Source organism: Syzygium oleosum, unplaced genomic scaffold (assembly GCF_021117445.2).
Source record: "Syzygium oleosum isolate NSW1041296 unplaced genomic scaffold, Sole_v2.1 Sole_v2.01, whole genome shotgun sequence".
Taxonomy (NCBI): domain Eukaryota; kingdom Viridiplantae; phylum Streptophyta; class Magnoliopsida; order Myrtales; family Myrtaceae; genus Syzygium; species Syzygium oleosum.
This window is the reverse complement of record NW_026607485.1, coordinates 19,026,282-19,095,670: the sequence shown is the minus strand read 5'-3', so window position 1 is coordinate 19,095,670 and position 69,389 is coordinate 19,026,282. Positions and strand designations below refer to the sequence as shown.

Here is a 69,389-nt window from a genome sequence, read left to right as displayed (position 1 = left end):
ATTAGAGAGGATTAAAAATGGAAGTAATGAAATTTTTCACGGCATTTTGAACTGCATTGCGATGGAAGGCCGTATTAAAAGTTAGGATTAATACAACAAAAAGTCCTAAACTATGCCTACTATAACACATTTGAAGTTTTTTTCGTGTCACTAAAAATTATAAACTTACTCATTGTGACACAACTACCCCAAACTTTTTTTGTATTATAAAAACCCCGAACTTATACCGTGACAATACTCCGGATGGAACTAAAATAGAGAGTATATACGTCATATATGTATAAGTTTGGGTTGTTTCGTGACACAAAAAAGTTAAGGATATTTGTGTCGCAATTAGGGGCGATCGGTTCCTGAGCGGTCCGGTTAGCACCTGGAAATTGATTAGTGGGCCAATGGAACTAGTGACAATATTCAGTTTTTTTTATTTGTTATTAATGTTCAAGATAAAATTCAAGATGTTCTTGACAATATATGCATTTTCACAATTAGGGAGTTACATGTAATAATGTAGGTTTCACAAAGAGTTTTCCATTTATGGCAAAATTTGGTTAGAATAAGGCTGCGCATGGCAGCTATTCTATGCCCGGGAATAGATTCTGCTCATAAATGATTCTTTTTTATTCTGTGCCCAGAAATAATTTCTAAGCATTTGAAGGCATTTGATAACTGCCCAAAATTTCTATTCTTAGAATAGAAAAAAAACAGAAATGCGTTTGGTAACTACACAAAATTTCATTTTATTAATAATATTTAATAATATTTTTTGATTTTTTTAATATTTCTTTCTTTTTTCTTTTTCTTTTTTTTTTCTTTCCCTTCCTTTCCTTGGCCATGGCCGGTCGCCAGCACCGACGACCGGCCACAGGCCAGGGCCAGCGAGGGCGTCGTGGCCCTCGCTGCCGCCCTCGCCGCCGCCCTCGCCGTCGCCACCCAGGCGACGGACCTGGGTGGCGACGGTGAGGTCGACCTCGCCTTGGCTGGGTAAGGCCTTGCTGTCGCGGCCGCGAGCCGCCCTTGCCGGTGGCCGGCGAGGGCCGGTGAGGGCATCGCTGGCCTTAGCCTATGGCCTGTTGCCGGCAAGCAACGATGGCCTGCGGGTGGCGGGCGTTAGGTGGTAGGCCGAAGAACAACAACAAACCAAAAAAAAGAAGAAAATCAAGAAGAATAAAAAATGGACAAATTGTTCCAGAATCAAGAAGCTACTTTTTTTTGCTTCTTAATTATGTTCCAAAACTGATTTTGGGAACAATTTTTTGCAAAAGTGTGCCCGGGCACAAAAAATTTAACAACGGATTTCTGTTCCCAAACTGATTCTGAAAATAAAAGAACATAAATTTTCACTACTTGGCACGTTACCAAACAGGCCCTAAGCAACTGCTATTGTGTTTTGATTTGTTCTCGTCATTTTACTCAGATCCATAAGTAAATGCAGCCGCTCCAGCCTTAAAGGGCCTTCCTTTGTGAAATGGAAGATAAATTAGAGTTTTTTTTTTACAATTTTTAAGAAATAAAAAATATAAAAAAATAGATATGATTTGGGTGCTCCAGGTGAGCGGTTCTACATCTAGAATTGACAACTAGACCGCAATTCACAAATTCCAATTTTATGGAACCATGTACAGAGCTGGTACCCTTGGGAATCGCCCAAAATCGGTCGTTCCGGGCAGTTCCTTTTGCGCACCCCTAATCACAATGGGCGAGTTTAGGATTTTGGTGACATAAATTTTTTTTGAGGCATTCACGTCACAATGGGTATAGTAAAATTTAGAGGCATTCGTGTCACAATGGATATAGTTTGAGGTTTTTAAAGTATTTGCCCTAAAATTTAAATGTTTAAATATTTACGATGTTTTATAAGAACGTTTTGGGCCTAATTTTAGTTTAGCGGGGGTCCAAGAAGTGAATTGTTAACCCTACCACTCAATTTGTACTTCAGGCCCGAGCAGTTTTGGTTGGGCTCGCTCTCAACCGCAAAAAACGGTAATTAAAAAAATAATTAAATAAATCCCGAGGTTAGGAGGGAAATGATCGCCTACTAGCAACAATCTCTGCACACGCACAACGCAAAAATACAGAGCAAACAGAAGAAGCCCACGTGTCAGAATGTAAGGAACGGGCCCCGGCGCCTACGGCGTCCACAGTTCCCGTTTTGGTAGGCTCGACCTCACGCAGCAAAACCCTCTTTCTCTTTTATCCAAAAGGGATAACCAAACCACATAAATAATAACTTTGACCGAAGATCCTGAACTTTTAATTTATTCAACGTGATTCATGAATTTTAACTCATTAATGTGATTTTTAAATTTTTAATTTATTTAATATAATCATAAAAATTATATCAAATATATATAAAAAATTCATGAATCACATTTTACATTGAGTTAAAATTCAAATAATCCCTGAACTTTGTGCACAAATAATCATTGATCTTAAGCCTAATTTGTAATGTGGTCCCTAAACTTTTAATTTATTCAATGTGATTCATGAACTTTAACATAATATGTAGTATGGTCCCTGAAACTTAATTCATTCAATATAGTCCTTGATTTTTTGGTACACGTTCAGAATGAACCAAAAATTCAAGAATCATATTGAGCAAATTGAAAATTTAAGAATTACATTGCATGTTTAATAAAAATTCGGGGACCATTTATGGAAAAAAGAAATGAAAATCAAAGCCCCGAGAGCTCGAAGATACTTTGGGGAGCAGTGCGAGGGGAGTATAAATTGAGCGGCGAACTGAGCGGTAAACCCTGCAATCGCTCAGCCGCGCGCTCTCCTGCGTTCCTCGCTAAAACCCTAAACCCTCTCTCAGGTGAAGTCGCCGTCTCTCTCTCGACCCTGATTTCGCTTTCTGCTTCCTCCTCTTCCGTTCTTGAATGCCGAGAGCTGTCTGTCGCGTGCGCAGGTGGTCTTTGCATTCGAAATGGTCTCGGGAGAGTCTGGTGTTTGAGTGTTCCTTTGTTTGTTGGGTTTGTTCTGTGCTGCGTGGGTACGCTTGTTGCTTGGTGTTTTCTTTGTTGGGTGATTTGAGGGGAGGGGGGGTTCCCGTGTTTTGATTGGACGTTGCATGAGATGTGCGCATGCTGAGGTGCAAGAAACCTGGCTATTTTGCTTTAGCTAGCAATGGAGTTGGAGGGTATTTGGTGAGAGTGCGCTCTGATGTTGTTTCTGTAACTTAAGAGAACTTGGTTTTATCTTTGTTGGCTCTGTTGGGTGCTTCTTGGCCGTGCTCTTGGAGGATAAAAATGGCGGGTTTCTGGTTTAGCAGCCAAGTGATGATCTGAGAAACAAATTCTAGATGTTTGGTGGGTGTCGTACTTTATGTTCTTCCTCTGGGCACAGTCTGTATATGCTGAAGGTGGATATATTCGTTCCATTTGTACGTATTGTTTTTTTTTTTTGTTATGTAGATGGTCGTGGGTTTCCTGTTCTTGGTTCTTGTCTTGAGGAGGTCGAGCACCTTCTGTTGATTTCTGTACTTGTTGTGTCATCATTTTCTTTTGGGAGCGGTCAGTTGTGTCGAGGGGCCCATTTCCTCATTTGTAATTATTATGAGAGTGACATCCATTGTGGAATAAAGCATTTGACTTGGTGGATCTTATGATTCTATGTTGATGCAGCCTCTTGGAGCAGCTGGTTCATTAGACAATCGACAATGGCTTTCTGCAACAAGGTTGGAAATCTTTTGAAGCAGAGTATTTCCCAAAATGGGCCTGCTTCTATGCTGAACTCTATCCGATGCATGGCGACCTCAAGTAAACTTTTTATAGGAGGTACTGTTCAATGTAGATTACAAAATACTTTGGATGTAAATGAGATTTGTGCTATCGTGTCCCTTATATGCTATTCCATGCCTCAGGTCTTTCTTATGGAACAGATGACCACTCTCTTAAGGATGCGTTCTCGAGCTTTGGTGAGGTGGTTGAAGGTGAGTTTAACTGTCAATGGCTCTCGTTTTTTTGTCTTGGTATGGTCATTTATTTTCTTAACATATAATTTATGCTGTGTACTTCTGCCCAGCAATGCAACAATATCTGCTGCATAATAAATTCTAATGGGCTTTCTTTTGCTGACTTGGTTTCCCTGCCACCCACTTTGGTCCCTACATTGAGAACATTGTCTCCTTGTAAGAAAAAAACGAGCACAAAGTGATTATACAGCCGGAACCCTGTGTCCTTAAAAGGAGAAATTACATTGTGAAACTCGATAGCAGTGATCTAGAGATGGCGCACTTGATCAATAGATTTTGTTATTTGTTACCGACTATTTCCCCTGCACCCTCTCGTCCCCCTCTTCTCTCTGAACTTCAGATCTTCAGATTTGCTTATTTTATTTTAAATTAGATTGATTGAGTTGCTACTTCTCAAAGATATTTTGTGGTAATTTTGTCATCTTTCATTTGTTATCATGGTTTGCAGCCAGGGTAATAACAGACAGAGATTCAGGAAGATCTAGGGGTTTTGGATTTGTCAATTTCTCCAGCGATGAATCTGCCAGCTCAGCATTGTCAGCCATGGACGGTCAGGTGAGCATTGTTCTTAGAAAATATGTAACATCTCTGTCACGTAATCATTGTGATTTCTCACATGTGAGTCTTTTCAGGAGCTTCATGGACGGAGTATCCGTGTAAGCTATGCAACTGAGAGACCCAGTGGCAACCGAGGTTTTGGCGGTGGCAGCGGGTATGGTGGCAGAGCGGGCGGAGATGGTGGCTATTGAGCAATTACTCCTATTTTCAGCTTTTACTTGCTCTGATCAAGGTTGCTTAACCTTTTGAATATCTGTACTAGTTTTTGGATCTGGCTTGGATTCCTTCAAATTTAGTGGGTTGTCTCGTGCGCAATTTGTGAATTTGCCTTAAGTTGGTATAGCTACTAAATAATTTGTTGTCTGTTGCCGGATATCTGCATTTTGTCATTGCTTTAAACAGATGCTTAGCGAATGTCCCCCTACCTGTTCCCTTTAAAGGAGATCTTGTGTCGAGACATCGTAGGGTCGTAGCATCCTTCGTTTTGTTAGGCAGTTTTTCGTCCCTACCCCCAACCTTCCCTAAGATGGGGTTGTTGAATTTCCTTCCTCCCCCTTTGTCCTAAGGGATTCGTAACCCTTAGGCCACTGCCCTGTGGCCGACATCATAAGCTTCTTGAGAGGATGATACACATTCTGTTAAGGAAATCAAATCTGACCAAGTTGGGAGTTTACAGTTTTGAACCCCTTGATTCTGATCGAGTCCTGCAATTATATGACATTTGACAGAAAACTTGCCATCCAATTTACAAACCTGACCAATCATGACTGATCTCTTTAATAATTGTGAAATCCCCATATTTGTCTATGCAGTCATTTAGTCCTTGGCCTAGTATTCCTATTCAATATCTTGAGAACGAGTTTTCAGACATTGTTTTATCGGCAGATGCATCATGTTTGCGGCTGTGGGAATGACCATCATTATATTGTTGGCATTAGGTTTTGCTGGCTGAATTAGGCTTTGTTTGCGCTCTTTTTTGTTGTTTGACTGTGCTACTATGTACTTTTAGCTCAAGTTTATTCCTGTTAGGGGTAAAAAATTTCTTGTTTTCGTTCTTCCCGAGATGAGTTGTGACACTTTTGGACTCTTGCCAGTAAGGAAAGTGAGACAAATCATTACTAGATTTTCATCTCCATCTGACTGGGATGATTTGATCTTGAATCTTTGAGTTTGAATTGAAAATCACTTTGAACTCCCTGTCAAACATGCCACTGAATGTTGGGGTTCATTCAAGAACTTTTTGTATTACTGTGAAATGAGTAATGATTGGGGTGTGTTTGTTTTGCGGAAAATGAATGATTGAGAAAATATTTGTTTAAAAATGATCGTTTGTATTGCTTACAGAACTGAAATGAATGAATGAAAAAAAGTTTATTATTTATTAAAATGTTTAGATATAAATTGTTGTTGGTAATGAAACATTTTTGATAGACTAATTATTTGAAGTGCGATGAGCGATTACTTTTAAGAAAATATTTTTGATAACATTTGTTTTTCATGAAAGGAGCTAAGAAGTGAATACATATTGTGGTGTCAAAGTATGCCTTGAGTTTTTAGCGTTATCATGTGAACAATATCTTTAGACCGACGCCGGTTTTTCTCATGTTTCAACCATTTCATCATGTGATGGTGGCATGGTGGGTCGTGACAGAGGGTGATAAACTCTTGGAGTCTGGAGTTTGCAAATCAAAAACCCAATTCAGATTGGGTTATTGACATTAGTACTATGAACTTCGATTCCGGCTTAAACTGACTCAAATGCTAATCCCACAGAAATATTGTTTTGATTGCATGCTTGACTGAATTTCAGTCCGTCGTATTTTGAAACTTAAATGCAGGATAGAGAGATCATTTTTAAGTAGTTCAATACAAAAGGGTGGGTGGAATCGTTCCATTGTGTCTGGAATTGATGCTAGAAGTGCGTTTACCATGGTACTGTTGCTTTATTTGCTCCAAGCCATTTCTGAGAACATCATTTTACGATGTTATTAGATGTATAAATTGATCGACTGTTTTTATTCCGGAAAAAAAGTTATTCCGACTATTGAGTTCCCGGAGAGATACCACCAGGTCGATGTATACGAAACAAGGAGTCTGCAATCTCCGTATCCGTTCGAGGAGATAGTGTTTCTGTCCGGTCCTCGCCTGCGAACAGATTATGGATTAAGAACATTGGTTGGCTATATTGCTAAAGAACGCCACACGGCATTTGCTCCTAGTCCTCGCCCCCCTCCCTCACCGCCATTGTAAAATTTTTGTAGAATGTACTCGACGCAGAGGGACCAACGTTTCTCTTATCGTGGTTGACAAAAAAAAAACGTGATCCTTTTATAAATGGTCAATATCACAAGTAATTCCAAATCGGTATACTCATATTTAGGGATGAGCACGGTCCGGGTGGGCGATTCCCACCCTAGAACCACGAATCGCCCGTTAAGGACCAGTTTTGAAAAATTGGAACCAGGAATCGCTCGTTGGTTCCATGGATTCACCCGAGAATATGACCGGACCGTCCGGTTCACGGGTGGATTCATGGAACCGGTCCCACCAACCTTTACACGTCAGCATTGTAATATGTTAACACAAAAATACAACTTCACTTGTGTTCAAGTTAAGACATTGCTCTTCAAGTTAGGAACTTCCTAACAAGCCAGAGCCAAGGACCGGAAAGTGAAAACCTTCACCTGTTGTTCAAACTTTCCAAATATGACCGCATAAAGATTTGCAAACGCCAAAACTGAAGACTCTTGTAGTTTGTATTGTTTCTCTTGAGGCGGACAATTCTGCCTCATCGATGTCGGCAAAAATCCCTAGTTAGAAGGGGAGTAGTGATGAATGTCCAAAGGTTCTTAACAGGGATGATTAGAGGCTGAGCATTAAGCATTTCAGTCAAAGGAGGCCATCGCAGCTCTAACATAATGATTTTGCGCATCACAATCCCTCACCAGAGAATTGAAATGAGGTTAAACCCATTGCACTCTTTTGCATATTTCAACACTCTAGTCAGCTGATATCAATTAAGATTCAAACCGAGTGAACTTACCAAACGACGTGAAGACTTCAAGGAGGCAAGATTTATGAAATGAACATGATCTTGAGATCGATCTTCTCATCCCTCACCAGAAACTGAAAATGAGGTTAAACCCATTAAACTCTTTGCAAATTTCAAGGTCTTTCTGTGCAACCTATTCGTTGTAAATGATTTTTAATGGGTAGTTTAGGGATTTGGATTTTTTTTAAAATTAAAATAAATAAATATATTATTATTATATTATCAGTTCAGTTCGGGTGGGCGGGTGGACGGTGCCACACCTGGAACCGGACCGGTACCCACCGGTTCCAATTATTTGGAACCGGGAACCGGACTGGCTCCCTTAGGAACCCCTGGTTCCGGTCCGGTTCCGAGCGGTCCCGGGCGGTCCGGACGGTTTCCGGTTATTTTGTACACCCCTACTCATATTATATTTATATCAAATTAATTTTTGTCAAAAAAAATCTTAAATTGATACATTTGTGTCGTATTTACATCAAACTAATTTTTATGTCAAAAATTTCCAAGCTGATAAACCCTTGATAAATTTACCAAAATTTTAGGGCCAAATTAGGGAATTTAGCAAATTTTCAAAGCATGAGGAAAACTCTCAGGGCAAAATTAGCAGAATCAATCTCCGTTTATTTTCTTTGTATATGGCTTTCCTAAAACTACGTCATTTCGAAAACCATTTATGTTGAATTCCACATTGAATCCCCATCAAACATAAAAACAATATAACTGCTTGCATCTGACTTGAGGAACAAACATGTACATGTATATTAAACGCACGAGAGAGATTTGTTTCTTTGCTTTTCAAGTACTAATAATGCAAAAGTTGAGCCATCCACCTAGGCTTAAGCTTATAGATTATTTGGTCTATGAGCTAATGAAATATCATCCGCTCATTATTTATATATCTAAGGCTTTCGTTATTTTGTGGGAAATTTGATGTGTTCTCGAAAATATTCTCCAGGAAAATAGTAATATTTTCCAGGAAAATAGTAATATTTTCCATTATTTGGTTGAAATCTGAAAATCATTTTTCGGAAACGAAAAATTAATTTTATTCTCATGAAAGCACTATTTGTTTGATATAAAAGGATACCTAGTCGTTGGAGTCCTGATCACAAGAGCTAGGGTCTCTTGTGCCTAGCAACTCAGTACCTGAGCACGAGCGTTGGAGAACCTAGTTTAGACGGTGGTGACTTGGTCGCAGGAGCCGGATACCCGGGCTTAACCACAAGGGACTCGAGCACATGAATTGGATCTGGGGCCCAACTTTTGTGAACTTGGGCCCGACCATTAAGAAACCAAGGCCAAACATTAGTGTTAATTGGGCGTGGGAGATGGGTACTTAGGCATAGCCATCAGGGACATGGGCACTAGCACCGGGGTCTTAAGCCTAGCCTTTATGGACCAACTAACTTGGATGGGAGAGTTGGGTGCCCATGCACGATAGTCGGAGACTTAACACAAGCATCAAGGTCTCTAGCATGACTGCTAGGGGCTCAAGCATAGACACTAAGGTCCTCGGCCCGAGCCTTGACTTGGATGCAGGAGTTGGGTATCCAGGCATACCCACCGAGGATTGAGCACCAGCATTATGGTCTTGAGCATAGTTGCCAGGAACTTAAGCACGGGCATTGAGGTCTTGGCCTCTATGGAACCAACGTGATTGATTGGGAACGAGAGTTGGGTGCCCAGGCACGGTTGTCGGGGACTGAGGTTTGGAGCTTGGCTCAAAGGATCGAGGTCTAGAGGTCGGCCTCCAAGACCTAGGCCCAGCTTTCGAGGAATTGGGTTCGACCTCAATGGACCTAGGCAGGAGTATTGGTGACTCGGGTGCGAGAGTCAGGTATTTGAAAATAGTTGTCGAGGACCTGGGCTGACCCCTGTGGATTTTAGCTCGATCTCGATAGACCCAAGCTTGGCCTCTGTGGAGTTAGGCCTGGTCTCCATGGAACCTAGCGCAGGTGTTAGTGACTTGGGTGTGGCAGCTGGGTACTTGGGTATGGCTGCTAGAACCTGGGCACCGGAGTCCTAGGCTCAGTCGAGCACCTTGGCATGGCCGCCTAGGACCCAGGCACAAGCATTGGGGTCTAGAGCACAGTCGTCTGGGACTTAGACATGAGCATCGAGGTCATGGGCCCAGCTTTTAAAGACCTGCACCTGTGTCCGAGCGCTGGTTACTTGGGCACGAGAGCCGAGTACTCAGACAGGATGGGGACACTATTGGATTTGGCCCCGGTCTTGAGGGACCTAGGTCCAACCTATATGGATCTGGGTCTGATTGCTAAGGAACCAATTCTGGCCTCGCTGGACCTAGGACCAAAAGTCGAGTAAAAGGACACAATTGTTGGTTACCCGGACACAACGTTGGGGCTTTGGGCGCAAGCACCGATCGCTGAGGACCTGGGCACGGACGTTGGGGTTCCTATGCCCATGTCTAGTCTTACTTCAAAAATGATTTCCTCTTTTAAAAAAACGAAATCATTTTTCTGAATTTAAACATAATTTTTCCATTGTTAAGGAAAGATTTTCCGTCAACTCATTTTCTTAAACAATTCAAACACTAGAAAATGATAAAAATGTTTTTGAAGAGAATATTTTCCGTCAAATAAACAGAGCCTAAAAAGAGCTTCCTCTCTGTGAGAAAAAAAGTTAACAATCAATAGTCATTTAGGCTCCGTTCGTTTGGCGGAAAATATTCTCCTTTTGGAAAATATTTTCCCGGAAGTCATTTTCTGGAAAATGTTTTCCCGGAACATAATTTTCCAGTGTTCGGTGATTAATATGAAAAAGTTTCGGAAAATATTTTTCGCCGACGGCGGCGACCGGCGACCTTAGTGAAGAAGAAGAAGAAGCAGCTCCGGAAAATGATTTCCGCTTTTGAAGAAACGGAAGTCATTTTCCATAGACTTAGGTTATTTTGTGAGGGGGGAAGGAAAATATTTTCCCACGGAAAACGTTTTCCGCCCTCCGAACACCGGAAAACCCGGAAAATATTTTCCGAGAGAATATTTTCCGCCAAACGAACGGAGCCTTAGTTCGATGGGGCCTAGCGACCTGAACCGAGAAAATAGATGAAATGGAGTCAAGCCGACAGGCCCCGCATCCTTGGCTCAGAACGACCCTCATACGGGCCACACCGACAAGACCCGCTGTTCGTGGGTCATGACCGTACCGGCGGGGCCGGGCCTATCGCCACCTCTCAACCGGGACGCGCCGCCGCGGAGCACCCCTTAAGCTTCGGCCATGGGCTTCGGCTTTTACCGCCGAAAAGGAGAACTCCAGCCAGATTAGCGCGCTCTTTCTTTTTCTGTTCCCTTTCTATCCCTCAGAGCCAAAAGGAAATCCCCTTTCTCTCCCTTCCTCCTCCTCCTCCCTCTTCCCTCCTTCATCTTCTCCGCGAAGCCAAGCTTTCGCTTCGCTTCGCTTCGCTCCGTTCGCATTTCCCGGCTCATGCGGCGAGCGAGGCTCGGCCGACGGAGCAGCGAAGATGAGCACGGTGGACAAGATGCTGATCAAGGGCATCCGGAGCTTCGACCCGGAGAACAAGCACGTCGTCACCTTCTTCAAGCCCTTGACCCTCATCGTCGGCCCTAACGGCGCCGGCAAGACCGTACCACTCTTCTCCCACCTCTTTTGTCGCGTGCTTTGCGCCTTTCTCTTTCGTGGCCTGAGGGCTCATCTGAGGTTGTTTCCGGCTGTTTCTCCGCAGACGATTATCGAGTGCTTGAAGCTGTGCTGCACTGGCGAGCTGCCCCCGAACGCGCGGTCTGGTCACAGTTTCATCCACGACCCGAAGGTGCTGCTCGATTACCCATTTCGCCCTTCTGTTTTGTTTCGTTCCGTTTGGCTTTGGGGGGTGGGGGGGTTTGCTGGGTTTTTCTTCTTTTTTTGTTGGGATTTAGTGGCGAGATTGCTTGGGTTGTGGTTGAAGGTGGCGGGAGAAACGGAGACGAAGGGGCAGATCAAGTTGAGGTTCAAGACGGCGGCCGGTAAGGATGTGGTGTGCATTCGGTCGTTTCAGTTGACGCAGAAGGCGTCCAAGATGGAGTTCAAAGCCATCGAGAGCGTCCTGCAAACTATTAATCCTCACACTGGAGAGGTGAGTGTATTGCCTAGCTGATTTGTGAGAGTATCTTCTTGGAGTTATCGTCGATGTTCTCTGTTCATGGAGCTATTATGTGGCTAGATGGTTGCTTTCGATCTCTGCCCTGTTATGAGTGTAATCAGCAATGATTAGATAGTCACTTCATCTGTTTAGCAAACACTTCTCTTACCCGTTGTTCAAGTACAGTGTCTTTTTGGTTAGTGCAATGGGAGTATGTAACTTGTGGGCAATCGAATTTAAAGTATGGTATTCCCTAGAAGCCATGGGTTCCCAAAACATGTCGCTAGTGCTGTAACCCGTCACATGTTGATCTTCTGTGCTTAAATTTCTCGTGTTCTCTTGTGCTGCAGAAAGTTTGCCTTAGCTACAGATGTGCTGATATGGACAGGGAGATCCCCGCTTTGATGGGTGTATCAAAGGCTGTTCTGGAAAATGTTATATTTGTTCATCAAGACGAAGCGAATTGGCCACTGCAAGATCCTTCCACATTGAAAAAGAAGTTCGATGATATCTTCTCTGCTACTCGGTATATTACAGACCATTCGTGCAACTTCTCTACAAGTTTAACGAAGCTTTATAATCACGTGCATGCATTATGTCTACCACATTTTCTGTAGAAAATCTATGTTTTATTTTTATTTGTCAGGAGCCTTTCTCAATGCTATGGTCATTCTTTGATTAACCGCTACTTGATATGCTCCCCATCAAATGCATTGTGGATGACATGTCGTTTCCATTGTGTCATTGACTCAATTATCACATAGCATTCTTTCAATTAGCAAAATATGCTCTTGAAAAAGTGTGTTAAGTTTGACATTGCCTTTTGTTTTGCTTTCATTTTATTTTTTTTGTCTCATCAACAACTAGACACTTTCCCGCCGTGCTGTAATGAAAGAAAAGTGAGGGATCAACATGCTATTAACTTTTTTCTGAGACTCGCTTACATTTTGCCCTTCATAGTTGGTCTTTTTACATGTTTTTTAATTTGTTACATTGAATAAGATACAGAAATATATCTGCATATGTTATTGCCAGATCTATTATAGTAGTTGCGCACCTCTCAAAGAATTTCTGACCTAATATCATACTTTTGATTTTTGACTTGTTTGGTAATATAACTGATTAAATTGTCACCTTAGCCATATTACCTTTCAACGTACATATTTATTTTGCGTGGTTCGCTATGTCTGTGCGGGCTTGTGCTGACTTAGTCCATGACATCTGTCTTGCTATTTCACCTCTATCAGTTAATTTTCTTGAATTATGGCCGACTCTTTTGATATGTTTATACCCAGTTCCCCTTGTAGCTTTAATTTTTGTATTCCTCATTGACAGGCATTTAATTAGTTTTTCAGGGGTTAGAATTGGTTTAAATTCTGAAATTGCAAATTTTTTGGAAGAACCATTTTGGAATATGGGTTAATGAATTCAATGAGGAATAAAAGGGCCACTATTGGGTTTGATTTTGTATCCTATAATTGCCCCAATTGAGTTGGTTACGACTTAGCCTGAAATTGACTGCAGCATTTCTAGTTTTGGATTTCAGCCTGGGGATTGACCCACCTTGCTTGTGCTCATATCTAATTAGTGAAGCAATGCTCATGCTTTGGAGTTATCTCTGTTCATTGCTGGGTAAACTGCATTAGTGATAGTATCAATGATTGAACTCTTTTTTCTCACTATATTTTGATTCTCCCTGATATCTTGTTGTTATAGTTTTTTGCATGGAAGTTTTTCCCCCCTACCTTCAAGGAGAAACACAGTGGTGTTCAGCAAAAAATTTTGTTGATCATAATTCCGGAGGTTCTTAGTTTGGTTTGAGAGGCTTAAATTTAAAGGGACTCAACCTATTTTTGTCCAGCTTCATTTCATCTCTCTGGATAACTTAAAGTTGGACACTGTTAGTAGATTGAGTAAATTATGAAGCAGTTTATTAATGTCAGAAAATTTGTGCTTTACCTTGCATATTATCAAAAGCAAGGATTTCAACAGGATTGGACCGTGAATATAAAGGGAGAGAAAAGAAAAAGAGTGGCTCCTGCTATTCTCTGTGTCAACTTAGGTATCTGTAAATTAGATATAGTGACTGGGCCACTAATCTAAATCCTAAACGGTTTTTCTCTTTTTGATGATCATTTTAGTTTTTCTTTGGCAGTTATTAGCAAGACATAAGAACATCAAAAACATTTCTTTTCTGTGCCTTTTCCCCCCATTTGTCTTTCAGCAATATTTGTACATCAAATGTAATTCTGTATTCTTGTGATTGATGCGAAATCTGTCTTTCTTGCCATAGACAATTCTCACCCTTTCTTTTCCTTTTACTTTTTGGCCTTTTTTTTTTGGGGGGGGGTTCCTTTTTGGTAAATATAGTATTAGTGAATTGCAGATGTAACTTTTGAAGTACTATGTAACAGGTACACAAAGGCCTTGGAAGCCATAAAGAAACTTCACAAAGACCAGGCACAAGAGATAAAAACTTACAAGTTAAAGTTGGAAAATCTCCAGACGTTGAAAGATGCTGCGTATAAGGTTATTATTTGTATCCGTCTATTGATGATAGTGACATGTCTAAGCCGTATTCCATCATCTAAATCCATCATTTTACTGCATCTGAGTACAGTTGATTACTGAAAAAAATCATTGTAGTATCAGTGTTATGGAAGTTTTCAATGCAATTCCTGAAGGTACTAGAAGATTAAGATGTATTTTATCGTACTATCTTTACCTTGGAAAAGGGGAGGAGGTTAGGACAGTTTTGCTTATTCTGGACTAGTGAGTTGCAATTAATCCTCTGACGATTATGATGTATTCAATCTTCTAATCACAGTGTAAACAGTACTCTTTGAGAACACAGACTATTGATTTCAAAGTCCGAGGAGTAGCTTTTGTTGATAATGAAGTAGAAATTGGGTGACTAATTTTTGTGTTGACAAATTTTGCATCTCTTAAGCATAACAATGTGCTACTTCGTTGCAGTCAAGGTTCAAGTAAGTTTGCTCATATAACATGCTTTATATCTGGAATTCTTGGCATAGGACTCAGTCTTGCTCATTGTTATATTGGTGACTTGTTATGTTCTGACTATATGCGCCTCTTGTAGTTTGTGAATTGCCCATAGCTGTCAATCTCCTGCAGCCTTTTGCAATTAGTTTCCCTAAGAGGAGATTCTTTACCTTCACAGGAGAAGAAAGAGAAGGAGTTTGTGCTCATTCTTTCATTCCTTCCTTTATTTTTTTATGAGAATTCATCACATTTTGAATTTGTAACAATTAAGTGAAAGCTCATAGTCTTACCTACGTGCTTTAATTCTTGCTTTCTTCTGTGCTGCATTTACACTTTCGCTGCTGGTATCTGAAACAGGGGCACAATATCCTGTCGTTACTAATTTGACATACTTATGTGTTTTACAGCTACGTGAAAGCATTTCTCAAGATCAAGATAAAACAGAATCTTTGAAAAGTCAATTGCAAGACTTGGAAGAAAGTATTCAAACCGTGGATGCTAAAATTCATCATACGGAAGTAACACTGAAAGATTTAAGGAAACTACAGGAACAGATAGCGACAAAAACTGCTGAAAGAGGAACTTTGTTTAAGGAGCAGCAGAAGCAATATGCAGCTCTTGCTGAGGAGAACGAAGGTGTTTGTATATCACTTTAACAAGTCATCTGCTTTATTTAGGTCTTCCCTGCACCTCCTCTCTTACGCTGGGCATAAACTGCTTAGCATTGCTGAGGACTGTCTGTATTAAGCATATGTTCAGTCAGAAGTCGCTCACTTGTAACTATTTATAATAATAAACATTATTTATAGTCAGACTGGTTCATAAAGAGCCACCGTTAATGATCAAAAGCCAGACTGGTTTGTACATAGTCACACAATGGTCATTGGAGGAGAAGAAATTTAGAGCCGTCTTCAAAATGATGTAGTTTAGACATTTAGTTGAGAAGCTCCTCAGGCAGGCAGATGCTATGCTATTATTTTGTGATAGTCAAGCTGTGCTGCATATAGCTTCGGATCCAGTATATAATGGGATAATTAAGCACATTGAGATTGACTGCCACTTTACTAGAGCAAAGCTGATCTCTGGTGTAACTGCAACAGCCTTTATGAACTCAAATGATCAACTTGCTGATATATTTACTAATATCCTTGTAGTTTTCATCGAATTACATTCTTTTAATATGCTAGGAATATATGAAATGTATGCTCCAGCTTGAGAGGAATTGGGGAGCATTTGTCTAATACAGTGGCACTTGTAAAAGCTCACACCCTGTTCATTAGATGGGCCACACTGAAAAACACCAACCATTTAGTCATAAATCTGTCATCTTTTACTTTCACAAGCATCATCTTCTGTTTGCAGATGTTTTTCAGATAGGATGATGCTTTAAGAAACAGTGTGCCTTTTTTTTTCTGTTTCTCTTGCAAAAATAGATACTGACGAGGAGTTGATGGAATGGAAAACCAAGTTCGATCAAAGAATTGCCCTCTTGGAATCTAAAATTGGTAAGTTAGAGAGGGAAATGAATGACACAGAGACAAAAGGTTCTTTCCTTAAGAAGACGATTAATGAGTACATTTGGGAAATAAGCAAGCTGCAAACTGAAGCTGAGGTAAAGTCAACTAATGCGGCTTTCTGTTTTTTACAGTTGGGAATGTTGTGGTACTGTTTCATATTAACTCCTTTAACTTTTTTTACAGGCTCATAATTCTTTGAAAAGCGAAAGAGATTCTACCATTCAAAAACTTTTTTCGCGGCACAATTTGGGGTCTCTTCCAAGTTCTCCATTTGACAATGATGTTGCCTTGAACCTCACAAATCGAGTGAAATCAAGGCTATTGGATCTTGAGCAGGATTTACAAGATAAAAAGGTGGCCTTCTAATTCCATGGTCTATTGGCTCTTTCTGCCAAAAAGTGAATTTTCATGGGCCATACGGTCACCTCCATGTGCTTAATTCACCAGTTTGAATCTACACACAATGAACTGCTAAATTGCTACTTTGAAAATAACTAATAGTAGCTGGCTTCTAGTTTATTGAGAAGCAATGTCTGAAAAGAAGAAAGCCCCTTTGTTTTCTGAAGGTAGTTGTTTTATTTACCTATTTGAAAGGGACTCAAGCTCTTATGAGGAAAACTGTCTTGCAGAAATCAAATGAGATGGAACTTAAGGCTTCGTGGGATCAGTACATGGATGCAAATGATCGGTGGAAAAATATCGATGCTCAGAAACAGGCGAAGGCAGAGATCAAGGTTTAGAAGACATGCTTTGTCGTGGTTTTTCAATATTCAGATCACTCTTTTATTTTTTCCGGGGCATTTGAACTTCTATCCTATGCAGAGTGGCCTTTTGAAGCGCATCAAAGAGAAGGAAGATGAGCGAGACTCATTCGAGCTTCAAATATCTAATGTTGATTTATCTCATATAGATGAGCGGGAGCAGAGCATGGTAACATTGCCCTGCTTAGCTCTCCTTGTGGGTCCATGCATGTTAGAAGAATGATACACAGATCTAATCTCTCTCTCTCTCTCTCTCTCGTATGTGCAGCGAATTGAGGTTGAGAGGAAGACAAACCAGCTTGCTGGAAGAGAATTTGAATCTAACATACGGCAGAAGCAGAGCGAGCTTTACAGCATTGAGCAAAAAATTAAGGCACTTAATCGAGAGAAAGATATAATGGCAGGCGACTCAGAGGACAGAGTAAAACTTGCATTGAAGAAAGCTGAGCTAGAGAATCACAAAAAGAAACACAGAAAGATGTAAGTAGGATATTCTTCCACAGTTTAACTTCTTTCTTTCTCATTGTGCATATATGTGCTCTTTGCAGTTTAGTGTGATTAGTTACGAGTTGAAGCTTAACTTTGGGCGTCCTTTTTGTTTCAGAATTGATGATTGCAAGGATAAAATTAGAGGAGTCCTGAAGGGGAGGCTTCCACCTGACAAGGATTTGAAGAAGGAAATGACTCAAGCTTTGAGGTCATTCTATGTTATGTATTTGTGTGTCAGTGATTATAAGCATGGAATTGTTATTGCGATTCTATAATGGCTGCATTGATTGGTTAAGATTTTACTTTTTATGCTTTTTTGTTACTCTTGCTCACACTGGAGCAACTGTTTGGTCAAGCCACTTTTGAGAGCATGCTTAGATGGTGACTGTCTTGTGAATTAAATTTCCTATCTGCATGATTGTGCTTATTGGTGGAAATTTTAATCTTTTCTTGAAATATCTTGGTTTGATTGAAAGTACTTTACTTAGCTATTAAAGGGTGTCACGGTGCACAAGGCTCCCTGTATTACGGGGTCTGAGAGGGAGGTTGATGTATGTATCCCCTGATTTTCCAGAGAGGCTGTTTCTGTGATTTCAACCTTTGACCTCAGTCTACAGCTGAGTAACTTTTTACTGCTAAACCAAGGCTTGCCATCAATCCTAATTGGCATTATGGCTACAGAACATTTCTTACCGTTTGATTTCACTATAGGTTGTAATTATCTTATTTTATCAGTATTGAAAAATGTCTCGGAAGTAATAACGTAATAAAAATTAAGATTATGGAATCAAGCAACAACCAATGAGGCAATTTTGCTGGAAAATATTAAGCACCAAACCATTTCCTTTGTAAAATTATGTGTTTCTCTTCCTCCAGATTTCCACTGCTCAGTAAATCAACCTTTCTGGTAAATCTTGTACTGTCCATTGAAGGATGCAATTCCCTGAGCGTGCTAGTGTTTACTGTTTATTTATTGTGCATTAATGTGAAATTATCCTTATGGCATAAATGCATTATCTTGAGAATCGAAATTAACACCAAGTTTATATGACACAATATGGAAAGGGGATGTCAATGCAAACTTTTGGTGGAAAATATTTGATAAAACCCTCCACTTTCTTTTGTTGTCTTGTTTATTCCTGAAACGTGTGTTAATAAGCTCTATCATCATACATTACAAAGCAGGACCATTATGGGGCTAGCTCATGGTTTGGAAGTGCTCTAGAGAGTGTTAGTTGTTTTTGCTATTGAGATGGCATAAGACGATCTATGTAGCGGAACCCAGGATAAATAGTTGGTTTGTTGCTTTGGTTGCTGTTGTATTTGTTGTCCGTAAGGTCGATGTTCCTGCTGCAGGGCTATTAATTTGGAATTTGATGACTTGGGCTCGAAATCCCGTGAAGCTGAGAAGGAAGTGAATATGTTGCAGATGAAAATACAAGAAGCTAATGATAGCCTGTCTAAACTTCGCAAGGATTTGGAATGTAGGAAATCTTTCTATTCTTATAATCTGTAATTATGTAGGGACTCATTTTTCTTAATTGAAGTTGACATATGCTTTGTGGCAAAAAAAAAAAAAAAAGCAAGGAAGTTGACATATGCTTGAATATTGGCTATGCTTGTCTGATTTTTAGGAATGTAATTGCAAGGATTTGGAATGTAGGAACTCTTTTCACTATGTAATTATAGGTGGGGACTTAATATGCTCAACTAAAGTTGACATTTGCTTGAATGTTGGCCGTGCTGGTCTGATTTTTTGGAGTGTTATTAGCCATTCCTAGGATAATACCCAATGCTTAGGGCCCCGGGAATCACATAGGATAGAATAGCTCTGACTTTTCCAGGTTCAATGTTATTTGGTCTACAGGCAGAAGCATAAGTTGTCTTTCCACTGGATTGAAATTAGTAAGCTACTGTAACTTCATAATAACTTCAAAAATTAGGATGTGACAGCAGTCATCCTAACACGGCTTTATGAGTTAATGGAACTTATTTAAGTGATAAAAATTGCCGGAAAGTATCTCTGATTGATCAAGGTGTTATAATAGCTGTTTAGACAAAGAAAATCAAATTAGTGACTCTATCTTGAAGGATGGAGAAGAAAGAACTGAAGTTCTCTTTGTGGTGAATAGACGATGGAAGTAATTCCTGGTGATTTTCCCTTTTCTTTATTGGTCATTTTAGCCAAGTTGCGTTACATGAGGATTTTCCTGTTCAATTTATTGCAGCACGGAAGAGATTTATAGAGTCCAAGCTGCTGTCATTGGATCGGCAATCTTCTGATATTGATGCTTATCTGAGAGTACTGGAGTCAGCGAAGGAGAAAAGAGATGTCCAGAAAAGGTCATTAATTTTGGAGTCAAGATCATAAATAAGCTAGTCTTCTGGTGAGGATAGAGCTAACAATCATTACATGCTGTCTGCAGTAAATATAATATTGCTGATGGTATGAGGCAAATGTTTGATCCTTTTGAAAGAGTGGCCCGTGCTCATCATGTTTGTCCTTGCTGCGAGCGTCCTTTCTCTGCAGAAGAAGAGGATGATTTTGTCAAGAAGGTTGGTATATCTCTTGCCATGCTTTCAAGCTGCTTATCCATTAGTTTGTTGATTGGACTTTTCTATTTCTGATATTTTATTGCCTTGATGCTTTTGACTCTGTTGGCATTTGGAAATTACAGCAACGAGTGAAGGCTACTAGTTCTGCCGAACACATGAAGGTGCTGGCCATGGAATCCTCAAACGCTGACTCATATTTTCAGCAATTGGACAAGCTTCGTGTGGTCTATGAAGAATATACTAAAATTAAAAAGGAAACAATCCCTCACACAGAAAAAAGCTTGGATGAGTTTACTAAAGAGTTGGATCAAAAGTCCCAGGCCCTTGATGATGTAATTATCTCTTCTCTAACCATTAGCTTTATAATGTTTTCATTTTGGTGAAGATGATTGGCTTCAGGATTCTTTACAACATTTTTGAAATGGTTTTTCTTTTTTTTCCTGCGTGAGATTTTGTATCCAATATTCTCCAGTGGGTTGTCACAGAAGGATAATATACTTGTTCACTACTTTTATACAAGATATGATGATGTTTCTCAGTACATTAGGCATAAAAAGTCATTTGTTTCTTACATATTGATGCCTCCTATCCTATACATGCAAGAGGAAGTCCTTAAGTATTTCCTCTTTCCTGCCTTCTGACTTATGAGGACTAGAGTTCTTATCCTTTAAGACAACTCAATGGAGAGCTATATGTGTTTGGTCTGCATCTAGTATGGTTCCTTTTGATGTGAGAAGTAGTCTTCGTTTTTCTTGTTGTATTGATACAGGATTCGAGTTCCTAAACTGGCTTTGATAGGGTGTCAATTAATTTCTGACTACTTGGTGCATTAGTAAAGTGATTTTTTTTTATCTGTTTGTCTTTCTATCACTTCTTGGTTATCTAAGCTTGTATGTACTTTGGATGTGATTTTCTTGAGTGCTTTTCCTGTAGTCTAAAATCCATAGGACATTGATACCAGGTGCCTATTAATGGTCTTCTTGTCCTATGCTTACTGCTAAATGTTATCTGTATAGATCCCATAAGTATAAATCTTTATGATTACTATTTAGCCTTACATAAATACATAAGTGGGTGTCATTCGTTGTAACAAAGGGGCTGTGTTATTACTCAGCTAAGCATGTCTTTAATCAGTTAGTGAATCAATAATGGTGTTGCCTCTGCCCTGGGCTTGAAAGTACAAGAAATTTGGGTATAATATTTAGAAATTACACAGACATTACATTGGTGTTCTTAGGATGCTTCCATCACTGACTGCCAAGAGAAAAAGCATCCTTACACAGATCCAAATCATGTTTGTGGGGAACTCATTTATTCCCTGCTTCTTAGCAGAATATAAAGGCAGTAGGACCTATGGTGAAGTTTTTCTGCTCGAGGTCAGTTTTGATCCTCTTTTTTGAATTAGAGATCCAGGTGTGGAATCTTCCCATTGCAAGTCAAGCAGCATGCTTGTAAAGAAATACTCCAAGTAAATCCTTTCGTTTGAAGATCACAGAATGGCTTACTTGAGAAGAATATCTGCACACTTCATTTTTCAAGAAGCATACAGAAATCTACTTCTCTCTTTGATTCTTGATGAACACAGAAAGAATTATCTCTATTCATTTCCAGCCTCCAATCTAGATGATTAACTCTGCATGATTATTGAGTATTGGTGATATAAAAATACTTTGCAAATACAGGTACTAGGGATTTTGGCTCAAATAAAAGCTGAGAAAGAGTCGGTTGAGGCCTTGCTGCAACCTGTTGATACGGCTGATCGGCTTTTCCAAGAGGTCCAGACTTTGCAGAAGCAAGTCGATGATTTGGAGTATAAGCTTGATTTCCGGGGACAAGGTGTGAGAACTATGGAAGAGATCCAATTGGAGCTGAATGATTTGCAGAGCACAAAGTACATGACCTTCAGCTATTTGTTTTATTTTAATTCTCTTTCTGCTTCTTTTCCTTTCTTCCCATGGCATATGCATGAGATATCCCAAACTTTATACACCAGTTGTCTGGAGAAATTGCGCTGCGGAATTCTGACTATTCTGTCTCTCTTTGCCAACTTGACTTGATTGTTTGGTTATAGAAATCTTCATGTCAAATTTGATTTGAGCTTATGGTTTTAACTTCAAAACTCGACCTCCCTCTCTCTAGGGATAATTTGCACAACGAATTGGAGAAGCTCAGGGATGAGCAAAGGTATATGGAGAATGATTTATCCAATATCCAAATTCGCTGGCATACTCTGAGGGAGGAAAAAGTAACTGCAGCTAATACGCTCCGCGATGTCAAAAAGGCGGAAGAGGAGCTAGAGCGATTGTGGGAGGAGAGAAATCAACTTGACCTCGATGAGAAGGTAGTCTACTTATAGAATTTTCCTTCGCCAAGATCTAGTAAAATAATATAACACTGAAGTAGACTGATGGAGTGAATTTCTACAATTACAGTTGATTTTTCTTGTAATTGAGCTGCTTTTAGCTTCAAGGTCTTTTGCATACACAAATTAGCATCTCCTTGGTGCCCAATAAGGAAATCTCTCTAGTGGAAGGTGGCTTTTTAAGTCTGCCATCAAATCCCTAACAATCCCTTTAAGGGTTGTAATTCACAAGGGACGTAATCCTGGACGTGAAGAATAAAAAGGCCTTTCCCATTTTCATCCATTAAATAATAGTTAATTACTTGAAAAGTCAGAAATATATTCGCTCAAAAAAGATTCCAGAAGTTGTTGACCGTAAATGAGAAGATTGATGCGGAACAGTGGATACTAGTTGCTGTGCATATTACTTCATGATCGGAAAAATGAGCACCATGGAAATACATGCCACACAGCCAAAGAAAGATAATGGAAAGTTGGCCAAAATGAGCACTAAATACTTTTCGCTATTCTTGATAATACAATGAGTAAAGGGGTAGTTTGTGTAGATAATAGATCACCCACTCTGCTCTCTTTTGGCTAGCTGCTTCTCATAATTTTTGAATTCTTCATTAAATTCCTTGTGTTGCTCAGGAGAATTTTGTTGACTGTACCTTTATGTACTTTCTCTTTTCAATGTTTAGGTTTTCATAACTTGAGCTTGCTGCTTAAGCATATTTTCATGTATGCTTTCTTACTAATGATTTGCCATCTATCCTCTTGTTGACTTTGTATTCTCTTTGTGCTGATTTCAGCATTTGATGGAGGCTCTTGGCCATATATCCAAGGACAGAGATAGACATCTGAATGAGTACAATGATTTGAAGGCTAAACTTAATCATGACTACGACGAACAGGCTGAACAGAAAAGAAGCTATCATCAAGAAGTGGATTCACTACTCAAGTTATCTTCCAAAATCAAGGAGTATGTTCTTCTGAATTTAGCGATAGTTGTGTGGACCCAATACCTGTGTCTTAATCTGCAGACTGCTGTACTAGGTACCATGATCTCAAGAAAGGAGATAGGTTGAAAGAGCTGGAAGAAAAGCAAGGTGCATCAGAATCTCAGCTTCAAGGTTGTGATCAGAGGAAACGAGAAATTTCAGAAGAACTTACCAAAAGTAAGGACTTGATGAGGAATCAGGATCAGCTTAGAAGAAATATCGAGGATAACCTAAACTACCGAAAGACAAAATCTGAAGTAGATGACCTCACCCGTGAAATTGAATCTCTAGAAGACAGAATACTCAAAATCGGTGGTATTTCTACCATTGAAGTTGAACTTGTAAAACTTTCACAAGAAAGAGAGAGGCAACTTTCTGAGGTATTCATACTTCTGATAAAACTCTTCTATCTTGGGCCACCCACCTGGGTGTTGTGTCGTGTCTCATCTAATCCATGAGGTTAGAAATATCTTAAGGCCTGTGGTTTGCCTATTGAGGTGGGCTTCATCATCATCATAGAAGTCAAAACCAATAGTGATGAGTATTTGCTTGCTACCCTGTACTGATGCTGGAGCCATTAATGAAATTCCATATTGAAGGAGAATATATGAACTTATGGTGCTATATGGTTATTTTGGTCTGTTCAATCCATCATACAATGTGCTTCTTTATCAGAGACGTGCGGTTCTGTTCCCATATCTCGCATTAGCTCGGTGTTAAAGTATGTTTTCAGTTAAAGGGCGTCATTATTCTTTTCTTTTGTTTGATAAGCAATTATCCTTGTTTATGGAGACAACAGTACTCTTGAGCCTCGAGTTTCCCTCTTCTGTCTTTCGTTGTATTATTCGCATACTTAATTTGTGTATGTATATGGTATAATGGGTATCTATTTCTATCTGAATTATATACGGTACAACTACTTAGTTTCTCATTTTTCTTCTTGCCACAGCTAAACAGGTGTCAAGGAACGATGTCTGTCTATCAGAGCAACATTTCTAAGAATAAATTAGATCTTAAGCAAGCCCAGTACAAAGACATTGACAAGCGATATTTTGACCAGTTAATACAGCTCAAGGTAAAATGTTTATGAATAGTAGTTGGTGTCCTTTATATTTCTCAGCTGGAGAATAAATGAACCTATTTCTGGCAGACCACGGAGATGGCAAACAAGGATCTGGACAGATACTACAATGCCCTTGACAAGTGAGCTCTCCAAATATACTCCATTGCCTTTTAAACTTAAATGTTTCAGATGTTGCCTTTTCTCCTTGTGTTCATGCAATGTTCTTAGGAACTATAAATACAAAATCTGAAGTAGAGTTTGGTATAGGTAAGTGTGTTGCTGTAAATGTTAGTTTGGAGAGTGAGGAACAGAAGGGAATTTGAGGGAAAAGAGTTATTTGGATGTTTGTCTATATGGGTTGATGGTTTGAAACTTGAAACGTCTGGCATAGTGGAAGGATCTTCATAGATGTGAATGCTTTGTAGACATTGTATATTCTCTTTCTCTCTGTCTCTCTCATTCTCCTAAATGAGTTTTACTTTGGGCTCTGAGCTCTTTTTTTTTCCCAACATGGTTCTTCACCCACTGGTGCCATTTCAATGAATTATTAAGGATTTTAACGGGAAAAAAATCAGATTTGTAGTAGAGAAAGGCACTCTACTGAGGTTATACAACCATAAGTTTCTTTTCTTAAGCGAATTTTTTAGCACCCAAAAGAACACTGGAAGACAGTGGTAGAAAAAGGATAGAAAAGCGAAGAAGATGGAAAAACAAGAGATATTAACCCTGAGATGGGTGAAGAAATCTGACTCTTTACTGGGGTCATATAAAGAATAGCAGATTTGATAGTTGGTGAGGGGGAGCCCCTTGACAGTTATGTAATGTCTGAGGAGTATTTTTTTGTGATTTTCTGTTGATGCAACATTCCCTATGCCGACGAGTTTGGCCACATTTTTTTTAGAGCCAAAATATTCATAGAAGTGGGTGGCATCAAGAGGGTGCAAACCCTTATGCATAAGAGCTCTATTTGCAAAAGAGAGAAGAGGTCTCTTAGATTTAAGAGCGCCTTTTTTCAACTCCTTTATCTCTTTATATGACCTCTTTTCCAGCATAGAACCGCAATCTTCCAAATGAGCTTAGATTGTCCAACTGCATTTTGTCACTGCTGCATTTATGCCCATTTTCTCTATCCTCACTTTTCCTATCAGGTGCATTAACTCAAATTGATCGACTTTTGTTGTTAATTGTTTGGTGTTCGTATGAGCGCTGCCTCTATATGGCTTCAAGCGGGTGAAAATGACCAGTTCTCACTGAACTTCTTCTTAGTCCAAGACACTTAATCGACTGAGATTTATTTATGTTGGACATGACCTGATTCCCAAATTTGCTGGAGAAAACATTCTTGGTAACAATAGAAGCTTCCTTAGATGATACATTCACTTGTAGCTACTGAGTAATTGGGATCGTGTTTGTTCTCTTCTTGATATTCTTGAGAAAGAGTGCGCTCTATGATTGCTTCTTTGTTCCTTTGGATTCTATTTATGGCATTGTCTTACCTGCGCAAAAGGAGATCCAAATGGTCACAAAGCGTCATTTGTGACATCTTCCTTCTTGATCCCGTGCCTTTCTATTTACATATTTTGTGAATTTGAGGTGCTTTACTCTATCCTCTTTTCCCTAGCCAAGGAACCTTTCTCTAGGGACATGTTTTTGGGACGATGGTTGCGAAGGCTGAAAGTTGACGTTGCTTGTCTTTACAAATGGCTTATTCACTGCGGACCATGACCGTGATACTTTTCTTTGACAGAGCTCTTATGCGATTCCACACTATGAAAATGGAAGAAATAAATAAAATTATAAGGGAACTGTGGCAACAAACTTATAGGGGACAAGATATTGACTACATCAGAATACACTCGGACTCGGAAGGTGCTGGGACTCGATCTTACAGCTACAAGGCATGCAAACCTTTTTTTTATTGACATTAATTTAATCTGTTCAGTGAGATGATGAGCATCTCACCAATGAACTTTGTCAATTATGCAGGTTCTCATGCTAACTGGTGACGCAGAGTTAGAAATGAGAGGACGGTGTAGTGCTGGTCAGAAGGTGCACAACTTAGAAGAGATCACTTTGTCTACTTCCATCACTTTGTCTACTTCCATCAGAGTTAGAACTTTGTCTATTTCAGGTTCTTGCTTCACTTATCATTCGCTTGGCTTTAGCTGAGACCTTTTGCCTCAACTGTGGAATTCTAGCACTTGATGAACCAACTACCAATCTGGATGGTCCTAATGCTGAAAGTCTTGCAGCAGCTCTTGTGAGGTATTACCGATCTTCTATTTTGGTGACAATGGGTGAGCATAAGTAGCGATCATGTCGGGGTTACTGGACCACAACTTGCAATCATTCATTTTCTTTTGTTCGACTTCTCCAGAATTATGGAGGACAGAAAGGGACAGGAAAATTTTCAGCTGATTGTCATCACGCATGATGAACGGTTTGCGCAACTTATCGGTCAACGACAGCATGCAGAGAAATATTACCGTGTCTCAAAGGACGATCAGTAAGTTTTTGAATTTGTTGACTCCTATCTCTTCTATTTCGTCATCTTGTCTACTATTGTTTTAACTTCTTGAGTCACACTATCAGTCAGCACAGTATAATTGAAGCCCAGGAGATATTTGACTGAAGATGAAGATTTGGTTCTCATAGAAGAGGTCTTCTCAGGATTCATGTGAAGTATATGTTTACCATCCGTTTCCTTGGATGACATGAGCTCTCTAGTAGCTTATGTATGTTCACTTTTATAGTTTTGCCTTTTGTCCTTACTTGAATTTTTGGAGTTATTCATGCTCATGCTTCAGTAAAGATGGCATGTTGAATAAAGTGGAATAACGATACCTGTGAGTAATTTTCTTTGTGATCATTAATTACAGGCAAACACCAAGTCATGCTCAAGGTTTCAGAACTGAATTGGTCATGTCGAACTGGAAGAGGCAGGAAAATTCGAGGTGTGAGTTCGGCGAGGGTTGGTATGCGATGCATTTTCTGACCTTGCAATGTTTAATTACGAGACCATATAGAGGGTTTCTGTAAATGACTATGCGTTGAAGTTAAGTGTACTCTTGACGATATAAATGTGAGTAAAATTCCCATCATTTTCTGTTGCAAAATCCATATTGTTCCTTGAGACTCTGCCTAGTGTCCATCTGAAGCCGGGGTTTCCTGCATTCTCATTTGAAATTGGAAAAGCTCAAAATCTGACCGTGCAGACGTGATGAAAAAATTTACAGTCCGGCTCCGTTGCTTTGTTATATGCATCTGCAGAAAGCTGGTGGGAAATAGCAGCGGCAAAACAACTTTTCACGTGATTTTCCGCATGTTCCAATCATGGACAGTCGTGAGTAGAGAGACTAGAGAGGATAGATGCAACCACCGGCCCCCAGTCCTTGGCTGCCTAGATTCTCCTCGAGTACTTTTTACATTGTGAATCAACTGTGCTCCGATGTTTAATCTCGCTCTCATCAGGCTTAGTAGAGCCTGAAAATTTGCTTATACAGAATGAAAATTCACTAACCAATGACATTGTCCTTGGACAGACTGATTTGAAGGAGTGAATCAGCAAAAACTTCTGTTCTTCAAGCACGAGTTCTCTCCGGAGACTAGAAATGGAAAAAAAAAAAAAGAGAGGAGAAAGTCCTTACTGATCACACCCTTGGAAATGTAACGTTTAGATCATGATTCAAGGCATGAGAAACATGCAGTTAGGTTACAGATTGTAGCATACAGTCCTGCTTTATGGCATACGAAGAAGGCTCTAAACACCAAGCCGAGAAAGACCAAACACCAATTTCTCTTTATTTTCATAGAGCCAAATCAAAAGGGTAACATCTTATGTCACCACTTCAAATTAGATCACAGAGCAATGATCACATCACCATCTCTTTCTCTTTCTCCGAGACGGACTCTTTCAATTCTTGATGTCTCCGACGTTTCGTGCACACCCAGTGATGACAGCGCACCCTCTGTTGTACGGATTGGCCTGCCCACCGGGCAATTGTAGTAGGAAGCCCCTGGTCTCTGGCAGGGCACCGCGTTCCTCCTCAGCGTCTCGTAGCTGATGTACTTTGCGTTGCTCTGCTGCGCCGCCAGCGCTCTCCGGCCGGTCTCCCACTCCATCTCCGGCTCCGTCACGCACTCGCCAATGGCGGCCTCAGAGCATGATGACCTCTCCAGAAGAAGATCAAGACCGCTGCTTCTCAGTGAACTGAGGCCTAGAATGGACGCCCCATTGCAGGTTGCGAGGTGGGTGAGGATGAAGAGGAGGTATAGGTGGAAGAAAGTGATGGAGGTGAGCTTAGGGTTGAGCTTGAGCATGCCTGTCTCTCTCTGGTTTCTTTGAGTGGGGATTTTGTCGGGGACAGCGAGGACGTGGGATTTTGCCGTTTTGGGCAGTTGGGGTTGGGGGGAATCATTAGTGAGGACGAAACAGTCTTGAGGGATCACTTATAAACTTGCATAGTGTGAAGACATTGAGATGAAGCGGTTGTCAGGCAGACTGGTATATTTGGAAAGTCATGTATAAATATGGGTTAATTCCCTAAAAACACCCCAGCTTTAAGTTTAGTTTCAATTCTGCCACAAACTTTTTTTTGTCTCGAAAAAACCCGTTTTAACTCTTTTCTTTTCTCCATACAATACAAATCTAGTAATATATTTTTCCAAACACATATCCGATCCGATTTATATTACTAAAACACTTCCTTAGTTAACTCAATTTAGGAAAACTCATACTTCAACTAAGGTGAAAGCATAGAGTGAGCAAGCGCGAGATAAAGCGAGAAGAATATAGAATTTTAGATGTGGGTTGAGTCTAAATAAGTGACGCAGAAAGAAGCGATAACTTGGAAAACCTTCCACGATTCGACTGGAATTCAATTCAATTCAATTAGATAATATCTGAATACAAAGCTGGACGTCCTTTTATAATGATAGGACTCCTAAAGATATCCGAATTAATGAAGATACATCAAAGCAAATCAAATCTAATCTTATCTAATAAAATCAAATCTAATCTTATCTAATAAAATCAAACAAAATATTGATAATTCGAAATTGCCTAAAGTAAAAAAAACTGCCTAATCAGAAAAACTGCCAAGATTTTCGGCGATTACGGCGATCACATTCTTCAAGATAATCACATGCTAACTGTTCTACATCATTCCCTCCCTCTTCAGGAAAACTCGCCCTTGAGTTATGATCAGGATAGAGGGGTGTATCAGGAGCATGATACTCAAATAAGTTGCCACATTAAATGTAGGGGAAATGTTGAGATCACTAGGAAGGTCAACTACATAGGCATTGTCGTTGATCTTCTTCAGGATGCGGCAATGACCAATCTTCTTGTGCTTCAGTTTATTATAGGTACCTATAGGAAAACGCTCCTTTCGCAGGAAGACCATTACCTCATCGCCTACCTAAAAATTTTTCGAACGTCGCCGTTTGTCAGCATCCTCCTTATACTTTGAATTAGAAGCAGCCAATTGACTAGCAACAGCAGCTTGGACTTCATTAATTCTGGTCGCCAAATTCTCCGCCGCTATAGCCAGGAATCTTGGGCAAGGGAACCAAATCCAGAGTATGCTGTGGTGTACGCCCATAAACGACCTAAAAGGGAGATGTACCGGTAGAGCGGTTAACCGAGTTGTTGAAGGCGAACTCAGCAGGAGCAAGATACCGGTCCCACTGCTTAGGTATATCACTGCAGAGGCAGCGAATGATATCCGCCATAGTACGATTCACAACTTCCGTCTGACCATCCGTTTGGGGATGAAAATAACTACTATACTGTAAATCAGTCCCAAACAAACGCCATAAAGTACGCCAAAAATGGCTCAGAAATTTCGTGTCACGATCGGAAGTGATTGTCTTCGGCACACCATGGAGACGGACTACTTCACGAAAGAATAAACTTGCCACATGCGAAGCATCCGAAGTTTTCTTACAAGGGATGAAGTGCGCCATCTTCGAAAACCGGTCAACCACCACGAAAACATAATCTAAACTCCGTTGAGTGCGAGGAAGTTCCAACACGAAGTCCATCGACATGTCTACCCAAGGACCCGAAGGAATAGGCAAGGGGGTATAAAGACCAGTGTTCTGAGAATGGCCCTTAGCGGTCTGACAAATGTAGCATTTACTGACAAATCGCCCCACGTCTCGCTTCAGTTGAGGCCAATAGTACCGCTCCTCCACCAAGGCTACAGTTTTATTTCGCCCCAAATGTCCGCCAAGAGTACCACCATGAAGCTTCCGAATGATTTGTTCACGCAAGGAACCACGAGGAATGCATAATCTATTGCCAAAGAACAAGAATTTTTCTTGAATTATCATATCGCCATGACACCCTATTTCAGAACACTTCTCCCATATCTCGCCAAAATCATCATCCTCAGGATAAAGAGAACATAGGTGATCAAAACCGACAACATCAGTGCGCATGGTCACGAGTGTCGCAGCACGTCGACTCAGCGCATCTGCCACTTTATTTAAATGGCCTGCTTTATGACGAAGCACAAATTTAAATTGCTCCAGAAAAGAAACCCATCGTGCATGGATTCGATTTAAGTGCTTCTGACTCTTGATATATTTAAGAGCCTGATGATCGGTGTTAAGATAGGACTGCCAATGCTTTATAACTCGCACGACAGCATAATATTCCTGCTTATACGCCGACCAACTCCGGCGAACTTCATTAAGTTTTTCACTAAAGAAGGCTATAGGCTTACCTTCTTGGGAAAGGACAGCGCCAATCCCGACGCCGGAAGCATCACAGTCCAGCTCGAACACTTTCTCAAAATCAGGGAGCATCAATATCGACGTCGTGGAGAGCTTTTCTTTTATAAGAGCAAAACTGGCCGAAGCTTCATCTCCCCAATGGAATTTCCCCTTTTTTAAACAGTCAGTGATCGGGGCCATAATAGTACTGAAATCTCGAATGAAACGCCTATAGAATGTTGCAAGGCCATGGAAACTTCGAGCCTCACCAACATTCTTTGGAATTGGCCAATTGCGAATCACGGCCACCTTATCTGCATCAACGTGAAGTCCATCCACGCCAACAACAAAACCCAAAAACAAGAGGCGTTCTGTCATGAAGCTACACTTTTTTAGATTAATGAACAATTTATTTTGCTGCAAGGTTAGTAGGACATCCCTCAAGTGCTCCATGTGTTGACGCCCATCCGGACTATATATGAGTATATCATCAAAGAAAACTACCACAAACTTGCCAATAAAAGGTTTGAGAACCCGAGTCATCAAACGCATGAAAGTACTAGGAGCGTTAGTGAGTCCAAACGGCATGACAAGCCACTCGTACAAACCCGCACTTGTCTTGAAGGCCGTTTTCCATTCGTCGCTAGGACGGACGCGAACTTGGTGGTATCCACTTCGAAGGTCGATCTTCGTAAAAATCCGTGATCCAGCAAGTCTGTCTAGCATATCATCAAGTCGTGGAATCGGAAACCTATACTTGACAGTAATCCGGTTAATGGCACGACTGTCTACACACATACGCATGGTGCCGTCTTTCTTTGGCGTGAGAAGCGCAGGAACTGTACATGGACTTTTGCTTTCACGCAAGAAGCCCTTTCGAAGGAGCTCTCCCACCTGCTCCTGTAGAATCTGATTCTCCTTCGGATTCATCCGATAATGCGGCAAATTAGGAAGACTAGCTCCTGGAAGAAAATCAATCTCATGCTGGATATCCCTCAAAGGAGGTAATCCGTCAGGTAAATCTTCAGGCATAACATCACTGAATACCTTAAATAAGGGCTTAAGAATGTCGGGAACACGAACCACAACTTGCTGGTCGCCCTTGTCCACAATCATATACATCCCTTCATGCTTTCGGATGTTCATCATAACCCCTGCATTCTGCTTCTTCACAATCTGAGGGGAATTACTCTTTGGTCTCAAAGTAATTTTAGTCCTTTTCCACACAAAAGAATACGTATTCTCCCTAGCTCGGTGTGTAACATCAACATCATATTGCCATGGTCGACCTAGTAAAACATGACACGCATCCATCTCCACAACATCACAGACAATAGTATCTTGATATGATTTCCCGATCGAAATAGGTAAACGGCATAATTGGTTTACCTTAAGTTCTGCTCCCTTGTGTATCCACCCGATCGTGTAGGGCGCGGGATGCGGCTCCGTCTTTAGTTGCAAGTGATCCACCAAGACCTTTGACACTATGTTCTCGCAACTTCCGCTGTCAATAATGATATCGCATACTTTGCCGTTGACAGTACAGCGAGCGCGGAAAAGCTGATTCCGCTGGGTATCTTCTATCCGCGGAGTAAGCAATAGACGACGCACTACACAATTAACTTGCTCGCCCACTTCATCTTCCACTCCCACTTCTTCTTCATTTTCCCAATCTTCCTCATACACATCTTCGTCATGTTCAACGATATTGGCCATTCTACGACGAGGACAATCGCTGGAACGATGGCCCAACTCGTTACACTTGTAGCACCTGATCGGTTGGGGCTTGGCATATGGATTATGGGTATTCTGATTGGGAGTGCGATTGCTTGCTGCGACTGCTTCCTTAGGCGTTCCAGTAGTACCCCCTGGAACTCGGCTCGAATCAGGTGTTTGTTGACTAGAAGAACTTGCAACATCAGGCTGTCTTCCTTTCCCGAATGACCCACGACCCGAATAATTGCTACCACGAGTACTAGGGCTAGTCCTCTCCAATTGCACCTCAATTTTTTGCGCCATATCCTGGGCATCTTCGACAGAGAATAGTCGATGCAAAGAAACCCGATCCTGGATATTAAGTCGCAAACCATTAATGTACCTAGCAGTTTGTTGTGCCTCGGACTCATCCAGGTTATTGCGAGCGGAGAGTCGAAGGAACTCTTCCGTATAAGCTTGGACCGATCTATTCAATTGTCGGCAATTCTGGAATTGCTGAAACAACAGTTGCTCATAGTCCGTTGGGAGGAACCTCTTCTTCAACTTCTGTTTCATCTGACCCCATGATCGAATAGGAGCCTTGCCTTGTCGACGTCGCGTCAATTGAGTCTGTTCCCACCAAGCTGAAGCGCCACCCTTCAACTTGTACGCCACAAGTTTCACTTGGCGATCCTCGTCAATATCCATAGCGTCGAAGAATTTTTCGACCTCCCAAAGCCAATCAAGGAAATCTTCAATATCCAAATTCCCATTGAAAGTAGGGAGATCTACCTTTAGTTGATACTGCTCAGGATCTCGTCGATATCCTCCTTGACGTCGATTCCCACGAACATGCTCCTCCTGGAATCCCCTGTATCGGCGACCACCACGAATCTGTATCTCCTGGAAATCATCGTCTTCGTCTTCCGTATCCTCGACATAGTCTTGATGCCTTTGTCGGGGAATTCCTCCTCGCCCCATAGCATCTTCGGGATCAGGAACGACAGGATTTCGCTCGGCTGGAAGAATGCCAGGCGCATGGTTTGTGGACAAACGCTGGATGGCATCAAGGATCTCTTGAAACCTCCGATCGGTTTGATCCACGAACTGATTGAACTCAGCCCGCGTAATAGGTTCGTTCTCACGGCCCTCAGCAGCGGGGAGATTGACATTCACGTTATTCACCATCGTCACAGGAGAAACCTGCTCTGATACCAAATGACGCAGAAAGAGGCGATAACTTGGAAAACCTTCCACGATTCGACTGGAATTCAATTCAATTCAATTAGATAATATCTGAATACAAAGCTGGGCGTCCTTTTATAATTATAGGACTCCTAAAGATATCCGAATTAATGAAGATAACATCAAAGCAAAGCAAATATAATCTTATCTAATAAAATCAAATATAATCTTATCTAATAAAATCAAACAAAATATTGATAATTCGAAATTGCCTAAAGTAAAAAAAACTGCCTAATCAGAAAAATTGCCGAGATTTCCGGCGATTACGGCGATCACATTCTTCAAGATAATCACATGCTAACTGTTCTACATCAATAAATTGTGAATCCATTTAACACCCATACGAAACGTATTTATGACCTATAAAGTTGGGTCTAAACTCATTTGTGATCAATTTATTGAATATAACTCACCCATTTAACAAACCAGCCCATCAAATATAGGTTTAGGATCCATTTTGACAAGTCTATTGCCGGTATGATTTATCCAATGGAATCTAGTGTTCAATGTGTATATTTGATATCTTCAATAAATTGACTCAAGCACAAATGTACCAAGATATCCCATTATAGAGGTTGGCAGTGAAAGCCAAGCATATTGCTTGGGGCCATGTTTTCCAAGTTCGAGATCATCCGACTGTCTGTCTTCCTAATTGGCGGGTTACAACACCGGACATCTTTCACATCAATACGGCAGTTAATTTTGTATATAGGTGATGTCCATACCTGCCAATTGGAAGTATGATTAGAGGAAAATATAGCCTAATTACTTTTACTCCAAGACAGAAAATTGTATTGGGCGGGAGAGATGAGTTGAGGCGTATTTGTTTCTGCCAAATTGTCTAGTACAATGAAGAAACGTAGTCGACTTCGGGTGATCATGAAATGACGGGATTGTAATCCACGTCACAATGGCAACCATTGTGGCTCCATCAGCCTATGACGGCAATTACTCATTCACATCAATTGGTATATTTTAAATTGTTGGTCGACGACCAAAACCGATGCCAACATTCTACCACTGGCCACCGATCTGACGGTCGACGGTAGTCCCTTAAAAATTTCCTTTTTTCTACCATGTATCTTCCTCCATACTCACTGTATGTGGATTGAATTGAACTTAAGCTGAAAAATCTGGGCCCAAATCAAGTACACACCAAAATGGCGTGGTTGAAGACTTCAAACGCACGGCAATCTTTTCCTCAAAAAGATTCATTAAACCAACGAAACTCACACACAGACAGGAGGGAAACTCCAAAGACCCAAAACCCTGTCTTCCTCCTCCCGGCCATAACAGGAGGCGGAGAGAGAGAGAGAGACAGAGGCGATGAAGTACGCAGTGAAGGCATGGAGCAACGGGAGGGCGCGGGCGGGAGTGCTGCAGCTGGGCAGCGGCTGCCCGTGCCCGCTGGAGGTGGAGACGCCGTCTCTGCTTCTGCCCACCCGCAAAGGCCTGCCCCTCTTCATCTCTCCCGACCTCCTCCCTTCTCTCCCTTCCCCTGACTCTCGCCTCCTCCAGTTCAGCCCTCTTCACTTGTACGTGCTTCTCCCTCTCTCTCTTTCTCTCTCTCCGTGTCTAATCTTTTTGGCTCCTTTATCTCTTTCACTGTAGAATGCCCTGATGCTGTTGACATGTTTTGAGTGTGTGTGTGTGGTCGTTCTCGTTTCTGTTGATGATGGTACTGTGGGTTGGGAAAGAAAAGAAAGCGAAACTTGTAGGGGCCCTCGTTAAGTCTCATTGAATTTGTTGTGGGTATGTAAAATTGTGTGTTCAAAGTAGGTGGTTTGCTTAAAGTTTGTGCCTTTTGTCGATTTTTAAAGTGTCTCGGAAAGTGTTGTTACTTATGCTTGTGGATGAAAGCTAACGTTGCTTGCGGAAACAAGTCGGTATTAGTGATGTTCATCATTTTCGGTTTGTTTCTACGTTTCAGTTGCTGTCTCTGATTCTTGAGTAGTTTAAAGTAGTAGTTTTGGAAGTGTAAAGCTTAGCATGTGGGTCGCGTGCGAATCTTCTTCATTGGGGATCTAGTTTATTGAAACCTGTGATCTTTGTTACTGTAGCTTAGACGGACTTTCGACGCAGACAATATCGAATCTTGGAGGTCTCCACCGGATGCTTGGTTTGCATGAGTATGGGTTGATTGCTGTTCCGAGGGATTCCATTCAATGCCTTCCTGCATCTGAAGCAACTAATAAATTCGGAGCATCGTTTGAGACGCCATGTGGCCGTCGTTTGGTAAACTAATGGTTTTCGCATGTATTCACTTGATTCGAACCATTCACCAAAGGAACTGCTTGAAGTCGTTGCATGATTGTGGTATTGCAGATTAAACCAAAAGAATACATGGAAATGATTTCTTCGATGAGGCCCGACATCTGGGTCACATTGGCGGATGAGGTGCCAATTTGGGTATCTGAAAAGCGAAACAGTTCTTCTGTGGATCGAACCATCAGGTGGCTTGATGAATGCATTGCATTGAGGCCGGTACAAACCCAATGTTCGTTTCCTATTTTAGTATCTTGAACTACTGTGAATCAGAAATATCTTGATTGGAATTAATGAGCATGAAAAGAAGTGACGCTGCTCTGGACTGAAAACGTGAAATGCAAAATGATTTTTTTCCTTACCAAGGTGCAACTTTCTCTATACTAAAATAAGCAGTTTGAAGCGACAAGAGCTGCTTTAGGTAAACAGCTTTTTGTGCTGGGCAGTTCAGTAGATATTTGTGTATGCTATGCTTTCTCTCATTAGTTTCATGGCCTGATCAATCTAGCTTATCCTTTCGACCAAAAAAAAAAAAAAATCTAGCTTATCCGTTTGGACTTTCAACTTGCTAAGTTGCCAGCCATCTCTTCTGCTGATCATTTATGCGCTTTCAAGAACGGTAGAACGTTACATTGGGGAATTTTGATTTTGCTTCTAGAAGACTCTGAGATTAGTTCAGAATGATGCTAAAACAAAAATCGCTCTAAAATTCATGTGTAGTTAGGTGGAGACATCTTTGGTTCTATTGTTGGTGGAGCTAATGTGCAGCAGCGACAACTATGTGCTGAAGAAGTTGCTAAACGAAATGTATCAGGTACTTGCTAATTCTTCCGCGATAGCTTCTACCAGTGAGATACCAGTGACCTGTTAAGGCAAGCATCTTGTAGAAAATCGCATGGCCTATCCCTATCCATTATTAATACCACTGGTTATGTCTTATTTGTTTAAGTCAACTTTTTTTTTTGCTAGAACATTTGTTTATGTCAATTTACAAGGGGCTCTGTGTTTCGCTCATACTTACACTTCTTCCTAATTTTTATTGTTCAGATAAATTCGTTGTGATCAACGATTCTTCTTGATTTCCTATTTGAATAGTTAGAAATTCTGCTGTCCACAGGTTATTGGATTGGGGGATTTGGGCTCGGAGAGAGCATGGATGAGCGTCCTGCTCTGCTTAAAGCTGTTTGTGTAAGAGCTTGCTTACTCTAGTTTCTCAACTTTCTACATGAATTAACTTGGAAGAATTTGTGGTGGTTGCCTTTTGACTCTGTGGAGTCTAGAGTACAATCTGGTCTACTTTTATACTGCTGATCTGCTTTTACTGTTGGTTCGCTTCATAAATTTTCACGACTAAACTCAACAGACTAAGCAGAGGAAATTTCCTTTTAAATTTGGGCAGTCTGTATGCTCAATTGGTAATCCTTAAGGCATGTATGTTTTTGTGAGTATGATGAGTGGCAGTTTCTGTTTCCTTTGCTTCCTTCTCTTTCCAACTCTTATCTGGCTCACAATCACGTAGAAGATGTGAGTAAAAGGCTAGATTATATTCGGTAATTGAAGTCATGAAGTTTGCACGAATTCTGTTATAATTATGTGAAACTACAGCTAGATTTATCTCCTTTACATCCTATATATATGTATGTTGTGGTAACTTCCAACTTGCCTTATATCTGATTAATTCATCACGCTGTGTTTGATGCCCATGATTTGAGATCAGAAGAGCTCGGTGTGACATGCAAGGCTTTTTGTTGTTAACTACTGCTGTTAGGATTAAATCTTCCAGAATCAATGTGTGGTGGATCTTCGATGTTGGTTCATTTATTTTAAGTGCGAGCCACCACTTTCCACGACTGGCTGCTTGCTCCAATCGCTTAGGATGCATAGTATGGTTCTTTGAGGAGACCTTAGTTTCTAAACGGTGATTAATTCCTGCAAAGCGATTATCCTTTGCAATTTAATTTCTCCGAGTGGATGTGTATTCTCATCCTGGTCCTTAAATGGAGCAACTTTTTTTGTGGCTTTTGGCAAATGGTTCTAGGAAAGCTTCCAAAAAGCATTTGGTTTCGATGCTGGATGAATTTTTTTTTAATTTCTTGGTAATTTTGATCCTGCTACTGTCATCAGGATAACTTGCCTGAAGAAAAGCCTCGTCTAGTCTGCGGTCTCGGGCTACCTGGTATGAGGTTCATTCCCTCCAGTTTTTCTTGCTTGTCTCCTGTATTTTTATTGTTCTGGGAAGCATTCAAGTGTCGGCTGTTTGTAAAGAAGTTATCCTTGTAATTGGGCAGTGATGCTAGCTGCTCTCTGGCAGTCCCAGATTATATTCAGAGTAGTGTTAGACCATCAGCTATTCTATGATCATTTCAGTTCAGAATTTGAAATCTTATTGTGATATTATTCTCCTTTTGATATGTATGCTTTAAAAAAATTAATTGTCAGCAACAAATCCTTGCAAATTGAAAGTTTATACTTATTCATTGTGCAGAGGAGGTTCTACAGGGTGTTGCTGCTGGAATTGATCTATTTGACACTACGTACGCAACTTAGCCGTCTACTCTGGAACTTCTTCGTTTGCTGTCATGATTTGGCTGAGAACTGATTGTTCAAATGAATGTTGGCAGGTATATTTACCACATTACTATTGGAGGTTTCGCACTTACCTTTCCACTTGATAAAATTGGAGCAAGTGAATTCATTCCTTATTCGAGTGACATAGGAAGTGACCAGATGAAGATCAATCTGAGGGCGACTGTTTACCGGTAATTGATCAGATCCTTGCTTGCTCCATTTTGATTTATAGACGTGACAACTTGATCTATTGGAGAAGTTCACTTCTTAGTCTATGTCTGGATTCAAATGGAAGACCCCATTTAGTTGTCCTTTTAGCATGATCTGAGAAAGTTCGGCATTCTTGTCTGAACATGTGTGCCAGTGCCTTAGCTTGCATGTTCTCCTTTTATTCTCTTTTTGTCATAATGGAGGCACATCCACATTGCATAATTTCCGAACTGATTACCTTCGTATGCTCCAGGAAAGACGCTACACCTATAGTCCAAAGCTGCAGGTGCTATACCTGCAAGAATCATACGAAAGCGTATATAAATCACCTTCTCAACGTTCACGAGATGCTTGCGCAGATTCTACTGGAAATGTACTCCTCTTCCCCTCGACTTTTTCATGAAAGGTTCCGCTTCTTTTTAAGGGTCATTTTTTATTTACCCTCTCTTTCATCTCTGTTGCAGCCATAATACCCACCATTTTCTTGGTTTCTTCCGCTTGATACGAGAAGCAATTAAGGAAGGCAAGTTTGAACGATTTCGAGAGAAATTCATCCACGATAGGCGTGAGCACTTGGCTGTTTCTGCTGTTCACGCATGAATTGTTTGGCTCTGCTTTTGTTTCTGTTAGTGGCAGTTCGGTTAAAGTCGGGACATCAGTGACACTGCCAGATTGATTAACTCTCAGGAGAACCATCGATACACGATGGTACAGTTAGAACTTGGAAGCAATTCGTTGCTTTTAACAATGACGCGGGATGGCACCTTAAGTAAACCAAGGACCATGAACACACTACTAACTTCATGGACCACGTAAGATGCGAGCCGAAGTTATGGTGAGTGGCAGAACTATGTCAGCCCTCGTTGGCACTCGTAGTTTCACAAAAGCGTAATGTTTACCTCATGATTTGCCTCGTGTACTTGTGAAACACCGAAGGGAAGAAGAGTTTCTAGGACCTTTTGATTTGTTTGAGGCTGCCCTTTTTTTCTTTTGGCTGCCTTTGCTGGAATATTTTAAGAGGCCAACGAAAGACTAATGATTCACTGGGCTGATCACTACAGCTCCACGAAGTGTGAGTAAGGAAGCTCAAAACCGATGATACACTTAAGAACCCAAATTGTCCTTCGTATGCATAAGAGGATGTCTCATTGGGGGTACTGCAAATGTATTTGGGGTTCATTGTTGATGCCATATGGTCAAAGATAATATAATCTCAATTGGGTCTTGTTAACAAGAGCTCCTATGGTACTAGTTAAGTTATCGAAATGTCAAAACAAAAAAGAAACGATAGAAATACAAATTTTGGTAAAATAACCTACTGCATGTAGGAAATTGTATATTTAAAGACTTAATAAGTGCCCGTGGAACATTCTTTTAACATTATCTATTACAATTTTTTGATAACCTACACAGTCGGATAAGAAAAGATTAGGGTTAATATAATGAAAAATCCCAAGTTAGTATAGTCGTGACAAATGTATTCCAAAATCACAAAAAACCTCAAATTTGGTACATTTATAATAAATTTATCTTTCATTAGTTTCCGTTAAATTGGATTAGTACCACGAAAATTACAAATTGGTACACCTGTGATAAAAGGAGAGTAAAACCCAAAGTGATACATCTATCAATTGTCACATGTAATTCAGATCAGCAATTTGACAGTAAAATTTAATGAAAACTAACAAAGGGACGGGTGTGCCCGTTTGGAGTTTTTAGTAGTCATAAAATTAGTTTGTGGTAAATTTATCTCAAGTGTACCAGTTTAAGATTTTTGATGATATTAACCCAAAAGATTAACACAAAGGCCAAATATGGCCACCCTAGCCCCAGTTTTCGATCAAAAAGGTTTTGAAATGTCGAACATCGCCTAACAACGATCGTGCCAACTCCCACGAGGACCCGACATGGCTTGGCGTCATGCACCCCTCTAGGCATCGTTGGGGCCGCAGGACTTGTGATGCCGCCTTGCCGGGGTCGTGTGACTCTCAGTAATGCCTGGCGGGGAGTCACCGACCAAGGCTTGACATTTTTCTTTTTTACTATCTATTTTTTTTTATATTTCTTAACTCTAAACCGTCTTTTAAATTTTTAAAATGTCACGTATGACGCCAAGTCAGCATTTAAGTCCATCGTTTTGACGATTAGGATCCAATCGAACATAAAATCAAATCCAGACCCAGTTACCAAAAAAAAAAAATTTCAACCATCTAATTGAACTTTTCATAAAATTTGAGAGACCCATGGTACCTTAATCCCTCAATTTTTTTTTTCAAATATATCAACTTTACATTCACGTTATTAAGAATTAAGACCCTTAAATGTCTTCTTATGGTAAGATAGAAGATATAAACATGGATGGATAAGCAAACCATGCTACAAAAGCCCACAAAATTGCATTGTCAAGCTGATTTGACTGCCCACTCCAAAAGCAGCTTCACCGTTCATGGAGTCCCCTCTCCACCGGCAGGCAGGGTGACGAGCTCGGTGTTCAGCTTCCCCAAGCGACCATTTTGGGAGCGAATCTGCCATCTCCTCTCCTCTGGGTCTCTTGAATTCAATGCCCCACTTCTCTTCCTCTTCCCTGTAATGCTCAAATTCTCTTTCTCCCGTGAATGCGACACGAAACTACTATGTATGAATCGTTTTGAAGGGGCCCTGGGCTGTGACTTTCAGGACCAGGTGGGTTCTTCAGATGCGTACCGTGACCCCCGTGCCTCGTGCTTGTACGTTGCCAGTGGCGGTGTCTGTTAGCTGTTTGATGAAGTTCTCAAACCGCGTTGAAGTTCTCTGCTTTGTTGTTGTTCCCGTGATCTGATGCCCTGGTCTTTTATGTATCATCTGCATGACAAAGATTTCGTATTTGGGTCTCTTCTTTGATGGGTTTTGGTGGGTTTTGTTTTGGGGACATTTTGAATGATCTTTCTAGCGCCACCACCAGTATCAGTAATGGAGTGCCCTTCCTTATCTTCTGCTACCTTGGGTTTTCATAATTCTCGTTTACAAATCTCATGACTGGATGCGTGTAAAAGTATCAGTGTCGTAAGATAGGTGTTTGTTAGAATTACTGTGCCATTTTGGTGTGCATTGATATCCTCTAGCTTACGTGGTGCGTGTTGATTTTCTTTTGCAGATATCTTCTTAAACTTAAAGTAGTGAACTGGGGACTTCACTGACGAGTTAGAGCCACATCCGTTGTGCTGTTGAACTTTGTCAACTGTCTTCAGACCAAGGCAAGCCAAGACTGCCGATATCTGGAGACGAACCAAAAACTGTATTGTCTTTTTCACGCTCTCAATAATGAATGAGGGACTTGAGCTTCTCTTTGGGTTCTTAATGTACGAGTTATCTCACAGTGGTTTCCATCGCGGTTTGCTTCGGTGAATATTATAAACAGTCAAGCCATCGTAATTAGTTGAGAAAGATGGTGCTTGCTAAAAGTTTCCCTGTCTTGTCATTTATCACGAAATCAGAGATCCCATTTCTATTAAAACATCAGAAAAGATTCTTGCCCCTGCTTTGTTGTCCTAGTTCCTTCATCACGAGAACTGTTAAAAATTATTCTTTCAATCTGCATTCTATGAAGAGAATAAACCGCCTTTCCACCTCAGCAATCCTTAATTCCTCGGCACCACTTCATCAGACCTCTGGTGAAAAGCTCTCCAGGAAAGCAAAGAAGAAAGAACATATGGAATTACCTGAGTCGTTGCTCAAGTACAAGCTAGATATGTGCTCGAGACATGGAAAACTTGTTGAAGCTCTTCAACTTTATGATGAGGCTCGGGAAAATGGGGTTCCACTTTCACAATACCATTACAATGTGATGCTTTATTTGTGCTCTTCTGCTGGAAGTGGTTCACTTGGACAAGATGGCAGTGAAAATGACGAGAATCTAAAAGATTTGGGTATGAGGAGGGGATTTGAAATATTTCAGCAGATGGCCATTGATAATGTTGCCCCAAATGAAGCAACATTTACCAATGCTGCAAGGTTAGCCACTGCTAGGGAAGACCCTGAAATGGCTTTTGATTTGGTTAAAAAGATGAAGAATTTTGGTATTCCACCACGCTTGAGGTCCTATGGACCTGCCTTGTTTGGGTTCTGCACTAAGGGAAATGCTGATAAAGCTTATGAGGTAGATGAACACATGGTTGATTCTGGAGTTTTGGCTGAAGAGTCTGAGCTGTCAGCACTTCTGAAAGTTAGTGTGGATGCAAAGAAGGCTGACAAGGTGTATGAGTTGCTGCACCGAATACGTGCTACTGTGAGGCAGGTTTCTGAATCATCTGCTCAAATTGTTGAGGATTGGTTCAAATCTAATTTTGCTGCTAGTGTTGGCGTAGAAAGTTGGGATGTTAACAAGATTAAGGAAGGAGTAGTAAAGGGAGGAGGAGGTTGGCATGGACAAGGGTGGCTTGGCTCTGGTAACTGGAGGATTCGAAGGACTCAAATGGACAAGAAAGGTGTGTGTCAATCCTGTGGTGAGAAGCTTGTTTGTATTGATATTGATCCAAAGGAGACAGAAAACTTTGCCAGCTCTTTGACCAAACTAGCTTGCGAAAAAGAAGCTAAGACTGGTTTTGCAAAATTCCAGGTGTGGAACCATCTTTCCTCATTGGATCTTGACCATTGAAATCATTTTATATCTAGCTTCAGTTCTTCACGTGTCAAATTCTATAGTGCATATCTCTATTCAAATTCAGAAGGATATCGTCTATCCTATTCTGGTGTTATACATAAGTCAAATGGGAATGGTCTCCCTTATCTGGAACTCAAACTGTTCATTGTATTTTTGGAGAAGTCATTGATCGACTTTCAATTCTCAACGAAAATTGGTGGGTTGATACAATCAATGCATTAACAGAATGAAAGAGTTTAATGTGAAGGAATAGAAGATAATAGCATCAATAATTGCTGAAAAGAAATGAACTAAGTTGTCTGGCTTTTTATGTTCAAGTACATTCCTCTGGTAGCTGTTCAAGTGCTATATCAGATAATATGTGTAGAACGATTTTAAGATGTATTATTCCCCAGTTTTCAGCAAATGACTGGTTTACTAGATTAAGATAGTACCATCGTGCAAAAGATGTTCCCCCAGTTTTCAGGAAAGGGAACAGTTAACTGATTGGGTTGGTGCTCTCATGAATGAATGGTAACGAATGAGATCAATTTTTACTAGATTAATTATGTATCTTTCAGGGCTAGGTACCTGTGTATATCCAATTCACTCCCTTTCTGTGGGGATTCATCATAAGTACTTAAGGATATGTTACACATTAACTCTAGATTTTCTCTGTGGTTATGGCATTGTTTATCATTGGAGGATGTTTGGATGCTTTGGCAAACTATTATGTTCTTGTGTCATGTAATGGTAACTGAATGAGGTGACAAACTCTTCTAGGCTTGGCTTCAGAAGCATGGACCTTTTGATGCTGTCATAGATGGTGCAAATGTGGGTCTTGTCAACCAGCATCATTTCAATTTTTTCCAGGTACAGATTAGTCCTGCAGGACTCTCATTCTGATTTATTAATGTTCCTTGGAACAACATTCTGATGCTGAATTGTTGTTTCGTTCTAGGTCAACTTTGTTATGAACAAGTTACGGGAGATGAGCCCATCAAAGAGATTCCCTCTACTTATATTGCATAAAAGGCGTGTGCATGGAAAACCTGATAAAGATCCTAGACACAAAAAATTGTTGGAGACATGGGAGAAGTCTGGTGCACTATATGCAACTCCCCTAGGCTCAGATGATGATTGGTAAGGTTTTACTAAATGCGAGTCTAGTGAGTGCATCTTTAACTAGTTAAGTTTCTCTTCGCTGGTCCATTTTCCACCTTGAAGCTATGCATTTTGCTTGGCAGAACTGTCAGCAGCATACTAGTTCATGAGAGTCTTATTGGAGTTGTGCTTTCGGAGGTCATCGACCTTATATTTGGAATGACCACTATTTGGGGAGTGATACATCAGATAAAAAATTTCCAATTAGTGGACCTGAGATTTGAAGTCAATGGGATGTGATTTAACAAATTTATACAAAAAAACTAAGGGGATAGAAGGTCGAAGACAAAATACTATTAGGCAATTTGACAAGCATCCAGTCTTGTTGGGGGAAGAGGGGCATGGGGGGACATAGAAACTGTCTTGGGGAAGAGGAGGGCGGGGGGACATAGAAACTACCTCAAGAGCTTGAAAAATTCAAAACCATAGACACCATGATAAAGTTAATGATGGAACCATCATAAATGACAAGACTTGTCTCGTGTGTTATTCACCAATCCAGATCTCCTCTGTTGTGTCCAGGTACTGGTTGTATGCTGCTGTCCATTGTAACTGTTTGCTTGTCACCAATGATGAGATGAGGGATCACCTATTTCAGTTGCTTGGATCTAGCTTTTTCCCAAGATGGAAAGAAAAGCATCAGGTTGATATTCATTACATGTCTTCTTTCTTTTTGGTTTGAGATTCTATTGATCATTCATGTGCATGTTTGAAATTTGTCTCTTTGGATTGGGGAATTTATGCATATCATGTTCACAGACGGTGAAGCTGATGCAAAAGACATCAGCTTATATGATATACTTGAGCTTAAAGATGGAGTGATTGATTGAATATCGGTTGACATATTGTCGATGTTGGGTTCTGTATTAGTGTGCCACTCATTCGGATGCCATTTCATAGACATGGATCGAATAGTCTCACTAATCATAAGTTTTGTCCTCTCACAGTTCTGTAGTTGTGTTTTTTGATCAAAGGTGATGTAATGGGGTGCTCAAAAGCCAGAAAAATGTCGTAAAAAGAAGATCAAAATTTTCAGACAATTTTAATCAAGAAGAATATTCCGGGAAGTTTATATTATAGGTTCCACTCTATCTCATGGATTTCGTATCTTCCTCAACAAAGTACTTCAGTAATTGAAGTTACCTGTATTTCTTCTGTACACCTAGTAAGAACTGGAAAAAGTAGAGTAATATTTTGATTAATCTTCTATTTTGGTATGGGAATAATATTATCTTTTGGATGGCAAAGTACCTCATAAACTATCACAGGGAAGGTCTGTACAATTGGAAGCATCAGTCGGCATTTCTAACATTCATGGAGAGACACTTATTTATATACCCCTTTACTGATTCCTCTTAACATGTGGGTAACGGTAAATCAGAAGGAAACACAGAAACATGGTAGTTTGCTATTATGCCTCTGAATGTCTTTTAAGAGAAATTAAAAATGCTGTCAGTTTTGACAATCTTTTACCATCCTTTGGATTTTTAATTTCGACAGCTGGCTGACTGGTGCGCTTTTTATGCGTATAATTCTAAAAGGTTTAATATCTTAAATAGCCGTCTCATGGTTACCAGCTTCCTTTGTTGCAAGGGATCTATCATATTTATTGGATACGTTTAAATTAGTAACAGTGTGAAGCTTTTCTTTGTATAGGTTCGGATATCAGTCTCAAAACGCAGTATTCAACTTCACATGCCTCCGCCTTATTCAATTGTCATTCAGGTCATACTCTGCACCTAATCTTTCTGTTCTGTCATCAGTAATGCAATCTCATAATTCTCCCTTCTTTGGTTCAATGCCCTTCTCTCTCTCTCTCTCTCTTTAACTCATGAATGCGGCTTACATCTTTGCAGGAGTCGGAAACTGGTAGTTGGCATGTGCCAACAGTCACAGGTGACGATTTAGAGACGCCGAGGCAATGGTTGTGCGCTACCAGATCCAAAAATGTGTCAAGCTCACTCTCAAACATATTCTGATATCCTAATCTGTATCATGCCATTATTCATTCTTCCGCACATTAAAATCCATGTCATTCCATGGACATTGTTTGATGTTTGGCGAGTTTATATTAGTCTATATTTAGTATGTCCATCGATTTAAGTACACAGGTGCATTGGTTGATATAAATCCATTATCTAGTGAAGTCTATCTGTTAGAAAGTTTAACCCAAAAACTTAAGCTGATAGGTGGAGATTTATGAGCTGCATGTGAAATTTTGACTATGCACATTCAAGTGGAATTTTTTGCCATGCACCTTCACGTAAGGGATAACAGGATCTGATACTATGTTAGAAAGTCCAACCCAAAAGAATTAGCTGATAGGTGGAGGGAGAGCATATGAATATAAAGAACAACTAGGATCCGTTGTTAATATGGGACAATATTTCTAAACTATCAATTAACTCTGTTAGGTCACATTATACATGGGTTCTTTTTTGTTTTGGATAATTGTAAAACCGTTCTTATGTTTGTCTTTCGTACCAAATATTGTTGTCGCGTTTCTACTACTTCAATTTTGCATCTCCCCAACTTTGAAAGACCCATTTTGCACACCCAATGGAGAATTAAGTCATTGCAAGGTAATCCTTAGTTTTCTGCTTTAGCTGACCGGCATTCAATGTAGTAGCTATATAACTAGTTAAAAAGCTTCCGGAAATCTCGAGATATTTTTTCCCTCTCCGGACGGCCGCGCCGTGCTCGGTGGCCATTTCTATGCACGCCCTGAAATTTTCGTATGTTTTGTTACATAGTCGGAGTCGTTGGACGAGTCTATATTGACAGTGACCATGTAGATGATTTCTTGTATCGTCGGGACATGGAGGTGGCGCTACGACACAAATTTGATCTGCACTCGAAATTTACAAACTTGCATAATTACGTATATTTAAAAAATTTGAGAAAAAAAAACATAAATAGTTTTTAAACTTTGATTCAATGTGTAATATCGTCTATAGATTTTTAATTTGTTCAATATCGTCCTTGAACTTTGGTCCAATGTAGATCTTCATTCGATTTGCTGAAATGGCAAATTAGACTTTATTTGACGACATGATTTGGACTTTTAAAAATATTGAGTTAACATGTCCATCTTTTCATCTATTTACTCTAAAAAAGTATAAAAAAAAATGGTGTTAACATGTCAATTGTTATTTGATAACATGGATTATAATATCTCGATTTGAGATGAAAATCTTATTTGGATAATGCACGTGTAATTTTTTTTTGTTTACCGTTCAAACTTAACGGATTGGAAGTCACATTAGCGCATCCGGTTAAATCATTGAAAGCCACAATCAACAAATTCGGTTAATTTGAATTAATGGAATGCCGATATTAAACATTTTTATATAGTTTAGGGACTCGATTGAACGGGTACTGATAATTCAAGGACCAATCATGTCATTCTCTCTCTCTCTCAAAAAAAAATTTAGTCTATGTTAATGGAACACAAGAAGATCACTTGATCCAACAACAATCTAGGGATATTGGGTCCACGTTAATCACGATCGTATTAAATAGAAGGGTTAATACCATGAAAAATCACAAACTAGTACACTTGTGACAATTTTACCCTAACCTATTTTTTTGACCATAAAAAACCCCAAACTGGTACACTTGTGACAAATCTACCCCGAACTATTTTTTTGACCACCAAAAACCCCAAACTGGTATACATGTGACAATTTTACCCTGAACTAATTTTTTAATATTATTTTTTATTTTTCGAATTTTTTTATTAATTTTTTATTTTTTATTTACTTTTTTTTTCCTTTCTCTTCAACCTCTGGCCGGTCGCTGGACCGGCGACCGACCAGAGGTGGAAGCCGGTGAGGTCGGGCCCGCCGGCCACTGGCGAGGCTCGACCTCGCCGGCGTTGGGCGAGGTCAGCCTCGCCTTGCAACGGCGAGGTCGAGCCTCGCCAGATCTGGCGAGGGCCCGGTCCCACCGGCCGCTGGCAAGGCTGACCTCGCCGTTGCGGGGCGAGGTCGCCGCTCGGCGCTTGGGCAAGGTCAAGCCTCGCCCGCTGCAGGGGCCGGCCCTCGCCGGATCCGGCGAGGCTCGACCTGGCCGTCGCAGGGCGAGGCCGACCTCGCCCAACGCAGGCGAGGTCGAGCCTCGCCAGCGGCCGGCGGGGCCGACCTCGCTGACTTCCGCCTCTGGCCGGTCGCCGGACCGGACCGGCCAGAGGTTGAAGAGAAAGGAAAACAAAAAAGTAAAGAAAAAATAAAAAAATTAATAAAAAAATTCGAAAAATAAAAAATAATATTAAAAAATTAGTTCGGGGTAAAATTGTCACATATATACCAGTTTGGGGTTTTTGATGGTCAAAAAAATAGTTCAGGGTAGATTTGTCACAAGTGTACTAGTTTGGGGTATTTTATGGTCAAAAAAATAGTTTGGGGTAAAATTGTCACAAGTGTACTAGTTTAGGGTTTTTCGTGATATTAACCCTAAATAGAATGGCGTTGTATATCTTGAAATTGATCAATTGACCCAATGAAGTAAAAAAGCACACTTAAGATTAATGGGTACATACACCTCAATTTAATTTGGGGTAAATTGATCACTTATGTACTAATTTGAAGTTTTTCGTAGTATTAATTTAAGATTTTATTGCCTTGTATACACTATAACATAACATATATGACTTCTGCCAAACATTATCATTTTTTATTCTTTATTTTTCTCTGGGTTGGTGTATTATGCTCAGTTAATGAAACTTTTGTCTATTTTACAAAAATTTATTTGTCGCCGATAAAAACATTAAATATGATTTTCTATCCAAAATGAAATTATTATTTTTTTAAAATTTCAATTCATATTCATTTTTTCCTCGGTGTTCTTCGACTCATGCCTTGGGTTGGTACGCAAGCTCAGTGAGATGTGCACGAGCAGGCATTCGCCTGTCTCCATGCAAGCGACCTCTGTTCTATGCACACCTCTACCGCGATCCGGCCATTGCTTACCGTAAAGCTTCAGCGAGCGACTTGCGCATTTCGTCGAACACCCGGTGAGTACGCATCTTCTCCGTGATGTTTTGAACAAATTTAGCGAGAAAAGATCCCGAGAACGCATTCTGGGAACAGTGCGCATCACCTGCTCGACGATTTGCGGGAGTGGGATTCGCGTTCTGAATCGCGTTCGAGATGGACGAGCTCTTCAAGGACCGAATGTTTGCAACGCACGCGGTCGCCGCCGCTGCTTCGGTGACTCTAGGATCGGCTCTCACTCATCCTCTCGATACCATCAAGACCCTTATCCAGGTTGGGTGTGCTGCGTGCGCGTATCGGGATACAAGCTATGATACAAGCTATGCCTTTTTGTTTTCTTCTTTCCCTTCTGAATTGTGGGGCTTTCGAATTGCCATCACATTTTTCTCTCTGTGGTGCAAAGCAGGTGGGTTCTGGCTCAACCAAGCAGCTGACTCCAACTCAGGCTGTGGAAAGAGTTCGGGCTTTGTCTGGAGGTTTTGGAGGTACCTTGGGAATGCAGCCATTTTTGCAGTCCATTTATCTTATCTTTATTCGATTTTTCTCCGGTTCATCGCGTAATTCTTCGACTAGCTCGGAAAATGGATAGGAATTTGTAAAGTACATCCTGTGGTTTTGTTCAAAGCTGGTTAGCCGTTTCTGGCATAAAATGGAAAAGAACAGAAAAGAAGACCGAGGGAGTAGTTCTGTTGGAGTCCATTACTTCAATTCCATGAAAACTTTGCTTATTCAACATAAATCATGTACAAATACTGTAAGAAAACTGAAGACGTCCCCACTTCCAAAAAATTACTCTTGCGGAAAAACCTTTTGTTTTTGGCGTATGCTATTTGCTGTGAGTTCTTCGACGAGACTATCCGTTTAGTAAAGACCTTCTTCATGATGGAAGTGGCAGTTGAAGTTCTACTGGTGGAAAGGGATATCTGTCCGAGTATATGGCAACTTGCTTGAGAATTGTTGCTCCTCCTTTTTAGTAGATTGCATGTCCAGAGGAAGATCAAGTGCTTTATCCATAATATTTTTGAACAAAAACAACTGAATATTCATACACGCGGTTCGTATTTGTTGATTCCACTATTGCTCTCTAATTGTAGGTCTTTACAGTGGCTTTGGATGGCTGATGCTGGGGAGAACATTCGGTCTAGGAGCTCGTTTTGGGGTTTACGAAGTTCTAACAGCATTTTGTAAAGGTACTTCATTTCCACTATCTTCTCTTTCAGATGTCTGTCTCTGAGTATGACTATGCTATGTCTGTCCTCTGTTTATCATTCTCTCTTTTCCCCCGGAAGTGTATATTCATTTTCTTTCATGCCTGTTGTTGAGTATACCTTGTTTTTTTTCGATGATGGCTTTGGCTTCTTCACTTTTTAAAAGCTTAGGGACCTATCTAACATTATGATACGTATTATCTTGAGTTGAAATGAAATACGTTTTGATACCAATCACCTTTTTAACCACTTAGTGATCTTCTAGTCCCTAGCTTTCCTTTGAGTCATCTATATATAATAACACTTTTTATGAGATGCTTTTATTTATACTTGCCAGCTGTTTTATATTCCTTTTTTAGTTTGGCTAGCAACCTCATTTGTATAACTTGTATAATAAGTAGTAATAAATATTTTCACTGCAGATGGTCGGGAAGACAACTATGTGTATGTCTCTGAGGCCCTTATGGCTGGACTTGCTGCTGGTGCAGCAGAATCACTTATAAGCTCTCCATTTGAACTACTCAAACTACGTTCACAAGTGACCACTGCTTCTCGTGTTTCGTCGTCTACGTACATCAGAGCAAAGTCAGCTGCTTCACCCGTAATTGAAAGGTTGCTACGTGGATATAACCCAGATAAGGGAATTTTGAGCGAGTATGTTGGCCTATTGTCCACCTTAACCACCAGGCATCCCAATATTGCAGCCGCCTTGCAAGAGTACCCATGGATGATGACTGGGTCTGGCAGGCCACCTTCTCTATGTGATGTAAAGAGGCCATCAGACATCATCTCTTTGGAAGGTTGGTCAGCACTATGGAGAGGGCTCCGATCTGGAATTGCTCGAGATTCCTTTTATGCCGGCATATTCTTTTCTAGTTGGCAGTTCATGCACCGAGCTATGCTTGACTGGAAGGCAGTAGGGATGGATCCTGAACCAAGGTCTTGAAACTCAGTTCCACTTGTCTTTCAAGGGTTTATATGATTGCGAAATTTTCATTGCTGATAGATGACTGAATTGGTAAAGATATCTTGCTTTTCATCGCAATCCAGGTTTCTTCCTTAAAGGGAAATTTGAATGTGAAGTAGAGATAGCTTTGTTGTAACATCATTCAAACTTAGCTGTTCCATGGTATTTTGCGCACATTTAGGCTCTAGTGTGTTAATGCATCTCCATAGCCCTTCCTGAGGGTTTTCCACTGTATGTGATTGATAGGGGTGTCTGGATAGAGGTATTGGAGAAGATTGTTTCATACTGCCTCAATTATTTAAAGCTTTTTTGGGTTTGTAGAAGTATAAGAGAAGGGTTTGAGCAATTGAGTGGTACTCAAGTCTTCTTCTGTTAATCCACATTACTTGCTTTCTGTTTACCCACTGCAAGCAACTGCATGGCAATTACTCCCTAGCGTGCTATTTGTAGAGCATGCATAAAGAATTTAGCTCCTAGGATGTTTTGTACTGACTGAATTAGCATTTTTACAAGCCTGATTTGGGGCTGCTGGTGAAATTAAAAATATATTGCTGAGCCAATGCAGGAGACCCATTTATTTATCCTTGAAAATTGTGTTTACGATAGGCAAATTTTATTGTAGGGTAACTTGCTCTGCTGGCTTTATGTACTACTAATTTAACCATGCTATTGTATGCTGCTTCAGGGAGTGCTTTTAATTGGATTAATTGAATTCAACTTCAATATTATTCAAATTGCTCTGGTGTTGACTTGTCTTTTCATTTTCTTCTCATGTTGCAACAGTTCTGATGAAGAAATTGGTCCTTTGTCTCCTCTGGCTGTTAGTCTCTCGGCTGGATTTTCTGGATTGGTTGCTGCTGCAGGTTCTCACTGTTTTGACACTGCCAAGAGTCGATCTCAATGTATCGTGCTACCTAAGGTAGATTACTCTTTACTGAGAGACATTTTATTTGGGTGTTTGATTTGGCAATTCTTATTGATGATACGAGTATGATAGACCATTGGTCATATTCTGAGAAATTGTGATTTATTCAGCCTCTGTTGCTTTGTTTTTGAATTCACGGGTTTTTATTCTTGGGATCTTATTATGTTAGTTTACAACTCAGAAGACAGAAATTGACAAACATGAAATTAGTGAGATCAACATCATATGAAAGTAGCCTCACTTTATTGTTTTCTTGATGGTGTTATTTTGTGCAAATGTTTTTACATCTTTTCAGGTACTTAACTTTGCTTACTCTAGATCTGGGTTGGAAATTCTTTATAGTAATTATCGCTTCCCATTTTCTGATGTTATAAGGTCCCCTTTAACTAACAAGATGAAAACTCATTTCTCTTATGGTGCATGGAATTGCGTGAGTATGAGGTCTATCCTCTTCTTTCATCTGAAATTCGGGATCACATTGGCCATTTTTTTTGTTTTTATACATATATTTTGGCACTTCAGAAGTTGCTACATTTGTTTTGGCCAGCATCAGAGTTGCCACTTGCTTGCCCTAACGTGGAAGACGAATTATTCCTCCCTGCCATTTACAAGGGTTTCCCGAGTCTTGACATTTAGTTTTCTTGCATTGCTCCTTCCCAACCGCCCCAATCCAGCTCACCCCAGTCAACAACCCAACCTAGGTCCTTCCAAGCATCGCCACGCCTCCCCCAGCCAATTAGGCAAAGGGAAAACATAAATAGTATTGATCTGGATACCTGGGCATACCTTTGATGACTTTACGTTGCAGTTTTATCTTTAAGATAAATATGCAGGTCCTGGACAATATCAGGCTTGAGAAAAAAGGTGTCAGAAACTATACTACAACTTCTTGGATTGACCCGCTCTAAGTATAAAATGATAGGAAATACTCATTGTCATTGTTCTATCATGGAAAATTGACTTTTAGTATAAGCTCAGCTACTTTCTTGCACAACATAGTGTTATATATTGTGGCTGTGCCTATCTTGCTTTGTTGTCTCATTGGCTTATTAGGGGGAAAGCTTGGTATATACCACTCTTTTTTGTTAGGCATATTGCCATTGAGCGGCTCTACCTTTTGTATAATGCCTAGCTGACTGATCCTGATGGTTTCGCGTTGCTTTGTTGGCAGTATATCACTATGGAAAGAAAGCTTCTCAAATGGAATACACCAGGTAACAGATTTGAGAGAGCAACTGGTACCCACCCTTCTGACAGGAATCTTCTCTTCCGTGGAATTTGGGTTCGAATGGCTCGTAGTGGGATTGCATCCTTCATGATTGTTGGTGGTTACTTCTTTGTTGTTGATCATCTAACTTCAAGCTGAATGGATAGGACTGATTCTTTGACAAACTGCATAGCTGTTATCATTCGACAATTGCGCATTTGATTCCTTTTGGTTTGACTATATTGCAAAGAACATGAAATGGCTCATGTACTACTCAGCGGCATCTTTCTCAGGAGTGGCTTGAGTGATAGTGTGATTCTGCATGCAGATGTAGAAAAGCTGAATTGCATGTAGAGTGAATTCCTCATGCCAATATGTGCAGATATCCAGTTAGCTTCACTTATCGCAGGACGAGCACGCTTTCCCAGGCTCAATGTGTATATTGTTTATCTAGGTTGGCATCAAACCATAGTCGTACTCTATGTGACTGTCTCTCTTCCACAGATAATGTGCATTTTCTACAGTGTTTTTGTCACATCTTGTAGTGTTGTATGAGTTACATAAAGATCCATTTTAGCTAGGAAAGTCAGACATGTGGGCTGTGAAATGTTAGTCATATTTCATCTAGCATGAACTGAATTGAATGGAACAGTCGTAGCTTCACAAATTGTTCTCAAGCTGATGATTGGATTAGCTTGGTAAAATGTTCCTTCATATGTTTCTTCTTTGTCATGAACAAAACTGCTTTATTTTGTATGTTAATACATATAGAGTTTACGTGCTGCGCCCCACAGTAATCTATAGTAGTGCCCCACAGTAATCGATGGTAGCAAACAGGTGCTGCTAGCAAGTGGCGCTTGACACTCTTTATTAGGATATGCCTATTGCTCGATAAGAGCTTCAAAATCTCTCGGTTTCACCACATGTTCATAATTTCGTCCTACTACCATGACAAACATTATTGATCGAGCAATAGATATGATCTAGATTCCGACTCGAACAAAGTATTTGTTTTCTCCTAAAACGTTTCATAATCTGAGTGAATGAGAGGAATTCACGTCGATTTGCTCACATGTACCAGTGACCCTGCGACCAGGGTGTATGGTCAACTTGTACTTTATGTCCAAATTATCGGACCGTGGCACAATTCCTAATGCTGCATTCTTCGTTGGTGTGGTAGGCTCTATATAATACTTGAATAAGAAAAAAAGGTACTCAATATATAGCATACCACATTATGACCCCCCAAAAAAAAAAAAGCATACCACATAAATTAACGTGGTACGAGTGTCATCAATCCGATCATATATCCACCTTTCAATAGTAGGAGATCTTTGTATTTGTCACAAAAATAAAGATTTCTAAGGAAACATTCGATTGCAATATGCATATGTGGGCCTTTCTAGCTTGGACTTGTTATCTAGCTTTAACTCTATTTTAGTACTACCAAATAGATTCAAGCAGCCCTCGATGGAATGAGATCAGCTGCTATCACTCATAGGCAAGCCAACCAGACATTGGACTTGTAAAGGAATTGGCATGCATGTTCGAAGAGAGAGATTTATACCAAGTCAAAAGTACAACATCCCAAATACAATTAAACCGCATTAAACTGAAGGAAATAGTCCAATCCATAGAACTAGGAAATAAGTCTTGCCGAAAGCTTAAAGAAGACAACAAGTCAGATGAGTCGGAGCATCTTGAAATTATGTCGGTTTACTCCGCTTGAATAATTGCAAAGATCTCTTCCTTCAACAAAAATTTCATCTGGGGGCCATTGGGTTGCTTCCCAGATGAACCTAATGCAACCATAGAATGACAATTTGTTAGAGTTTTGTACTATATACAAAGGCAATCAAGAAGAATTATACCAAAAGCTTTCCTAAATGTCAAAAGCAATCCCCACATCTCTTATGCTTCCTGACCAAAAATGGGTAAAAAAAAAGTTCGGAGATGCACTAAATCTATGTATTTTTATTTTGTGTTCCAATTGAACATGGTAATATATAATAGGAACCTTCGATTTGTATTGACTAAAAAGTTCATTTGCCATATATTTTCATTAGAACATTCAGTCGGTTTTAAGTTCGGTTAATTGAACAGTATGCTGGACAAGTTCCACTATATATAAGAATGACAAGAACCTAATTTACGCACTAAATTAGCACCATAGACACATCAAAATGTGCTAATCAGTGGAGAAATGTTCCAAATATATATATATTTTGACTGCAGTTATAAGGTCAATGCATCACTTTTAAAATGGATCAGGCATTACCTGGTTCGCATAAGAAGAGCTTTGAGCAAGAAACATAACAAATTCTTGCTTCTTTCTCTCAAAATTCAGTTTGGCGTGATCCAGCATTTGTCGCTCTCGTTGCAAATCTTCCAGCAGTTTTTCCCTTTTCCATTTCAAGTCCTTCATCTGGTTTTCTGTTTCATGGTAATTTGCAGGACGACTGGATGCACCCGATGGTACTGCAAATCTCACATCCACATCCTCCCTTAAAATTGATAGCAGGGACAAATGCAGCAGAAGAAGATTCCAGTTATTTTTAGCCAGAGAAAAAAACACACTCTCCAACCTGACTAAAAGGAAATATTACAAGCAAGTTGATATTTTCCCAATGCAAACAAATGACAGACCTTTTTTTAAATCTGACTATTTATCCATGCAAGTATTAACTTGTAGCCACAAGCATACTCAACTTGATTCTTCTGAGAATCATGTTCAAGACTTGAGCAAGAAGACACAATATTGATGAGAACAGAAATGATTAGAGATGAGCTGACGTAACCAAAGAAGCCATCAAGATCACGAAGGACCATGAATGGCCACTTTTTGCGGCATACTTGTTTTTTTAAATAGACCTTCCCAATGTTCAGGAATTGCTTACAAAAATACATCAGAATTTGTACAAGGATGCACAGTGTCATTGATGATGGGCAAAGTTGTCATACCGGTTGCCTAGGGAATACATGCCAGGACCTCTAATTATTCCACCATCCAAAGAGATGGCTCCGCCACTGATTAAAGGACGAGCACATAGCATATGCGCCCGCGTGCTATATACTTGAGTCCGAGAGAAAAGATGATAAAATAGAGTTTCCCTGAGACCATGACCACTGGGTGTTAAACAAATGAGATTGGTGGTTTCTATGTTGACCATATTGACTGCAAAGCCAAGGAAACCAGGCGGACACTCCCCATTCGGTAATCTGGGCTTAAAGAGATCAAGCCTTCTCTGCGAATCATCAGCTACAAAATCACCAACATATGGTCTGACAACATTAAATGAAGTAAATTAGTTTCTGTAAAAGGTTAAACTCCACACCGTCCATCAAGACAGATAAGAATCACACCTTAGATCTTCTAAGCAAATGACGAGAAATCTTCCATTTAAAGTCCTCCCAATGGAAGAACTAAGCCCATGAAGACCAGCACTTTTATCAATACCGCCTTCTCTATTATATGTTTCTAGAGCCTTGAGGCCTTGTCGAGTCTGGCAAACAATGGAAAGCATGGTGTCCGCTCCTAAATACTCAGAGAGAAGCCTAAACCCCAGTCAAGGAGAGTGATGAATTGAGATTAGAGCAAAATCATGAACTAAAACTACACAAATTCAATTTAGGAAATGCAACGGCAAGTGCGAGATATTAGAATTCGTAAGTTTGAACTACCCTACTTGCAGCCATATCTCATGAGCATTCATGAGACAAGGCTCACTGCTTCTCTTTTAACAATCTAAAATATTGATCACGAGACATCAACAAGTGCAGTGACTTCTAACAAAAAAACAAATGATTCAATCACTTTTGACGATAGGAATTTCAGTTCTAACTCCTAACGATTGATGACAGACAGTACAAACCTGCTAAGGTTTTCATCATCGACTTTGCCTAGAGTAGCAACTATGCCAACGACATCCTTGGATAAAGCAAGAACGGGAGCCTGAGTGCCATGACTATTTTTAAGTTGGCACCATATTCCAGCGGCAGATTGGTCACGCTTCAATATTTGCTCAGTTGTTTCCTCATCACCTCCATTGGAAAGGCTATTATCTTCAGCAGTAGGTGGGGCAGAAGAATGATACTTCCCAAGAATGACTGAGTAATGACAAGTCAGCAAGAAACATGTTAGAAGATGCCGTAACAATCAAAGAAGTGGCCGCTGCGCTCTGCTTTTCATTTGAGAAAATCTGTGACCTCACTCCACTTGATGATGTGCATAGTATGCTGACCCAGTACGAATATATGAGGCTGTCTTCAAGGTCTTGCCTTTTGATTTCTTTTCAATAATATTCTGTATCATAAGTAACCATATTGCAAGGAAAGAAGCCCAGATTTCGACTTCCATTTAAAGAAGCATCAGATTTCACATAACATACCTTGCTTATCAAGAATAGAGTCATCCAATATGTTTTTCTGAGCCTTCAGAGATTTTATGTTATCCTCGTGCTGTTTGATTTTTAGACCAAGAGACTGTAGATCATCTTGAAGTCTCTACAGAAACACAGGCGAATATCAGTTGGATTGATCTGTTCGATCTAAAATATGTTCTCATCCCTGTATTGACTGCGCACTAAGTCAATAGAGACTGAACAGGTAAAAATCATTGCTCCTAATAGCCTAGATGTAGATGAATGTTTGATCTGTATGACTCTCCAACAAAATCACGAGCCAATTCAAATACAAACCTTAGAACTGCTAATTAACGCATCTGCCTGTAAAACACCTCCACTCAGCACTCCGCTGTTCGCATTAGCAGGTCCTTCATTCTGATCAACCACCACCAATGCCAATGAGTCTTGGCCGGGTAATGCTGTTGCGTTGACAGAATCCTGAAAAGAGGTGGACATCATCAGCTAATTATGTGCATCTTTGCAAACAAACAAGCTGAAGAATGCAGGTCATGCGATTTGGAGTAAACTTGAGCTGTAAGTATCAAAATAAGTATATAACTGTCACTCGTACACAGAGAAATTCAAGGCGACAGTGCATAATTTGAGTGAAAACGTTTGGACTTTTCTTACTTCAGACTGTCAATGCTACCGTAATGAGTAACAAAAATATGTGCTTGAACAGATATCTTCTCATGTAACCGGAGAAGCCAAAGAACAGAACTTTTCATTCCTGAACTCATCGCAGTATCTGCCCATTTCTTTCTGGTAAGTTCAGCAGATTGTCATGATTGCAACAATGAACTTTCTTTGTTGCATCAGAATTAAAAGTTCGATGAAAAGTGTGGAGCTTATAGCAGTTCGCAAATTTAGATCGTGCCCAAAGAATGACATGCAGGTTTTCTCATATTGATAAATAGCAAAAAATCTAGGTGACAAATGAATTGGCAATGTTCCAACTTTAAAATGAGCTTCCTAATCAATGAATGTAACCGGCTAAGGGAGTCGTCTGCTTTATACCCATGTTCGAACCAATTGGTCCAACACCCACACAGCGAGTCCTCAGTTCTTTCTGCAAAATACGCATTAAATTCCCGCCAAGCTCCTAACTTTTGCCGAGATTAAATATACCTTAGCAACAGCCCATCTCTCCGAAATTCGCCCGATACGCTATACAAACTTGAAAGGTTTGAAATTTCACTAACATAATTACGAGTAACCTCTACAATTCTTACCAGGATTCTTCCAAGTAATCAAACACATTGTCAAATCCGAACACATGTTTTCCTATTACGATCTGAATTTCCGACAGATGATACCAAACTCGAATGATACGAAATCATCCACGGCCAGCTCCACCAAGATCGCATACCATTTGCATATGCAAAACTCTTTCTGGGTACTTAAACCCCCCAAACCCAATACCTCCGAATGTCGAAACGAGGACATGCAAGCACGAATTATACAAAAAATCTCGGCGTTTTCCGCGAAAAAAACAAAACTTTTCGAGAAATCGAAGCTCTGGAGACAATCTAGTTCGTTTTCCCGTTACTGGGTACATCATATTTTTCGCAGCGATCATACGCCAAACGCAAGAACAAGGAGCGAAAAGATCGCGTCGAGTGGGGACTGCGTCGCTCACCTGGTTGTGGTTGTTTGTCTGAGACGTCGACATGCTGAGGAACGATTCAGTTGAAAATGGCGGAGCGCGCTCTCTCTAACTCTCTCTCTCTCTCTTTCACTCAGGTACGACAGCTTATTGGTAGACTCTCGAAGACTGTGCAGACAAGTAGGTTTTTAAATTCGAACAACCTTGTCAAATCTCAATTTCCTCTAATTTCACTTACCAAAAATAGAGAATTTAATTTTGGCCTTCTGCATTTATGAACATAACAAAATACGTCGTGAAATCCGGATTTTTTATTATATAAGCTAGATATTTTAATATCCTATGAATTGCATGCAGTATAAATGCAGATAGCCAGAATTAAACTCTCCGGCTTATACAGCAAAGTCTCTGGATTTCATATTATATTTTGTCATGTTCATAAATGCAGGAGGCCGAAATTAAACTCTTATTTTCATATCCTACGAATTGTATATCAGTGTAAATGACAAATATACCAAAATAGAGAATTTAATTTAGGCATTCTGCATTTATGAACATGACAAAATACGATGTGAAATCTGGATTCTTTACTATATAAGCTAGATATTTTAATATCCTATAAATTGCATGCAATATAAATGCAAACAGCTAGGATTAAACTCTCTGACTTATATAGCAAAGTATCTGGACTTCACATCATATTTTATCATGTTCATAAATGCAGAAGGCCGAAATTAAACTCTTATTTTCATATCCCACGAATTGCATATCAGTGTAAATGACAAATATGTCCTTATGTGCTGCCCATGGATAGATACCTCCTTTCTTATCATCATTACCTGCCATTTCCAACAAAAAGAAAGGAATATAGAGAATTTAATTTCGGTCTTCTACATTTATGACCTTGACAAGATATGACTTGAAATCCAGATATATTGCTATATAAGCTAGATATCTTAATATCCTATAAACTGCATGTAGTATAAATGCAGACGGCCAGAATTAAACTCTTCGGCTTATATAGCAAAGTATCAGACTTCACATCATATTTTGTCATGCTCATAAATGCATAAGGCCGAAATTAAACTCTTATTTTCATATCTTACGAATTGCATATCAGAGTAAATGACAAATATACCTTTATGTGCTGCCCATGGATAGATACCACCATTCTTATCATCATTACCTGCCATTTCCAATAAAAAGAAAGGAATATAGAGAGTTTAATTTCGGCCGCCTACATTTATGAACAGGATAAGATATGATGAGAAGTCCAGATATATTGCTATATAAGCTAGTTCTGGTAGTTTGCATTGTTACTGATGTGCAGTTTATATGACATTAAAATATCTAGCTTATATGGCAATATATCTGGACTTCACATCATATCTTATCCTGTTCATAAATGCAGGCGGCTGAAATTAAACTCTCTATATTCCTTTCTTTTTATTGGAAATGGTAGGTAATGATGATAAGAATGGTGGTATCTGTCCATGGGCAGCACATAAGGACATATTTGTCATTTACACTAATATGCAATTCGTAAGATATGAAAATAAGAGTTTAATTTCGGCCTTTTACATTTATGAACATGACAAAATATGAGGTGAAGTCCAGATACTTTGTTATATAAGTCGAAGAGTTTAATTCTGGCCGTCTGCATTAATGTTACATGCAGTTTATAGCATATTAAAATATCTAGCTCATATAGTAAAGAATCTGGACGTCATATCATATCTTGTCATGTTCATAAATGCAAAATGCCCAAATTAAACTTTCATTGTCATATCCTATGAACTGTATATCAGTATAAATGACAAATATGCCCTTATGCGCTGCCCATGGATAGATACCGCCATTCTTATCATCATTACCTACCATTTCCAATAAAAAGAAAGGAATATAGAGAGTTTAATTTAGGCCGTCTGAATTTATGAACATGATAAGATATGATGTGAAGTTCAGATATATTGCCATATAAGCTAGATATTTTAATGTCATATGAACTGCATATCAGTAAAAATGCAAACTACTAGAACTAGCTTATATAGCAAAGTATCTGAACTTCTCATCATATCTTATCCTGTTCATAAATGCATACAACCAAAATTAAACTCTCATTTTTATATCCTATGAATTGCATATTAGTGTAAATGACAAATATACCTTTATGCCCTGCCCATTGAAGGATACTGCCATTCTTATCATCATTACCTGCCATTCCCAATAAAAAGAAAGGAAAATTAAAACTCTCAAATCCAACTACTTTAAAACAATTTGCATATTAATTGTAAAAAAGAGATGTTATCGGTCAAGATGTAGGAAAGGTTTTCACTTGGAGAAAAATAAATAGGAAAAAGAAATGTTCCTTTTTTCTTTAAACTTTTTTCATAACATTAGCAAATGAGCAAGCGGAACCAAATTATGAAGTCAAAGCATACATGAACACAATTCAGTTACTTTTGAATGACTCTTGCATGATAGATTTAATCGACAATGGACATTCTTCTCCTCTAAATTTAACGCAAAAGGAATGGAAGACGGAGACCATCATTGTCACTATTCTTAATTGTTTCAATAATGACAAACCAACACCTAATTCCACATGTCTAATAGCAAGAGAAAAAAAAAATCTTACAACACAACTCTTACAATCATGGAAACAAATGATTTCATAAATAATGTCAAATCACGCACCTCTTCATATCCTCTGATTGCATGCCACTCATTAAATCCTTGTACTGCCCTCCATGTTTTCCAGTGATCCGAAGACTCAACAATATCAATTGTTTCTATGTCTTTGACGGTGTATCTGAATGCTAAGGAATTATTCACTGTTATTATGATCCATATCTAATAAGGAAAAAAAAAAGAACAGACATGCGGTACTAATTGTGAGATAATAGCAAAATCCTACAAAACCCCACAATATAACTTTCTCAAACCAACAAAAGCTAAATAAAATAAAATAAAAATGCAGGCCTAGGATAGAAGTGGGAGGACACAGATTCTCACTGAATCAATCCATGATTATTGCTGGAAGTGCACCAAGCCGGAAGTATTGTCCACCATTTCTCAGATTCAATTCTAAAGAACCTGGAAATACACAAATGAAAGTAATAAAAATTTCTCTTGATTCACTACTAAAGAAATTGAAACTGCACAATCGGAAACATCTTCCGGCATCAATATCTAAGCATTAAAGTTATTATATCATTCTAAAGCTACAGAACTGAATACGATAAGAAATATAAATGGGCTACAACGGCATCGACAAGATAAATCAGTCAGAGATATCCAGATCTAGTAAGAGAGAGAAAGTATGATCATTCACCTTCGCGATTTCGAAAAGTCTAATGCTTCGACTCTCTCATTGCTTTCAGATTTGACATGAAATAGAGAGCTATGGAGGAGAAAGAGTTTCGTCTTTCTTGCTGCGGAGGAGGAGGCGCAAATGATAGGGTTTCTCTAGAAAATAACTTTTATACTACGGACACGAGAAAACCTATCCCGACTTTTATCTTGACTAGAGGTGGCAAATGGGTAGGAGGGTTGGGTTTGGGTGAGTCATAATTTAACCCAAATTTGCCCATTTAACTCACAGCGGCCAATTTATTTTCTAAATAATTTAGATGGCCCATACCAATCCAATCCAATCCAGATCCAAACCAAACCCACTCATATAACTCACATTTTTTAAACTATACCAATTAAGCATTCAGTAAATTTAAAATAGTAAAAATTAAGCATATTTAAAAGACAAAAAGGCCAAATAGATGTCCTCTGCCCTTTCTTCCTCTTGGCTCCCACCTGAACTCCGGCTAGTCCTTTCCCACGGCTCCTTCGACGTACCCTGCCGATTGATGATGTGGTTGGTTCTCCTCATTTAAACCACGTAGCATCGACATCCGATGCAAACCATGTGGCTTAGCAAACAATCGTGATTGACCTGTCCATCGCTTGAGGGAGAAGGTGGCTAAAAATGACGGTCAGATTGGGATGAGAGAGAGAGAGAGAGAGAGAGAGAGAGAGAGAGAGAGAGAGAGAGAGAGAGAGAGAGAGAGAGAGAGAGAGAGAGAGAGAGAGAGAGAGAGAGAGAGAGAGAGAGAGAGATTGAAACTGTTGTTTTTGCTCGAGAGACTATCGCTAACAAGATAGAGAGATTGAAATTGAAACTGTTGTTTTTGCTCGAGAGACTACCGCCAGCAAGACTGTTGCTAATGCTGGAGATGCCGCCGGCAAGACCATCGATATAGGGGGCACCGTCGGTGACGGTTCTCTTTGCCCTTTCTCCCTTTGTCGAAGGAGAGAGGAATTTTTTACTATTAAAGAATATATGGTTATTTCTTTTTTTATTTTTCTTAAACTAATTACTTTTTTGGGTTGAAATAGGTTTAAAATGGGTTTGTTCTGAACTCACTAAGACTCACATCTAGTTGGGCTTTGATATTGTGAACCTTTTTAAACCCGTGGGATCATTAGCGTAATCAAGTCCCCGTACTCAGAATCTCTGATTCGTAGAATCGTGGTATTTCTCCCATACCCCGATTAGGTTTCTAGTCAACCTACCAATAATGACTAGTGGCGACTCTAAAATCGAAAATTTAGATAAAATAGGAAATTACCATTCGCTATCACGTGAGGTATGGTCTGGGAGAGACCCTTGCACGGAAATACCTCCTTAGCGCGTAAACCCGGAAAATCCAAAAAAAAAAAAGTGCGGCGCGACAGGCTTGACGACTCCACTGGGGAGTTACCTTTTCTAAGTGGACTTAGGCCTAGATAGAACGATACGCTTGTGATTTGTGCTTGCAAGGATCCTAGGTACGTCCCGCTGATAATTGTGTTAAATGTTTTTGCAGACGGGAGGTATAAGGGTGTAGTCTGTGTTAACTTTTGTTTTGCAGGATGGTGTCGGGAATGAATGTGAAACGATTACTTTAGAAGTGCTGTTTGATTACTAATTGCTATGCACGCATTTGAATAGCTTAGGCACTACACCATTGGCATACACCACCCGTGGCCCAACCCCGGCTACAATTAGGTTTACCTTTAGGAGGTATGTGTTTAGGTGAAACTGTGAGCCGATTGCTCATGGGATCGTTTAAATATAATACCGACCACCGAGATGGAATAATATTCTTTCACTTTAGGCTGATTGCCTATTGGGATGGAATCCCTTATCCATTAAGGTGGTGACCTCGAGCCTTTAGAATACCTTACCCTTTTAGGCATCAAAACCTCACTGGTTGCATTTGCTTGTCTTTGTGGTTGGTATACCTAAAACCAAACCGCAACATTTTGGTAAGCAAGTATCGTTGCCCTTCCTTCTTTTATAATTTTGCAAACTAGTTGGCACATTTTTCAAAAAATACCTAAATGGTGATCAATGATTGGTTTAAATGTCCTTTCTTATTAGAATGAATGATTAAGGCGTCGTACTCCATTATGACCATTCTTTCGTTTTTAGACGAAATGTATAGGTCCACGGCATTCAATTGTTTATCCATTCATTTCGATGTATTCGAAATTGTAAACCATAGTTTAAGACTTTATGGTCTAAATGGAGTGTGATGAAATGGGCATTTATACCAAATATTGAATTCATCCCTGATTTCAACTATATACTTTTTTAAGGCATAAACGGATTTAAAGTGACATTTGCATTACTTTTTAAGTATGCAAGTATACTTTACCTCCATTTTACCTTAAAAGGACATATAATTGAAATGGACGCATTAAAATCAATCGGTAATCCATGGTGAATAATAATCAATTTCTTTTACGTGCTTTAGATCGAAATGGGGAAACTAGACATACAAGTCATTTTGATTCCAAGGAAGGAGCTTTTGGCATGGTAGGCAAACATGACAAAAGATAACAAAGTATACGTGAAGGAAAGACTCGGGTATTTGTTCAAGCTCATCAACCTAGAGTACCAAGTGAGTTTAATTCAAACATTATCCCATTTCTGGGAAGTTACCACCGCCACATTTCAATTGAGCGAGCACAAGATGGTACCTACACTAGAAGAATATACGGCAACCATGGGGATTGATTTCGAGTTAAGAATTATTGAGCCCCCAATTGGATTATCACCCATGAGTGTTATAGCCGAATTCTTAAACTTGAAGACCCCTGAAGTGGAAAAGTTGATCAAGTCAAATACCGGGATATTTTCTCTATCCTACTTGGTGGCCAATTACTCCAAATTGCCAAAAGAAACTGGAAATACTTCTGCAAGGGTTTTCACTCTTGCCTTCTTCAGATTCGTCTTATTCCCTACATCAAGGACTGAATTGAATCCTCTCGTTGCAGTAATTGCTAGGTAAGCTTGCCTAAAATGGGACTTCTCCAATATGCTCTTGGCAGAGACCATCATTTTATTGAACAGATACCAAAATCAACAAAAAGGTATACTTCAAGCCTCAGCTGGGTTACTTTCTGTGTGGTTTATTTCCCATATCCGACCTTGGGAACGTCATATGCGCATTCAAGAGATCAACTCATCTACCAACCCTATCGAGAAGTATTTGAAACTTCAAGACAAACTGCCAAAATACTCCTTTCATGAGTGGGAAAACTTCATTAGAGCATTAACTCCCGACCAGTTTCAATGGAGAATTCAATAGCCGAAGATAGTGAAGCTCAAATTACTTGCCAAGAAGGCAATTTGGTGCATTTGCTTGGATTGAGTGGTGGGACAGCTTATTGCCCACTAAGAGTCATACGGCAATTCAGAATGATTCAGCAAGTTCCACCTATTTAGCATCCTAAGGAGTTCACATTTGAGATACCACAAAAATCTCGATCAGAAAGGGAAAAAAGAGAGCTACGAACAAGGGTTGATGGGATCGTGAATTCCTTGAAGAAATCAACTAAGCAAATAGTACAATGGCCTGAAGATTTGGAAGGAGAAATGAAGCTCTTTTTGGCATCCAACGAGTATATAAAGTGGTTGAAGGCTAAGCGACCAATCGACGTCAAATCATATGTACCCTTGAGTGTTACTACCCATTTCGATGAGCCATATATCCCAGATACATTGTGCCAAGCATGCCAGGTGTAGAGCTGTATGTTCCCGAAGAGGTTGTAATCGATGTGGAAGAATGGGAGACACGAGCCAATGAATATGAAGAGGCTGAAGCTACCTTAGCTAGCAAGAAGCCTAGACTTGTTTAAGCTAGTGTTCCCCTATTTTGATGTATAGCATTGTAATAAAAATTTTCAAAATTGAAACAATTGCTTAATGAATAATTGCATAATACAGTTTCAAAGTACAATTTGAAAAAAGTCACCATGGATTACAATTCTTTGAATTGTATGATCACTTGAGAAGAATATTGATAAGAAATTCTATGCAAGGCTAAGGCTTGCATAAAAGATCTTATCCTTGTTAATCATAAGAAATCATACAATTAAAAGAATATAAGGTTTCATGATTCTTTCACTACGCTAACAATGGGGCTTTTTGTGAAGCAGGTTGTTTAACAACGGAAGGTAAAAGACCTCGAACTCGCTTGCAAATAAGAATGGCGGAAGAAGAAACTCGTACTCGACTAGCTGAGGTTGAGAACCAAATGACCCAAATGGCCGCCATGATGGCAGAAATGAAGGTTTTTATTCTCGCATCTCGAGGATCTTATCCTACTACTCCAAATGTGGGAACTTCAAATGCTACTGAAACACCGATTGAAGACCCAATCAGAAGCAAAGAACCTGTTCAAGAAAATCCTTCAAAGACTATGCCTGAGGTGGTAAATTTGGAAGAAGATGATCAGACCAAGAAAACATCCAAAACAAAGGATGAAGAAGAGACCAAGAGATTGGCCAAAATTGAAAAGTGCCTAGCAAGTCAAGGTTATGAACTTCAAAGGTTCGACAAGTTCTCACCGTATGCGAAGGTGATTGTTCCAGAAAATTATAAAGAACCGGAATTCGTGAGCAAGTATGATGACACTGGTTGTCCTAAAAGCCATTTAAAGTATTATCTCCGCAAGATGGTGAGGTATTCAGATAATACGCCACTTCTTATTAGCACATTTCAAGACAGTTTGAGAGGAGCGGCCCTCGCATGGTACACCGCCCTCGACATAGAAGAGTTCATTGAATGGGACCATTTGGTGGCAGAATTTCTTCGCCAGTACAAGTTTAATGTTGAAGTAGTCCCAACTAGAGAAGATCTCGTCAGAACCGAGAAACGGAAGAATAAAGGGTTTAGAGCCTATGCTTAGAGATGGAAAGTTGTTGCCTCACAAGTAAAGCCCACCATAAGTGAAGACGAGCTCATTGAGCTCTTTCTAAAATCATTACCAATTGAGTACTATGATAAACTTCATGTATCAGGCTGTCAAACATTCACTATGTTGGTAAAAGTTGGCGAGAGAATTGAATGGGGATTGAAAGAGAAGAAGGCTCAAGAAACAGCAACACGAAGGCCTTACCCCGGGAGAAAAGACAAAGAACCCATCCGAGAAGTGGCTATGGTGTCTAGCCCAAATACTCATCAAGCATCATTTCCAAAGCAATCAAATGTCGCTTGGAAAAACCTAAGACAGTTCGAGCCAAAGAAAAGGCCTGTGAGGCAATATACACCGTTGCCTCGACCTATGTCGAAACTATTACCAATGCTTCTAGAAAGACATTTGGTGGTCAAAGAGGTACCGAGGGACAATCCTACAAGACTTCCTTGGTACGATGAATCAAAAACTTGCACCTATCACATGAGAGAAATCGGACATGATGTAGATAATTGTCCCACTCTAAAGTACAAGGTTCAACAACTCATTGACAAGAAGATATTGAACTTCCAAGAGCCCGAGCCAAATGTACATCAAAATCCTCTTCCTGAGCACAATACAGTAAACATGATCAAAGATGAAGAAACAATAATCAAGCCTAAAGATGAAGATGAATATGAAGTCAAGATTAAAGCGTCTCGATTAGCAGATGCCCGCTTTCGTCAAGAAGCGCTCTTAAAAGGTGAGATTGTAGACAACTTGGGAGAAGACTCCGGAAGGTATAACTTCCAAGTGAATTATACCCCACCGCCATGGGCATTTAAAAATGAAGTAATTATGCATGATGGCTGGAGTGGTACGGATGACGAAATCGGTCCTGAAGAGGAAGCTCCATCTGAGAAGGAAATACTCCAAGATGAAACATATGAGGATGAAAAGGA

General features: G+C 39.9%; 7 protein-coding genes across 10 annotated transcripts; 5 read left to right on the top strand and 2 right to left on the bottom strand.

The window, feature by feature from the left end:
- The first annotated feature begins 2,672 nt into the window (after positions 1–2,672).
- LOC115683432 (glycine-rich RNA-binding protein 2, mitochondrial-like) lies at positions 2,673–4,894 on the top strand. The gene is made up of 5 exons (XM_056310134.1): positions 2,673–2,815; positions 3,624–3,776; positions 3,863–3,931; positions 4,422–4,528; positions 4,606–4,894. The coding sequence occupies exons 2-5, from the start codon at positions 3,659–3,661 to the stop codon at positions 4,720–4,722; spliced, it is 411 nt and encodes a 136-aa protein (XP_056166109.1). The 5' UTR covers positions 2,673–2,815; positions 3,624–3,658; the 3' UTR covers positions 4,723–4,894.
- Positions 4,895–10,929: 6,035 nt separating this feature from the next.
- LOC115683430 (DNA repair protein RAD50) lies at positions 10,930–27,529 on the top strand. The gene is made up of 28 exons (XM_030607970.2): positions 10,930–11,187; positions 11,287–11,373; positions 11,509–11,676; positions 12,033–12,208; positions 14,097–14,211; positions 15,093–15,321; positions 16,119–16,297; positions 16,386–16,556; positions 16,832–16,936; positions 17,025–17,132; positions 17,232–17,443; positions 17,568–17,660; positions 18,809–18,936; positions 19,681–19,795; positions 19,879–20,008; positions 20,131–20,340; positions 21,691–21,899; positions 22,148–22,349; positions 23,162–23,331; positions 23,406–23,730; positions 24,300–24,425; positions 24,501–24,553; positions 26,161–26,311; positions 26,400–26,462; positions 26,545–26,678; positions 26,791–26,919; positions 27,006–27,148; positions 27,293–27,529. The coding sequence occupies exons 1-27, from the start codon at positions 11,065–11,067 to the stop codon at positions 27,043–27,045; spliced, it is 3,951 nt and encodes a 1,316-aa protein (XP_030463830.1). The 5' UTR covers positions 10,930–11,064; the 3' UTR covers positions 27,046–27,148; positions 27,293–27,529.
- Positions 27,530–28,044: 515 nt separating this feature from the next.
- On the bottom strand, positions 28,045–28,820 carry LOC115683475 (protein RALF-like 24). Its single transcript, XM_030608003.2, has one exon. It carries the CDS (start codon positions 28,731–28,733, stop codon positions 28,272–28,274), a length of 462 nt encoding a protein of 153 aa, XP_030463863.1. The 5' UTR covers positions 28,734–28,820; the 3' UTR covers positions 28,045–28,271.
- Positions 28,821–35,319: 6,499 nt separating this feature from the next.
- LOC115683515 (uncharacterized) lies at positions 35,320–40,081 on the top strand. The gene is made up of 10 exons (XM_030608047.2): positions 35,320–35,608; positions 36,134–36,308; positions 36,399–36,557; positions 37,059–37,152; positions 37,456–37,526; positions 38,463–38,514; positions 38,824–38,872; positions 38,960–39,097; positions 39,370–39,489; positions 39,581–40,081. Exons 1-10 carry the CDS (start codon positions 35,400–35,402, stop codon positions 39,714–39,716), a joined length of 1,203 nt encoding a protein of 400 aa, XP_030463907.1. The 5' UTR covers positions 35,320–35,399; the 3' UTR covers positions 39,717–40,081.
- Positions 40,082–41,510: 1,429 nt separating this feature from the next.
- Positions 41,511–47,004, top strand: LOC115683497 (proteinaceous RNase P 1, chloroplastic/mitochondrial). 2 transcript variants are annotated; one of them, XM_056318491.1, is made up of 7 exons: positions 41,511–41,702; positions 42,250–43,710; positions 44,518–44,607; positions 44,696–44,877; positions 45,421–45,541; positions 46,555–46,623; positions 46,755–47,004. In XM_056318491.1, exons 2-7 carry the CDS (start codon positions 42,541–42,543, stop codon positions 46,875–46,877), a joined length of 1,755 nt encoding a protein of 584 aa, XP_056174466.1. In that variant the 5' UTR covers positions 41,511–41,702; positions 42,250–42,540; the 3' UTR covers positions 46,878–47,004. The 2 variants fall into 2 exon arrangements, with proteins under 2 accessions (XP_056174466.1, XP_030463886.1); XM_030608026.2 differs by having other exon boundaries at positions 41,511–41,798.
- Positions 47,005–49,721: 2,717 nt separating this feature from the next.
- On the top strand, positions 49,722–54,598 carry LOC115683417 (uncharacterized). Its single transcript, XM_030607960.2, has 6 exons — positions 49,722–50,165; positions 50,299–50,377; positions 50,987–51,082; positions 51,523–52,039; positions 52,851–52,986; positions 54,164–54,598. The coding sequence occupies exons 1-6, from the start codon at positions 50,049–50,051 to the stop codon at positions 54,356–54,358; spliced, it is 1,140 nt and encodes a 379-aa protein (XP_030463820.1). The 5' UTR covers positions 49,722–50,048; the 3' UTR covers positions 54,359–54,598.
- A 1,101-nt stretch (positions 54,599–55,699) lies between these two features.
- Positions 55,700–63,671, bottom strand: LOC115683504 (protein DEFECTIVE IN MERISTEM SILENCING 3). 3 transcript variants are annotated; one of them, XM_056309583.1, is made up of 11 exons: positions 63,543–63,671; positions 63,224–63,304; positions 62,906–63,061; positions 61,347–61,394; positions 58,897–59,040; positions 58,588–58,702; positions 58,072–58,306; positions 57,563–57,754; positions 57,161–57,481; positions 56,478–56,703; positions 55,700–55,998 (listed from the first exon to the last, which is right to left on the bottom strand). In XM_056309583.1, the coding sequence occupies exons 4-11, from the start codon at positions 61,389–61,391 to the stop codon at positions 55,963–55,965; spliced, it is 1,314 nt and encodes a 437-aa protein (XP_056165558.1). In that variant the 5' UTR covers positions 61,392–61,394; positions 62,906–63,061; positions 63,224–63,304; positions 63,543–63,671; the 3' UTR covers positions 55,700–55,962. The 3 variants fall into 3 exon arrangements, with proteins under 3 accessions (XP_056165558.1, XP_056165529.1, XP_030463894.1); XM_056309554.1 differs by having other exon boundaries at positions 62,906–63,027; XM_030608034.2 differs by lacking the exons at positions 61,347–61,394; positions 62,906–63,061; positions 63,224–63,304; positions 63,543–63,671 and adding an exon at positions 60,242–60,391.
- Positions 63,672–69,389: the final 5,718 nt, after the last annotated feature.

Coding starts and splice junctions, on each gene's coding strand:
- LOC115683475 (XM_030608003.2), bottom strand. CDS start 28,733: ATGCTCAAGCTCAACCCTAAGCTCACCTCCATCACTTTCTTCCACCTA.
- LOC115683515 (XM_030608047.2), top strand. CDS start 35,400: ATGAAGTACGCAGTGAAGGCATGGAGCAACGGGAGGGCGCGGGCGGGA. Junction 36,309..36,398: donor CGCCATGTGGCCGTCGTTTG/GTAAACTAATGG, acceptor GTGGTATTGCAG/ATTAAACCAAAAGAATACAT. Junction 39,490..39,580: donor GCGCAGATTCTACTGGAAAT/GTACTCCTCTTC, acceptor TCTCTGTTGCAG/CCATAATACCCACCATTTTC.
- LOC115683497 (XM_056318491.1), top strand. CDS start 42,541: ATGGTGCTTGCTAAAAGTTTCCCTGTCTTGTCATTTATCACGAAATCA. Junction 43,711..44,517: donor CTGGTTTTGCAAAATTCCAG/GTGTGGAACCAT, acceptor AAACTCTTCTAG/GCTTGGCTTCAGAAGCATGG. Junction 44,878..45,420: donor CTAGGCTCAGATGATGATTG/GTAAGGTTTTAC, acceptor TGTTGTGTCCAG/GTACTGGTTGTATGCTGCTG.
- LOC115683504 (XM_056309583.1), bottom strand. CDS start 61,391: ATGATGATAAGAATGGTGGTATCTATCCATGGGCAGCACATAAAG. Junction 58,307..58,587: donor CTCTATTCTTGATAAGCAAG/GTATGTTATGTG, acceptor GTCATTACTCAG/TCATTCTTGGGAAGTATCAT. Junction 57,755..58,071: donor GATGATGAAAACCTTAGCAG/GTTTGTACTGTC, acceptor ACTGGGGTTTAG/GCTTCTCTCTGAGTATTTAG.
- LOC115683417 (XM_030607960.2), top strand. CDS start 50,049: ATGGACGAGCTCTTCAAGGACCGAATGTTTGCAACGCACGCGGTCGCC. Junction 51,083..51,522: donor TCTAACAGCATTTTGTAAAG/GTACTTCATTTC, acceptor TTTTCACTGCAG/ATGGTCGGGAAGACAACTAT. Junction 52,040..52,850: donor GGGATGGATCCTGAACCAAG/GTCTTGAAACTC, acceptor ATGTTGCAACAG/TTCTGATGAAGAAATTGGTC.
- LOC115683430 (XM_030607970.2), top strand. CDS start 11,065: ATGAGCACGGTGGACAAGATGCTGATCAAGGGCATCCGGAGCTTCGAC. Junction 11,188..11,286: donor CTAACGGCGCCGGCAAGACC/GTACCACTCTTC, acceptor GTTTCTCCGCAG/ACGATTATCGAGTGCTTGAA. Junction 23,731..24,299: donor GAGAGAGGCAACTTTCTGAG/GTATTCATACTT, acceptor TTCTTGCCACAG/CTAAACAGGTGTCAAGGAAC.
- LOC115683432 (XM_056310134.1), top strand. CDS start 3,659: ATGGCTTTCTGCAACAAGGTTGGAAATCTTTTGAAGCAGAGTATTTCC. Junction 3,777..3,862: donor AAGTAAACTTTTTATAGGAG/GTACTGTTCAAT, acceptor TCCATGCCTCAG/GTCTTTCTTATGGAACAGAT. Junction 3,932..4,421: donor CTTTGGTGAGGTGGTTGAAG/GTGAGTTTAACT, acceptor CATGGTTTGCAG/CCAGGGTAATAACAGACAGA.